The sequence below is a fragment of the Mytilus edulis genome, chromosome 7 (assembly GCF_963676685.1).
Source record: "Mytilus edulis chromosome 7, xbMytEdul2.2, whole genome shotgun sequence".
Classification (NCBI taxonomy): Eukaryota; Metazoa; Mollusca; class Bivalvia; order Mytilida; family Mytilidae; genus Mytilus; species Mytilus edulis.
The window spans coordinates 14,203,196-14,275,284 of record NC_092350.1 but is presented as its reverse complement, the minus strand read 5'-3'; the positions used below and the strand labels follow the sequence as shown (position 1 = coordinate 14,275,284).

The 72,089-nt window shown below is 31.8% G+C and overlaps 2 protein-coding genes across 2 annotated transcripts; one reads left to right on the top strand and one right to left on the bottom strand.

Moving 5' to 3' along the window:
* Nucleotides 1-8,341: 8,341 nt before the first annotated feature.
* Nucleotides 8,342-22,540, top strand: LOC139529992 (pyridoxal phosphate homeostasis protein-like). The gene is made up of 8 exons (XM_071326000.1): nt 8,342-8,532; nt 14,149-14,250; nt 14,726-14,761; nt 15,523-15,598; nt 16,155-16,289; nt 16,848-16,990; nt 19,018-19,116; nt 21,124-22,540. The coding sequence occupies exons 1-8, from the start codon at nt 8,434-8,436 to the stop codon at nt 21,337-21,339; spliced, it is 906 nt and encodes a 301-aa protein (XP_071182101.1). The 5' UTR covers nt 8,342-8,433; the 3' UTR covers nt 21,340-22,540.
* A 4,799-nt stretch (nt 22,541-27,339) lies between these two features.
* Nucleotides 27,340-51,796, bottom strand: LOC139529991 (origin recognition complex subunit 2-like). Its single transcript, XM_071325999.1, has 13 exons — nt 51,653-51,796; nt 46,392-46,511; nt 45,976-46,059; nt 45,426-45,500; nt 41,740-41,826; nt 40,191-40,405; nt 39,200-39,408; nt 38,043-38,175; nt 34,658-34,757; nt 32,721-32,864; nt 29,507-29,740; nt 28,781-28,899; nt 27,340-27,648 (listed from the first exon to the last, which is right to left on the bottom strand). The coding sequence occupies exons 1-13, from the start codon at nt 51,753-51,755 to the stop codon at nt 27,565-27,567; spliced, it is 1,707 nt and encodes a 568-aa protein (XP_071182100.1). The 5' UTR covers nt 51,756-51,796; the 3' UTR covers nt 27,340-27,564.
* Nucleotides 51,797-72,089: the final 20,293 nt, after the last annotated feature.

Below are 72,089 nucleotides of genomic sequence, written 5' to 3'. Positions count from 1 at the left end.
TGATACCAAATGAACGTCCTTCCAGGAATAACAACGAAAAAGCATTCAGAATTCCATCATGCAAAACAACAGTTCGGAAGGAGTCGTTCTATCCTAGAACAATAAGAGAGTGGAACACCTTGCCCAACTGTAAGGTCTCTGCCCCGAGCCCTGAATCTTTTAAGGCTCAGCTCCGTCAGTAAATTAAATTGACATGATTTTATTTGCACCTGTATATAAATTTCACATAGTTTTTGTTTTTGTTAAATTTGAAATTTTATTCATGCGCGCACTTCATAAATAGTATCAACCAGTTGACGGTGGCCGCTTACTGGAAGAAGAAGAAGATGTTTATCCTGTTACTATGGTTGCTATGGTTACAGTAACATGATAGACAATTGTAGACAAAAACGTCGTTGGTGCAAAACGAATGAAATATTTCGTTGTTTGAAATCATCTTAAGGTTATAACGTCCTTGTCTTCCCAATTAAGTATTTGCAGGTGCAATAACAGGATAGACAAAAAGGTAACAGGATAGACTTTTATATAGTTGTTCCAGACCGTATGAGTATTTGGACCGTACGCGTACGGTCTGGACCGTATGCGTACTTTTTCAAAATACGTATACGGTCGGACCGTACGCGTACGGTCTGACTAATATTAAGAAGTTGGTCAAGTTTATTAGATACAAATGTATATAACAGATCAACATAACTTATATCTCAAATTAATATAAAAAGTTCAATAGTAATTGAAATAAAAACTAAATATTTTAACTATTTAAAAAAAAACACGCTTATTTAATCTGTTTATTTCCTGTATTAAGCATGTAAGTAATTCATTAATTGCAGCCCAGTATGCTCATTGAAATTGAAGTTATCGGAAGTAAACATAATGTGGGAGGACAATTGTCATAGAATATTTAGGAACTTTACAAAAAAAATGCATATGCAAAGGAACATGCATGAACCAAACATGTTAATGTAAAAAAAATATGACGTTCCTTGTGGTAGCAAGACTAGTGTCACCTTGGGCCAGAGTAACAAAATAGGATTCAGATATACAATTAAACAAATATTTAATGTCAATTGTTCGCTTATTCACTTCATCCATCTATTTGTAATAATAACAATTTGTATAACTAAAAATAAAGATTTTGATAAATATTTGTTTTTAACCCATATGATCTCAAAATATGTCTGGTCAGCTGGACCGTACGCGTATACTCATACGGTCCGACCGTACGAGTATACGTATACGGTCCGGACCGTACGCGTACGGTCCAAATACTCATATGGTCTGGAACATAGTGATATATCATAAACGTACGTTCCTGTTACCAATGAAATAAAGAGAAAAGTAAACTAACTTATGAGGGATTTATTTGATGTTGGGTTAATTTGAAAGGGTGAAAAAATGCCGAACAATGTAAATTGCTATCTTAGACTTGCATTACTGGTGGTAATTTTTACAGTGTAAATTCACATTGCGATAAGACGTGTCACGGTACTTGTCTATCCCAAATTCATGTATTTGGTTTTGATGTTATATTTGTTATTCTCGTGGGATTTTGTCTGATGCTTGGTCCGTTTCTGTGTGTGTTACATTTTAGTGTTGTGTCGTTGTTCTCTTATATTTAATGCGTTTCCCTCGGTTTTAGTTTGTTACCCCGATTTTGATTTTTGTCCATGGATTTATGAGTTTTGAACAGCGGTATACTACAGTACTGTTGCCTGTATTTACAACCTTTGAAAGCCAAATTTTAGAGTCATCTTTCAGTACAACCTGGAAAATAGGCAAATAACCTGTTATTTTACAGAATGAATATATATAGAAGTTTATTCTCTTGAAAACCATCTAATTGGCTTTGTAAAACAAGCTTAACAATTTATCAAAACCATTTCTTAATAACCCAAAATTTCTTTTGAAAATGGTAACAGGAGAGACAAAATATTGTATCACCGATCAAAAAATGATTCAAGATATTCTTGTATGACATCATTAAGATTGCATCTTTTAATATTTTGTTCTTAAAGTACTGTTTGTTTTGATTTGCTTATGTAGAGGGTTGTTTGAATAAGTAACATTTAATAAATTTTTCAACTTCAAAATTCGACATTTTTTTTTTTAAATGACCCATATATTATATAGATATATTGTTGGTGTTGCAGAAAGATATACTTCTTTCGGTAAATGTTCTAGTGGCTCTTTTGGTGATCACTCTAACAACTGTAAAAACAAGATACATGTACATATTAAACATGTAGGTATTTGTGAGTGTCAAGGATAATTTAATTCTCGTGTGAGTTTCTCCTTGAAGCACTCTGTAATGGTGTTGCAGGATATTGGTTCATGTAATTTTACAGTTTGGCAGAAAAATGAAAATTTGAAACTGTCTTTGCTGCATCGAATGGTATGTGGAATGGCAATTTTGTTGATTGTAATTCTATGGAACATATTTAATCGACTTTTGAGTCTTCTTTTTGTAATGTTGGCCAGTGAAATGTGTTAAGCATGTTTGTTACACTTTCAGTATATTTGGATTTAGTGCATATGTATTTTGCTGCACGTCGTTTGATTTTTTTCTATATACTTAAAATTGAGAATGGAAATGGGGAATGTACCAAAGAGACAACAACCCGACCATAGAAAAAAACAACAGCAGAAGGTCACCAACAGGTCTTCAATGTAGCGAGAAATTCCCGCACCCGGAGGCGCCCTTCAACTGGCCCCTAAACAAATATACTAGTTCAGTGATAATGAACGCCATACTAATATCCAAATTGTACACAAGAAACTAAAATTAAAATAATACAAGACTAACAAAGGCCAGAGGCTCCTGACTTGGGACAGGCGCAAAAATGCGGCGGGGTTAAACATGTTTGTGAGATCTCAACCCTCCCCCTATACATCTAGCCATATATGTTCTCTATTGTGTAAGGGTCCCAGACAGTTCAGCAGTATTCAAGTTTCGGTCTAATAAGGTCTTGGTATGCTCGGTCTTTGATGGTTACTGAGTTTAATTTGAGATTTCTTCTAATGAATGCAAAGGTCTTATTTGCTTTTGATGTCATGTTCTGAATGTGCGTGTTTCATTTTAAATTTGATGATATACTGATGCCTAAATATTTGGTATTTTCAACTGACTCAAGAATGATACCGTGCATATTATAATAAAAATGGATAGGTGTTTCTTTTGTGGTCATTCGAAGTATGTTGCATTTGTCAGGGTTGAACTGCATTAGTCAGTCTTGTTCCCATTTGATTGTCCCTTCTGGGTCCTCTTGGAGTTTAAGGCAATCTGATGTTGATTTAAACTGTCGGTAAATGATGCTATCGTCAGCAAAGAGCCTGATTTTACTATGATGTAAATGGCCAGTATTGGACCTAGTAATATAATGCCCGGATGAACACCTGATGTAACTGGTATGTTGTCAGAGGAATGGTTTTCTAGCATGACTGTTTGTGTACGATTTGAAAGGAAAGATTTTATCCAGTTTGTAGCTTGTTCTCATACACCAAAAAATTTAAGTTTATAATAATAATATAGTATACGGTTGTGTGGAACTTTATCAAAGGCTTTTGCGAAATCCATGATGATTAGATCGGTTTGTATGTTTTTATCGTTATTTGATGACAGCTGGTGAATAATTGAAAGTATCTGGGATTCGCAAGATATATTTTCCGAAAAGCCGTGGTGCAAGTAATAAAGTATGATGTTTGATTCAAGGTGTTTCATGATGTTGCTTACAAGTATGTGCTCTAATAATTTGCAGGAAATACATGATAGTGAAATTGGTCCATAGTTATCAGAATTATGTTTGTCCCCTTTTTCGAAAACAGGTGTAACGTTTGTTTGATTCCAATCATGAGGTACAGTTTTCCTGTTTGTATTGATTTTGTAAAAATTAGAGCGAGTATGTCTGTGCATGTTTTTGGTGTTTTCTTTTAGCACTATTCCAATTATGTTATCTGGTCCTGTTGTCCTTTTATGATTTATATTTTCAATTAATTTGTAGATGCCTTCTCTGTTGATGTCTATGTTGTCCATTATTGGATGTGTTGATAGACCTTTATGTGATTAGTCTCAGATGTAAAAGCCGATTTAAATTCTTCTTTTGGTATATTTGTTTGACTGAATTAAGCCGAATGGTTTAATGAAGAAATTAAAAACTCCATTCAATATAGGAATATGTATCATTCAAAAAAAGATTGGATAAACTTTAAAAAGTGGCGTAATAAAACAACGTCGTTAATATTTAATGCAAAAAAGGAATATTACCAAAACGCCATAACTAGTTCCAAAAATAGTAAAGAACTTTGGAATCATATTAAAGAGTTAAATCCAAAAGAGGATAATATTTTTCCACCTAAAATGCAGTATGAAAATCAAACGGTTTATAACAACCAAGATATTGTAAATACTCTTAATGTTCATTTTTCATCCGTAGCTGAAAAACTTATTGGAAATAATACTTCAGATATGGATTTTTCTATGCTACAAAATTTTACTAGTGAAAAATTAAAGAAAACTGAAAATTTTCATTTAAAACTCATTTCCATTGGAGAGGTGTGTTCTCAACTAAAACATCTTAATATTAATAAATCCGCAGGTTTAGATGGAATAGGTCCCAAATTTTTAAAGTTAAGTGCAGAAATAATATCCCCATCATTAACTTTTTTAATAAACAAAAGTATAACTTCAAATCGTTTTCCGCAAAAATTAAAACTTGCAAGAGTAACTGCTATACATAAAGGAGGACCAAGAGATATTCCCTCAAATTATCGTCCAATTTCTATTTTGAATACCATATCTAAAATTTTCGAAAGACATGTATGTACACAGTTATATGAATTCCTTAACAATAAAAAATTGTTACATATCGCCCAGTCAGGTTTCAGACAAGGTCATTCCTGCCAAACAGCGCTAACTAAACTAATTGACGAATGGTTAAAATATTTAGATAATGGAGAAATAGTTGGTACAGTGTTTTTAGATTTCAGTAAGGCTTTTGACCTTATTAACCATGCCATACTTCTAGAAAAGTTAAAATTTTATCATATCGGAAAACATATAATAGATTGGATAAAATCATATTTGTCTGACAGACAACAAGAAGTCCAATACGCTAACATTAAATCTGATAAATCGTTTGTAAAGTATGGAGTGCCTCAAGGTTCTATTTTAGGTCCGCTGTTATTTTTAATATATATAAATGATTTACCACTTCATGTCAAACAATCCAATATGGATTTATATGCTGATGATTCAACATTGCATTTTCATGATAAAAACATTGAAAAAATAAACAGCATATTGCAAAATGATTTAAATGCTATACAATCTTGGTGTAACAATAACAGTATGAAAATCAATGCACAAAAAACTAAGTGTATGAAATTGGGTTCAAAACAAAAACTTAAACAACTATCAGAATTATGTATTACCGTCAACGAAACATGTATTGAGAATGTCCATTCTTTCAAATTACTTGGAATAGACATTGATGAAAATTTAAGCTGGGAAGATCATGTTGATCGTATATGTAAAATTATCTCATCTAAAGTATCACTTTTATATAAAATTAAAGTATATTTGCCAATACACACAAGGCAACTATTTTATAATGCATATATTCTACCATATATAGACTATTGTAGTTCAGTTTGGGGAAATTTATTACAAAAAGATTCAGATAGAATCATAAAACTTCAAAAAAGAGTAGCAAGAATTATACTGGAATGCGATATTTCTATTCCATCTAATTTCATGTTTTCTTCTTTAAAATGGCTATCTTTTACCAAAAGAATAAAATACCAACAATCAATTCTAATGTATAAAATTGTAAATGGGCTAACACCTGATTACTTAGCAATACTAAATATTGATGATGTGCAACGCCACAACTTACGATCTGTCTCTAATAATGATCTTTTTGTTCCAAGACCAAATACAAATTTTTATAAAAAATCTTTTCATTATTCTGCAACCAAAGTATGGAATAATTTACCACTCGAAATAAAGAAATGTCCTAATGTGGAATTATTCAAGAAACATAGTTATAATCATTTTCTTGAAAATTATATGCAAGTCAACTAATTTGTTTTCCTCTAACAAAACTATATCAAATATTGTCATTTATTACCCTTTGTATATTTCAATGATTGAATTGTGTATATACTAGTAATATATATTGTAAATTAATGTATGAATGTATGAATGTTAACTGTATGCATGTATTTTGTTTGAGGGCCTCAATGAAAATTAGACTATTTCTAATTGAGTTATTACCCTCTTTAAATAAAGAATTTATTATTATTATTATTATTACTCAGATCGACGTTCGGCCTCTAATCGACGTCCGTTTCACAAATCGACGTCCACATCTGACTTCAAATTCTCAAATCGACGTCCAATATTTTGATACGCTAATCGACGTCTAACGTGTTGTCATGTTTTGCCAAAACGACGTCTGATTGATTTTAGTCGTCTTTAATCAAAGCAAAATATCAATAAATATTAATACATCTTTTGTAGGGTTCTTATGACAACTAAATTTTAAAACATTTATGATCATTTATACATACTTTCCATATAGATTTTTTCAACCCGAAATATGTTAAATGCATATTATTAAATGTTTATCTTAATAAAAAGTTAATCCAATCGATCTACATACTAGTTTGTCATTCCTATTCATATTAATCATGAGAAAGCAACCCAGCGACAAACAAAACAACATATATAGGAGCTTTTCAACAAATTTCTAAGTTTAACACCTAGATTTGGCATTATGCTTTAATGCTCACACACATGTTTAACTCCGGCATACTGTCGTTGGTGTATGTCTACCATATTGGTCTTTCGGAATAGTTTTGTTATACATAAGACCGGTATTTTTCTAATTTAAATTGTGTACATTATTCATGTCGCGGCCTTTTATAGCCTTTGCTGTATTGGTTTTTATCATTGTTGAAGGCCAAGCGGTTGCCTATAATTGCTTACATTTACTTTATTTGACTTCTGATTGATAGATTGGAAATCATACCACATCTCCTTAAATTTTTATTTAATCTCTAAAATTTAAAATTGATATCACAACCTGCTTACATACTAAGTCTAGTATGTAATAAATTAAAAAAAAAACATGTTTTTTTTTTAGATAGATCTTATCTGACACATATAATATCTTTAAAGGTCTAAAGGTTTGTGCTGCTATTGGTTTAGATCAATTTGGTTGTCCGTGTCCAAAACGGACGTTGATAAGAGAAGCAAAAAATTGGACGTCGATTAGCATTTATTAGAGAAGTCTAGAAATGGACATCTCTTTCTGTAATTGTGTTTTGATTTTTTTAATTTTTTTAAGGTGTTTACCATCATGTTTTTTTTTTCTTTTTATATAATTTGTTTTTCTTATTAATCAGTTTTTCAAGTTCGAGTTTGAATCTATCCATGGTAGGTGGGTTTTATTACCTATAAGCTTAGTTGGTATATGCTTTTGGGTATTTTCTGTTGTTTTTGTTTTGAAGAAATTCCACAAATTGTCTATCAAGTTCTAATTGGTGTTTTTCCATATGTGTGGATGTTTCTTTCAAATCTTTCCAATTTTTCCCAGTCTGCTTTTTTTTGTAAATGAATACTTTGTGTGGTGACTGTTTGGCTTTCGAGAGGGAAAGGTTGATTTCACAGAAAATTATGTCATGGTCTCCTAGTGGTGGTAATGTTTCTACTCTGTTTACTAGGGATGGATTTGACATGCACAGTAGATCAAGTGTGAGGTCATTTCTTGTTGGTTTGTCAACTAACTGTGTAGTGTGAGAAGTTGTGATCTTGCAATATGTTTAATCGGTGTTGATGAAGAGAAGGATCTGGTTTGCTAGGTATTGCTGATGAATATGGCCAGTCAATATTGTCTAAATTGAAATCGCCACTGAGGACGATATTTGCACTGTCAAATTAACAATATAAAATATTATTATGTTCCTGGTTCAGTGTATGTTTACTTGTTTTTATTAATGTGTATTTTTGATATCCATTGACAAATTAATCATCATAATTATTTCCTTATGTCAAATTGAATCAACTTTCTATTCCCCAAAGCGCTTTTTATTTGTGGTTCCCAAATTGATAAGAAAATTAAGAAAGTAAGAAAATTCAAATTTCTAGTTTTCTAGTCTTGGTGACCTTTACGATTATCAATGAGACTATTTAGAATTAAGTCACATGATCGGTTCATTATCTTTCGCATCTTTGTCGTTTATAATTATTTAATCTTTAAACATAGCCTTGTATGCTGAAAGATACATAAAACCGGTAAAAAAACGAACTCGGTTCTGCAGTACTCATTTTCTATGGACCATTTTCTATGCATTATATAACAAGAGTTACCTCCCGTAGATTTTGTAACTAACTTGAGATTTTTTTTACTACTTTTGATTGTTTTGTAATGGAAAATGATAAATATACGAAGGATGGCATCGACTTCTAGTATACAGACAGCTTTGAAAACAGTAAATGCAAATATCCAGAATCAAATATCAAAGAAAACAGAGGTAAAAAAAACTTTTAAAAAACTGCGTACTTTTTTACAACAAATTCAATGATATGAAGTTTATTTAATAACAAGCAGAATATTGAACTTTATTTTATGGAAATGGTGCATGTTTATAAGGATATCCTGAGTTTCCCCTCATTGTGGACATGCTAATAAGATGCTCCTGGTGACAGTAGAATTGGTCTATATTTATGAACAAAACAACAGGTCTTGAAAGACTCAAGGGTGATAAATGAACGTAAACAGGGTCTCACTAATTAGTGACAACAAGCAAAAAGATGAAAAATTTAGCGAAAAGAAGAGTAGAAACAAGACAACATTTTTTTTTATTAAGATTACTTATTCCAAATAAAAATTAAAAAATATGCTGCGACCGCGTAAACAAGACGTTTCAGCCAGTTTGGCCCGGTAATTCTTTTCACCACCGACACCACCCCACACCGCCAAACACCACCGAACACCCCAAAAATTTAATTGCTGGTCTTTTATCGTTTTTTGACCTAAAGATAGAATTTTAGCAGTCAGGAGACTTCTTGAAATAAGTGATTTTTAAATCACTTAATTGAGTAGCAAATTCAAAGTTTTGACAGAAATTGTGATTTTGTAGTTTTACCAAAATTTTAAACACATAGGTTTAATTTTACTTTTCTGCCATGTCTGCATTGGCTAGAGGTATAGGGGGAGGGTTGAGATCTCACAAACATGTTTAACCCCGCCGCATTTTTGCGTCTGTCCCAAGTCAGGAGCCTCTGGCCTTTGTTAGTCTTGTATTATTTTAACTTTTAGTTTCTTGCGTACAATTTGGAGTTTAGTATGGCGTTCATTATCACTGAACTAGTATACAATGTATATTTGTTTAGGGGCCAGCGGAAGGACACCTCCGGGTGTGGGAATTTCTCGTTGCATTGAAGACCTGTTGGTGACCTTCTGCTGTTGTCTGCTCTATTGTCGGGTTGTTGTCTCTTTGGCACGTTCCCCATTTATATTCTCAATTTTATATTAAATAATATCTTTTCATTAATAAAATTGAAAAAAAAGAACTTTTTGCTTCTTTTATGTAGCAAGGTTTATGCCTTTGATGCTATCATTTATCTGCAAATTCTATTTTAGTTGCAAAATTGCTATAATAATGGCTTTACATAATGAACTGATACTTTCTTAACAGATTTTTCCCAGCAATGGCAGTATTTTTCCTGTAAAGTTCAAGGTTTCATCTTTCAGATTATGTAATAAAATTCTACTGTATGCGATAAAAATTTCAATGTTCGGTGGTGTTGAAATTAGTGGGGGTTACTAAAATAATGATACTTAAAAAAGTTATTTTTGGAAGGAAATTGAGGTACATGTGTATGATACCTAAACAAGTGATTTTATGTCATTATCCTAGATTCAGTACAAGGTCATCACCTGAAATGACCTGGTCATCCTAGACAACACAGATGTTGGTTCTGATAATTTTAGCATCATAATTAGTCCCTGGATCATTAGTATTCTATATTTAAAGCAACAATAAAATTAAATTACTTCTTCTAGTGATTAATTTGTACTACTTAAACAGGTGATTATTAAAGAAAGACAACTCTTACTTCCAACCTTTATTGCAGTTTAGGGAAATAATGTTACTTGAATCAGTGATTTAGAAAATCACTCATTTAAGTAAGTCCCCTGACTGTTTAGTTATTAATTCAACAAGTCATAAGATTATATTGAATATCACGATTATCGACTTTAACATCAAAATGATACTATATAAACATGATAAATCTAAAAATTAATTAAATTAAACGTAATTTAATTTATTTTATCGTTTTATCATGTTTATTGTTTAATACATTTGTATCACTGTTTTTCTTGTTTTTCAAAGTGGTTGGTGTTTTTGGGGTGTTCGGTGGTGTGCAGTGGTGTTCGGTGGTGAAAAAACCCACCCAGTTTGGCCTTGGTTGATTTGGCATTAGTAGTTTCGGCAGTGTACCACTTCTTATAAGTAATAAAAGATGTTCAGTCACTTTTTTTATTTTATATTAAAAAAAATTATTGTACCTGTATATACTTTCCTTTATTTTCCTTTTTTTTTTTTAACCATGATAACTTTGAGAAATGGTAGTATTTGAATAAATATACTAGCCTTTCAAGACTTCATATTTATTTGGAATAGTTGCCACAGTTGAATTCAAATCAATTTGTTATCTAAGTGGCTTATCATCAAATTGTGCAGTAGTAGGGCTATGTCACAGATATTGGAAAAATTTGCATACTACTTCTACACCTTAGACTATTACCATGGATTACTGAAAATCCTAAAAACAATGCATTTATCTCTTTGTTTACTCAAATATCAAATGAATATTACTAATTTGATTATTTAAAAATAGGTAAACATATACATGTATATAGAAAGCTCATCAAACATCGATAATAGGATAAGGTTCTAAAATTTGTCCTCTTTTAAACAAATGTTAAATCATCAAATCTCCAATTTCAAAATTATAGATCTATATATATATATATATATATATATGTAATCATTCTGGTTTTCGAGATGATGCATAAGGCGTGTTCACACCAAACGCCATGTACAGTAAACATGTTTACAATTAGTTTAATGTAATGTACACTGGTTTCACATTAAATTTGTTCACATCTATACACCTTGTTTAATTACCTGTACATAAGATTTGTTCACACTTCTAAACTATATGTCATTTAAATGTTCATTACGTAGAACCGAATGCAAATATTTCGGACATCTTTTCTAGCAGTTAGGGAACGACCATTTGACTTCAAGGGGGTGGAGCAATTCAAAATAAAAATAAAGAAATATTCTGGTCAGACAGATGATTAACACATGATTAAAAAATAATTATTCTGAATCCAGAGTTTCATTAGGTAGTGTTAAATATTGAAAAAAAATTTGATTGCTAGCATCGAAAAAAACTGAATCAAAACGTTCGCATGAAAAAAAATCTGAGTCAGACCCCCCTCCCCCTTTGATGCTAAGTGGTTGCTTCTTTATAAAAAAACGTTTTGATAATTTGCAATAGTTTAAAGATACTAAAGATGTCTTGATAACGCATTAAAAAAACGCAGGGTGCATCAGCGTGCTTACAGACGAAGAAAAAGGATTGAGATGTTAAGGATCACTACATTTCTATCTTTTCTGTTTGTTTCAATGGTATTTTTCTCCAAGGAGTATTTTAGAGGAAGTAATGTTTTTATACGACCGCAAACATTTTTGCGTTCGTATATTGGTTTCACGTCAGCGTCGTCCGAAGACGGATGGTTTCCGGATAATAACTTTAGTATAAGTAAATAGAAATTAACAAAATTTTAACACAATCCTTTGGGATTGATTTTGGGGGTTAACCGTTATGGTCCCTAAGGTTTAGGAATTAGAGGCCCAAAGGGACCCAAAACCAGCATTTATCTTGTGTCAACACAATAAGCTGTGTATAAGTATTTCAATTGTTCTGAAATTGTACCACAATGTTGAATACCATAAGTAGAAGATTGGGATATATTTTAAGGGCTATGGGGCAAACAGTCTAGGAATATTAAAGGGCCAGAAAGGGGCCAAAAACAAGCATTTTTGTAGTTTCAAGACAATAAATTGAAGTTATCTTTCTTTGTCCAGAATGGTTGTTGAATCACATAAACTTTATGAAATCTGCTTTGAAAATTGGAGTTATCTTTCTTTGTCCAGAATAATAGTTGAATCAACTTAAATCAATGCTATATATCATGTATATACAATATACAATGCAATATTCACCTTTACTACCAACTGATGAATTAAAGCAATCTTTACCATTCAGTGATTACAATCACTTTGATTACCATTCTAGGGTTCTGCCCCTTTCCAAGTAAAAAAAATGGAAGAATTTCTTAATTTTTTTCGTTTCTCTCTCTTAACTTAAGTTTGTCTTAACTAAAAATGAAATGTGTATATAATTCTTATTACCTCTAAACTCAGTTTAAGCATGTTAAGTTCAATTTTTGGCAGCTTCACTTTTACAGTTCTTGAGTTATGTCCCTTTATAACGTTATATGCTAGCGGGGGCATCATCTTTGTCCCTTTGGACACATTCCCCATTTATTTTTTTAGAAGTTACTATTAATTGATATTAATTTTAACCATGACTGTATGTCATTTTATATTTTAATATTTTATAATGTATTTAAATGAGTAGTTATTGTTGCAAACTCCATTAGAAATTTGATTTGAGATCATTTTTGGAATAAGGGAAAGGGGAGGTGAAAACAAATTGGAAAAGAGAGGGGGGAGTTAATATGAATAATTTCTGTGTGTGTGTGTGTGAGGGGGGGGGTTACAATTTTTCTCATTTCAGATTTCAGAAAAGAAAATTTCAAATATTTTTTTTGAGGAGATTAATATTCAGCAGCATAGTGTATTGCTCAAAAGCAAATTTTTTTTTAAGTTCATTAGACCACATTCATTCTGTGTCAGAAACCTATGCTGTGTCAACTATTTAATCACAATCCAAATTCAGAGCTGTATCAAGCTTGAATGTTGTGTCCATACTTGCCCCAACTGTTCAAGGTCCAACCTCTGCGGTTGTATAAAGCTGTGCCCTGCGGAGCATCTGGTTGTTATCTACATGTATAAGTATATTTTAATGGATCTGAGATACAAGACAAACAAAACCCTTTACACTTTTTTAGTAATTCATTTATGAGTGAATCGTTTTTTGAGTAAAGACCAGACGCAAATATTTCTCTGTACGTTCAGTCGATTCAGGAAAACCTTTTCAAATGGATTATGTATTCTGCAATGATGATGTTTTAGTCTTGATAAGGGGCTAATAAACATGAATAAAGCTACGTAAAGTGTTTTTATAACAAATAAATATATCAAGTTTAGACAAATATTTCTGCAAATAACTTTATTAATAATGGTTAAAAATAGCAATTTTATTCAAAAAACTTATCTTCTTTATAAAATATACATGGTGAAATTAATATTCTAAATGCCTAGTTTTGTGTACACTTATATAATTAATCTACACAAGGCTTACATTGACTATCGACTGTGTGTAGACAAAAACATGATTTAAACTACATGTAAACATTGAGTTTTATCAATGGGAACGTAATTGTGTTTAGTTTATGTGTGAGTTATACTAACACAACACCGAGTTTACATTTTTAGGTCAATGTGAACACGGCCTTAGTTAAAGACATATATCATGAAACTAATTATGTGTTTTTATGACTTGCAGAAACTTTATACACCATTGTAATCGTCAACTGCTAACTTTTGACATGTTATTTGCCCATAAGATAAGAAGATTGGTAGAACAACCCTTTTATTTTAGAGATACTTGATATATACATATGTAGCTATGATCAAAATTGATAATGATTTACTATTAATGAATTAATTTGAAAATGTATTTGTACATGAATTGAACCAGTTGACATGGTTGATAAGAATTTCGAAAGTATTTTATTATCATGATTATATTTATTATTTTAGCTATCAATATCTCCACATATACATGATACATGTATGTAGCTATTTTTCACCACTGCACTTGTCTATTATTACATTGTCTCATTCATGTTATTTGTTTAACTAGTGAAACTTATTTTTAAGGGTGCTCAAAATGTGAGACTTGTTGCAGTTACAAAAACCAAACCAGTAGAAGACATTATTACAGCATACGAATGTGGTCAGAGACATTTTGGTGAAAATTATGTATGTATAACATTTAAAAAGTATAAGGTCAACTCATGAAGGTCACAAGTTTGAAATATTATATCTTATCTTATCTTATGGTTTCATTTTAAAATATAGTCAAAATTAAACCTTACAAAACCTATTGTCAGTTTCTTACCAAAGTTGATCTTTTTGATAACTACGGTAGGATTAATGCTAAATATTTATTAGGGATTATTGCAAAACTCACCCTGACACATTATTTGCATTAGTAAAAACCTTGCAATTATTTCTGAATTTACAGAATATAAAACTGCCATATAAGGAAATGATACTCACCCTGTCACATTATTTGCGTATTTACTAAGGAAATAGCTTGCAATTATTTCTGAATTTACAGAATATAAAACCGCCATTTAGGCAATGATGTTATTTGTAATCCTAGATTACCATGTTCTTAACTGTATATATGTATATACATTCATGTGAAGTATTTTTTTTTATCTATTTGTAGATCATTGAACTTGAAGAAAAAACAAAACACCCAAGAGTAAGTACTTTTATATTAATTTTCTGTCTGATGTCAGTGATGATTCTATCTGTTTGAGTCTCTATAAGTGGGACTGAAATGAGCCTGATTAAAATAATGGATTCACATTATTGTAAAAATAAGGAGATATGGCCTGATTGCAAATTAGACAACTATCCACTTTGGTTCAATTGATGTTAATATAAGCAATTATTGGCAACCATACAGCCTTCATTAATGAGGGGAAAAAAACACAGTCAGCTAAAGAAGTCATGTACATGATGTAGAAGGTCCTGACATGAAAAATATGAAACATTTCAATAGATAAAACTAGCGGTATCCATTAATACTGATTTATTATCATAAAATTAAGAAATTTTTCCCATACAGCATAAAAATTAATCCTCCTAAAAAACCTAAAACTGACAAAGCCATGGCAAAATAGGAAAATGACAAAAAACAAACCAAACAACAGCATAGAAAACATAAGAGTGAGCAACACAAAACCCACCAATACCAGGGTTGATCTCATGTGTTCATGAAGGGAGAGCAGATCCTGACCCACATGTTGCACACTTCAGGTTACTCATTAAAGTTTAAACCAGGTGATGATAAGTTTAATTCTTTAAGCTTTCAAATTTGACAATATGCCTATTTACATGTATCATATTTGAACCTGACTTGACCTAAAATGTCAGAAATGTTATCAGGTCATAGAACGAAATCCTGACTCGAAATTAAGAAGTTTTTTTACTAATAACAGCACATTTGTTCTTCTTCAGATCCAAGCCATTTGCAGAGAAATTAAATGGCATTTCATTGGGCATGTACAAACCAATAAGGCTAAAAATCTAGCAGGTAAGTTATATTAAGCAATGAAAAATATGGTATATTTATACTGCATGTTAAAGATGTCAGGTTTATTATATGCCCATCTTTAAAGCAGGGAAGTATCATGGTATAATGTTTTGTCTCCTTTCTTTGTCAACAATTTAGACAGTAACATGTGGTGACTCAAAATTTTCATGAAACTTTTGTGAATTGTTGACATGGTTTATATCTCTTGAAATAAGTTCATTAAAACTATCACATATTTTAGATTTTACATTACCAAATTATGGGAAATTATTCACTAAAAATTATTGTTTTTACAGATTTCTGAATATAACATGATAACTCAAAAAAGGCTTAGAAGAACTGTTATGAAGCATGCACATTTGGCTATTGAACTTTATATGTGAAAAATGCTTGAAATATTAGATTTATTGAAGATGATCTTGTTAGCATTACATAAAAAAGTGTTTTATTAAGTTATTGCCCTTGTACCTTGGATAGATAAAATATGTACAATGCATTGGAACTTTTATATCATGTAATTATACAAACTAATATCTTTTCTTTAAATACTTTAAAGCTATTCCAAACCTTTATATGTGTGAAACTGTTCACTCTGAGAAACTAGCAAAGAAGTTAAACAAAGAATTAGAAAAAGCAGGAAAAACAGAAAAGTTAAAAGTACTTGTTCAAGTCAATACGAGTAGAGAAGAAAGTAAGTTTTGTTTCAATAAGGCAACAATATTACCAGGAAATTAGACTGTGCAAGGACTTCAAAGATTTTTGAAAATTATTTCTCAATGTAGTTTTCCAAGTTCATAAAGGTTGGCATGGTTGGGAGCAGCTTTCCAATGGATATTCTATTGTTCCCTTTGATCAGCCAATGATTCAAAAAGATAAACCCATATAGTATTGCCAGATCAGGTATTTGTATTGCTTAAAAAATGTCTTTTTTCATATCAGCTTAGGTATAATCCTGCAACTCTTATTTATTCTATATATTGAATGGAAACATATATTTCTGTCACACTTTATCCAGGAACAACTACACAAAATGACTTTATATTTGATCAGCAGATTTACAGTGATGAATTGCAAAGTATGAGTACATTTCAGATCTGTAGTGTAAGAGACCTGCTTTCTGTTTACAATACTTTGAATTACAGGCATAGGGAGGGATGGGGTATGATAAAAAGGATTACACCTGCAACAACTAGTTTTATTGCAACTACACATTTTATGTTCATACCATTATCTCTTTGCTATTTTTCAGATAAGAATGGTGTATCAACATCAAAGGTTTCTGATCTAGTCAATCTTATCCGTACCAAATGTACTGAGTTAGAGTTCAAAGGATTAATGACCATTGGTTCATTTGACCACAGTTTAGCCGATGGTGTCAACCCAGATTTCGTTGTAAGTTAGTAACTGAACTTTCCTACCTGCAACTATTAAAAAGCGACATATTGGATCGTAAACTTTTTTAAACTCCACATGTTTTAGTATTGTTGGCTCATTGTTCTTAAAACCAGGGATTTAAAATTCTGTAGATCTAATTTAGCATACAACTTTTGCAGCTTAAACCTGTAAAAATATAACTAAAAATAAAAAACACCCATATGTTCTGATTAAATTGTTGATTGCATTCTTTGAAAATAGACAGAACTAGTCAGGAGAACCTGGGACCTATAACCATACAAAATCAAAGCCTTAAAGGCTGTAAAAGCAATTGCTGCCATGTTAATGTTTAGGGGACTTTTATTTTTCATCTACATATATATAAAGAATTAAACTTGACAGGAGTGTTGTCTAGTAAGAAGTAAGAAGGTTTTAACTTCATATTGATCAGAACGTTATTTTTAATATGTTTTATATTTCACAAGGAGACAACACGAATAGGCGGTTCATCACAAACAAACATGACATTAAATCCTCATTATACGAACAAGAACTAACAGCTCTACGTTAATTTGATATCAATTTTCAGGAAACATTGAGAAAAATGATCTTCAATATTTTGAAAGCATGTGAAATAAAATTGCAAACACAGTGGACCGTCGAATGTCAACAAACATAGTAGACTTGTCCACTAAAAAAACCGAGAATAATGGTTTCATCTGACATTTGTCATGCATATCCAGTTTAAATTATGTTATCCAAAAGGACGTACTTTTTTTCAATCTATGAAACTAGAAAATTCCAAATTGTTAATATCTCTTCATCTGGACCAACTTGGCATCCATCACTTTTGGACAGGTCCATTTCATTAGTAAAGTAATTGATAAATCTTACGGAGTTATGACAAAAAGGAAAACTTAATGTTATGTGTTTTTAACAAATGTTTCGTTCAGCTAAATTATTTGCGCAAACCAAGTTTGTCTATTTCTAGATTACAGGTAATCATTTGACACTACGTATAACCTGTGAAGAGATTTTGATTTTACGATAAATTTATGAATGAACGATAATTTTATGAATGAACAAGAGCACCTGACCTCTTAAAGAAACACCAATTAAACATATAAAACCGTATTTAATAGGAGATAATTCATTCAAATTTTCAATACTAAATCAACAACTGAAATTATTCTATATTTTGTTGAAACATCGTACGAACAGCAGAGAACAGAATAAAAATGAACTTTTTTTCACTCTGACTTCTATGTTCTTTGATAGTCAAATGGTTGTCCCCCTAAATACAAAAATACATCTATAAGAGCATATGCTTAAACTTCTTAGATCCACTAACGTTTTTTAAAAGTTTCAAGCTATGTATTGCATTAGAAAACATACATAGGTTTTTAAAAATTACAGACCATGAGCCTGTTTAACAAAAAACTATAGCGGAGTCTCTGATCTGGGTCACAGAGATGGCCATACACGATGGCATAAAAGCAATTGCTTTAAAAATAGACTATGGTAAAACATAGGCAATAATAACTCAATTTAGTAATTACTGTTGTAGAAAAATCCTAAAATCATTTTTTGTAAATCTAATACCTAATTTAATAATAAAAAGGTGTTTGATTTCCCAACTTTAAAAAAATCAGTCTACAGAAGTTGATAGTAAGTGTATTAGAATTACATTGCATATACATGTACTTACCACACTGCAATATTGCTGATATTTACCTTTTGAAGAAAAACAATGGCTTGCAATAACACATATTTAATACCTATTTTCAGTTACGATACAAAAAAAAACCCAGATTTATTAAGATTTGTTATCATGGCTATGATTTAAATTTCAAAATGTAAACTCTAGTTAAATTTAAATAGAATACATACAAATTGATGGTCTTCAGCTATTGTCTGCTCTTTGGTTGGGTTGTAGTCTCTTTGACACATTCCCCATTTCCGTTCTCAATTTTAAAGATGTCTAAAAATCTCAATATATTAAAGTTTACTCGGCGAGCAATAAAAGGAACCACTGTTTATTTCAGAAATTATTAAAATGTAGAGATGACGTATGTAGAAGATGTAACCTGAAGGTAGAAGATATAGAACTTAGTATGGGGATGTCGCATGACTACGAACATGCTGTAAGTATTTATTGGTAGACGATATAGAGCTCAGTATTGGAATGTCACATGACTACAAACATGCTGTAAGTATTTATTGGTAGAGGATATAGAGCTTAGTATTGGGATGTCACATGACTAAGAACATGGCTGTAAGTATTTATTGGTAGAGGATATAGAGCTCAGTATTGGGATGTCACATGACTACGAACATGCCTGTAAGTATTTATTGGTAGAGGATATAGAGCTCAGTATTGGGATGTCACATGATTAAGAAATGCTGTAAGTATTTATTGGTAGAGGATATAGAGCTCAGTATTTGGATGTCACATGATTAAGAAATGCTGTAAGTATTTATTGGTAGAGGATATAGAGCTCAGTATTGGGATGTCACATGATTAAGAAATGCTGTAAGTATTTATTGGTAGAGGATATAGAGCGCAGTATTTGGATGTCACATGACTATGAACATGCTGTAAGTATTTATTGGTAGAGGATATAGAGCTCAGTATTGGGATGTCACATGATTAAGAAATGCTGTAAGTATTTATTGGTAGAGGATATAGAGCTCAGTATTTGGATGTCACATGACTATGAACATGCTGTAAGTATTTATTGGTAGAGGATATAGAGCTCAGTATTGGGATGTCGCACGACTAAGAAATGCTGTAAGTATTTATTGGTAGAGGATATAGAGCGCAGTATTTGGATGTCACATGATTAAGAACATGATGTAAGTATTTATTGGTAGCGGATATAGAGCTCAGTATTGGGATGTCACATGACTACGAACATGCCTGTAAGTATTTATTGGTAGAGGATATAGAGCTCAGTATTGGGATGTCACATGACTACGAACATGCCTGTAAGTATTTATTGGTAGAGGATATAGAGCTCAGTATTGGGATGTCACATGATTAAGAAATGCTGTAAGTATTTATTGGTAGAGGATATAGAGCGCAGTATTTGGATGTCACATGACTATGAACATGCTGTAAGTATTTATTGGTAGAGGATATAGAGCTCAGTATTGGGATGTCACATGATTAAGAAATGCTGTAAGTATTTATTGGTAGAGGATATAGAGCTCAGTATTTGGATGTCACATGACTATGAACATGCTGTAAGTATTTATTGGTAGAGGATATAGAGCTCAGTATTGGGATGTCGCACGACTAAGAAATGCTGTAAGTATTTATTGGTAGAGGATATAGAGCGCAGTATTTGGATGTCACATGATTAAGAACATGATGTAAGTATTTATTGGTAGCGGATATAGAGCTCAGTATTGGGATGTCACATGACTACAAACATGCTGTAAGTATTTTGTGGCAGTAATTTGATGAGTTTAGAGGGTTGGTTAAAAAAGTCGGAAAAGATTTTCATACCTTCTTTTATGATATAAATATAAAGATGTGGTATGATTGCCAATGAGAAAAATATTCACCAAAGTTCAAATGAAATTGAGGAAAGCAATTACAGGCAATAGTGCGGATTTCAACAATGAGAAAAAACATACTGTATAGTCAGCTTTAAAAGGCCCTGACATGAAAAATAGGAAACAATTCAATTGAGAAAACTAAGGATCTAATATATAACACAGTAATTTACCAAAACAATTATGCCAGACATGAATCTGAACCAACAACGACTACTGAACTACAGGTATCCTGACTTAAGACAGGCACTAGTGATGGGGTTAAACATTTTTGAAGGTGGCAACACTCCCAAAACCTTGGACAGTGCTGTAGAGGCACAACATAAGAACATACTAAGATAAATGATAAACAAATATAAGAAACTAAACACACAACAAACACTTAATTACAGGCTCCTGATTTGGGACAGGCACATATAGAATGTGATGGGGTTAAACATTTTTTGAGGTGCCACTTTCTGGAACTTTGGTTTAAAAGTACAACATCAGAACAAACTATCAAAATCAGTTGAAAAGGGCCTAACTCATCAAATCAATGCAAAAATTTACAGTTCTACACAAAACCATCAATATGCTTTTCTTTCCAACAGATTGAGCTTGGCAGTACCAATGTCAGAGTAGGGAGTACAATATTTGGAGCCAGAGATCCTCCTAAACAATCACAGAACCAGGAAGTAATACAAGAAAAAGAGGAAGAAAGCCAACAATTTCAGGAAAACAATGATTCACAACACATTACCAAGGCAACAGATCAAGAGGAGGTTTTAGAGAATGACACAGCAAGACTTAAGGAACTAGCTATCTAAATCAAATCTATTTTACTTGAAATGAAATTATTATAACTTTTTTGAAAGATTGTTTGATACATGTTATGTTAAACTTTAGAACTGTTAGAAATATGCATATTGTTTATTGAGGAAAATCTACTCAAATATTTACCATATGAATAATATCTTAAGAGAAAAATAAGTTATACGCTTCAAGAAAATATAAACTATAAACTATAGAGTAAATTCTGAATACATTGTATGATTTAACCGTTAGGTTTTCAAAATTTAATCATATCTGTATCAATTTTATAATCAGAGTATCTTAGGGCTGGTCTTGAGTGCATTGGGGATGGGAGACACTCACATTTACCAGTTTTAAAATCCAGCAAATATTTTATCAATTTGTCATGCTATACTCAATAAGCCAAGCTATCAAAATTTAGTTTTCTTGGGTTATAAAATGTGACAAAACAAAAGTATTTCATTGATGGTTTTTTATTCAAGGATAAGGACAACCAAAAAGACAACACGGGTTATACATAACAGTAATTATGATTTCTTCATAAGAGAAAAAAAGTATATATAGGGCATATTTTATTTAAATTATATTTTTACTTTACAGAAAGTATTAATTTATTTAATAGATCTAGTCCATGTAGAGTCAATATTAAAAACCAATAGATGTATGAATGAACTCAATAATTGTATATACATGATATAGGTTGTCAATTCTGTCGTACAGTTGTTATTTCTGCCACATGTGCTTAGAGCCAATGAGTGCCATTTAAAACAGCACTACTAGGCAGGAACTGATTTTATAGTGCTATCTAAAAACTTCTTAATAAAAGTTTAATTATTTTGTTCTACCCTGCAAGTTTAAATCTTCTCTAAGTTCATTCTAAGTCTAAGTAGGATCATTATGTTTTCCATATGTTTTCTTGAAGGAATTCTCAACAAGCAGTAGACTTTTAAATACAAGATGAAGTCATCTTATCTGTACTACAAAGAAAAAACTACAGATTTTTTTAAATAAGACATAGTTTTAGCTGGACAACTTGAATTCGGGTATACACATATCCTGAAATATTTCCCAGTCTTCCTAAGAGTACAAAAGTTTACAATTGTTATACATTTGCACTTATATATATTTTTGAATTATAAGTGATCACCTGGAGTTTGTAAAAGCTCAGATGCCTAATATTGCAAATCTATGATTTCTAATACTGTAAAATAAAAACTTTATTGTTACAAGGCATACACATACTGGATTTTTTTTTTAAATATTTACAATTGAAGTGTGGGTTTAATTTGTTAGTGTGTTAATATTTCAAAGTTTGCAGTTGTTTTAACTTTTAATTTTGATTAATTAATATTTTTAATTCTACAATTTAACCTTAGTTTTTGTCATGCCTCAAAGAGCAGCAGGACAAACATAGGGGTTTACTTTTAATAAAATTGATAAATACCTGTACATCTTGTCCTCAATCAAATTTTGCTCGACTCTCGTGTGATAAAACCATGTCAGCCAATTTTTGCCAATAATTTAAGACCTCAGTTTCCATGCTGTTTTCACAAGTCTCTACAGGAAAGTTCAACAGTACTCAAAAAAATTATTTGATGAAAGTAGTATTTAGGCCACACCAAATTAATTAGTAGTTCTTTGGAAAACCCGCACCTAAATTGCCGAAATTAAAATAAAAAAATAAAAATAAATTTCCCGCACCTCACCTGCCAAAACCAAAAAATAAAAATAAAAATAAAATTCCCGCACGTCGAAAATAAATCCGCATTTTCGACGAACTCGATTCCGGTATTGTATGTATGTTCCGTATCTCCCTCCTTTAGTAGGAGCACCACCATGGGTTATGGTGTAAAAAAGGAAGACATTTAACACACTGTATCAATACAGATTTAATGTGAGCATTTGCCTATCCATTCATATTTTACAGAGGATTTATTGAGTTTTAATGTACGTATACTGTTAACATTTATCGGTCTCATCCGAGTGCTCCTAAACAGGAGGGAATTACGAAAGAAGAAGAAGAAGAAGTTTGTCATTTGTCAAGCATATTTTTGATTCTGATCAAAAAAGTTGCAAAGATGGAAAACGTGATTTTTTTTTCTGTGGTGACACATTCAGACAAAAATAACAACAAGGCATACATATTAAAAAATACGGCAACACAAACAAAATGTCGGACATTCAGGGAACTATATCAAGAAGCCATTGAACGATGTAGCGATGCACAAAGTGAGATTATTAATATTAAAACCATACAAATAAGTAAGTCGAGTTGAAATCTTAGTTATAACATAGGCTTATAAATGTAGGTTATGTAGGTATTTCCATGTTGGTATGTAATTTATTTTCTGATATTTAATTGTAAAGTAGCACTAGCTAGAACCCCCAGTTTCCACTGTGCTTGGATTGACTGGTTAGTGATCCATATGCATAAACACAAAACACACACCATGCAGTTATGTTACAAGAAGCTAGCTAGCATACTACAGAGGGTGTCTAAGGACCAGACGGTGCATATACTACAGATGAAAGCAGTGCATATTAAAAGCAGATAGCCATATAAAGTTCATGCTTAAAAAAATATGTTCAAAAGTGTATATTTGTGCAGTGTTAATTATACAAACAACAAAACAAAATGAAAAAGAATGCAGAAAGTTGAAATACATATAAAAAGGGAGATAATTTAATTATATCAAATTATGTCCCCTTTCAATTAAGTGAGTTGAAAATTCAGTTGTTTCTTTTAGGTAAAAGATATAAAAATTGAGAGAAAAAAAATATCGCCTGCTCCATATTTCTTCAAAATTTGAGGCGAAGAATTTAAAAATATAAATTTAAATTTCGCTCGCTCGCCCCATTTTTTTGGGTAAAATCTCAAAGAACTATTAATTAATTTGGTGTGGCCTTATGTATGTCCTTGTGATTTTTGTCACAATTTAATCCTCCAGGATTCAGGTGAATTTTGTTTTTTTGTTAAACTTTTGGACAGATGAACTTCAGTTGGTATTTTGTTACAAATATTTCTAATAACCTTCTTCATAAAAGTTGTATAACAAAAAGACAGCTGATAGTTTTAATGTGAATTTATTAAATAGGAATAACTGTCCAAGTTACATGTTATTTGACCTTAAATCTAGAATTATTAAAAATTAAGAATTTTGAAAACGATTTTGTAAACAGGCTAGACAGTTAATGTCAATTTGAAACTGAGTGATTAATTTATTCTTATGAATATGTTTTCTACATGTTCTTAATATTTAAGATTTACATTAGGATTGTGTTTTTGTATTTTTGTTGAACAATAAATCAATTTTCACAAATATTGTTCAATGTCTAAGCAATGCATAGTTACAAATAAACAGATTATTTGTTGAGTTTTGTTTTATTATTAACTGTATCGATATAATGAGGTATACAGATATGGTTTATATAGAATTTATATTTAAGGTTAATGTTAAAACATTCTTGAAGACCCATTGGTGGTCTTTGGCTGTTTTCTGCTTTTTGGTTGAGTTATTGTCTCTTTGACACATTCCCCATTTTCATTCTCAATTTATTTTACTAGAAATTTTCTATAATCAGTGCTGACTGTCTATTTTAAAGCAGTTATGCCCTTCAGTATTTAAATTATGTTGAAATTTGGATTGTAAGTGCTCTCAAATGCTCAAGTCTTCATTTATCGCATGATTTTAATGAAATTTACATCAAGGTTTAAATTAATTATGTATCAGGCAACTTTGATAATCGGCATTGATCAACTATTTATCCAGTTATGTCTCTTGGAATGTAAATTGTATGGAAAATCTTAAGTGCTCTCAAGCCTCCAATTCTTGTCTGATTTTCATTGAATAGGGGCCTCGGTGGCCGAGTGGTCAAGATAGTTACTACTGTAATCACTAGCCAGTCAACACTGGGATTGTGAGTTTGAACCCCATTCATGCGGGTGCTCTCTTCTCCAATCTTAATTGACTAGGATTGTCAGTTTTCCTATCGAAGGTCAGTGGTTTTCATCAAAAACCAAAAAATCAAATCTTTATTGAATTTAAATTAGAGGTTTGTATCAGCAATTACATTGTTGATACTTTCAGTGCTGGTTAATTATTGTTGTAACAAACTATATCAGGGCTGGTAATCTACACACTCAGAACAATTGGTTCTGCAGTGAAAACTGTGAGAGGATTTACCTTTTGCAGTGGTGACAATTACTCCAATCAAGCTCAACGGGAAAATCCTCTCACGGTTTTCATTGCAGAACCAATTGTTCTGCATGTAGATTACCAGCGGTGTATATATAAATAGGAAAATGTGGTATGAGTAGCAATGAGACAACTCTCCATCCAAGTCACTATGTATAAAAAGTAAACCATTATAGGTCAAAGTACAGCTTTCAATATGGAGGTTTAACAAGCTATAATGGGCCCAAAATGACTAGTTCAAATGATTCAAACAAGAAAACCAACAGTCTAAACCATATAAAAATGAGAAACAAGAAACCCTTATGCACCACACAAACAAATGACCACCTCTTTTCAACAGGCTCCTTATTTAGGACAGGTGCATACAAATTCAGCGGGTTTAACAGGGGTAACTTATGCCTTTCAAAAATAAAGTTTATGCAAATTTGCATTGTAAGCAATATCAGACATACAATTCTTGATTTTTTTAGCTTTGTATGAAAAAAATTATAACAGAAATTAAACAGACTAATTATATATAAATGATCAGCATTGTAAGATTCCACAAAACAGATTTACATCATGATTTTTATTATTCATTTAGACTATATATTGGAGTGTCCTTTGTTAAATATACACATATACAAAGGTGAGCAACACAGGCTCGTTAGAACCTTTTTTTTTAAATGAAATTTCAACTTAGTTTGATGGTAAAGCCTGAAGAAGTTGCATGGTCAGTGCAGATTCTCCCATTTTTACAGGAGTTATGCCCTTTGGAAGGTAGAAAGACCCAAACTGGATCCTGTAGACTCCTTTTATTTTCTTGGATGAAGGAAACCTGTTCATGAATATTTAATTTCATGTTTTTGTCAAAGTCTGCATACAACCCTATGGAAAATTTGTAATATATTGAATGTTTAATTTGGTGGGTAACCTGTACAAACCAAATCCATGAAAAATTGGTATTTAATGAATAATCATAAAACCTCAGTACATGTTTCTGCCAGTGATTGAACTAATAACCTTCCAATCTTGAGGCAAGCTCATGTACACTTCTAAAGAAGTATTCGACCACCTCTGATTTAAAGATAATGTTACTAATTTGTCTAATAATATTTTTCATCTATTTTGGTAGTGTCCATCATGGTGCACTTCAGAAAGCAAAGGATGGTCTGGTCAACCTTCTACAATTACTTGTAAAAATAAGAAAATGCCAATGAGACAACACTACACAAGAGATTGAATGACACAGAAATTAACAACTATAGGTCACTGTACAGCCTTCAATAATGAGCAAAACACATACCACATAGAACATGTTTGTTTATTACAGAAGAATGAATGAACACTTTTTTTTATTGTTTAAACATTTGTCACCTCCCAGTGTCCTCTTCAGGCCTATATGGTACCATGGTGCTATCTGACTTCATAATAGAATAATTATCATGTATTACAATTGTGGTTTGGACAGTCGTTTTTAAGTCAGCTTTCCCCATCTAAAATTGAAATTATATTGAACCAGTTTGTTAACATCTGCATAAGATTTGCTCTTAAATTCAGCCTTAGAGTCTTGGTTTTATTTTCATTCATTAGAGAGTGACGAAAGATACCAAAGGGACAGTCAAACTCAGAAATCTAAAATAATCTGACGACAACGCCATGGCTAAAAATTAAAAAGACAAACAGACAAATAATAGTACACATGACACAGCACAGAATCATAATTCAATGTTGAAATAATATATCATGTTTTTTTCAAAAATACTATGCATCTAAATTTCATCAGCTGATCTGTTAATCTGCATTAGTTTATTTCTAATGTATGGTCATACAGAGAAATTTCTATTTCAATTCAATTTTATTGAAAAGAGTACATATAAATATTTGAACACATCATATGGTGGCATTATACTAGAGCACACAATAAATATTTGAATACATCCTATGGTGGCATAGTCCCAGTCTTTTGTTTCTTCAATCCTTTACTGAACTTTCTTGTTGTTCTTTAAACTCAGATAAATGACCTATAGTCTTAGTCCTGTATTTCTTTATTTTACTACAGTATCAGGAAGTTTCATGTTGTTCTAAAAACTCTGTTAATGTAGCATTGTCTATAGGTATCATTAAATGTTCTATCCCATCATAACTCTGAAAACAAAGAAACAGAAAATTAAGTTCACACATTGTCATCCATGTCATCTTTCATATTTAAATCATATCTACTTGAATAATGCCAATAAAAGAAAACGTGGAGTATATTTGAATGAGACATCAAGTAAATAATTAAAAGATTTAATTAATGAGGGTCAGTGTAAAATTCCTTTTCCTGAATTATGGATTTGTTTGAAAACTAAAATGGTGGGATTGACCAATGACAATGTAAAATTTTGTGAAATTTTATAAGAAATTGTGAAAGCAAGGGACCAGAGATGACCAGAGCTTTTTTTTCGGACTCATTTTCTAAAACCTTCAAAGGAAAACTTGTTCCCCTAAATTGTTACTTTTTTGCTTTTATGTAATGCAATGCATTAGTATTTAACAAAACAGACAAAATATGTTTCATGTTGTATTTTTACAGAGATTTAAACATGAATGTGTCCATAGTAAACAGATGCCACATTCGCACTTTCCTTTTCTATGTTCCGTGGACAGTGAAATTGGCATAAAAACTTTGACATTAAAACTAGAAAGATCATAGGGGACATATGTGCTCAGTTTCAAGTTGATTGGGCTTCAACTTCTTTAAAAACTACCTTGAACAAAAACTTTAACCTGAAGCAGGACAGATGGACAAACAGACCAACAGACCAGAAAACATAATGCCCCTCTACTATCTTATGTGGGGGCATAAGTAACATAGGTGGGGTATACATATTGTAGGTGGGGCATAAAAACAATTATTTAATGAGGGTCAGTGGAAAATTTCCTTTTTTGGTCTCATTTTTTCAGATTTTTTTAAAGGAACGCTTTCCCCTTTATTGTTGCTTTTCTGCTTTTAAGTTACAATGCATTAGTATTTGGCAAACAGGCAAAATTTATTTTTCCTGTTGTTCCTCAAAAATAAACTATTAAATAGTTTTTTAAGTGACCAAACAAAGAAGTTACTTTGTAAGATGGAAAGATAAATTGATTTACAGACATGTGATTTAACCTCTGCAAACTTTGTAGGAAGGTTGTAGAAAATGCACTCGTACATGATGACTTGTTATAAAGAGAAAAATGTTAATGAAAAGTGAATATACTTAATTTGTGTTACATATGTTTGTTTTGAGATAGTTACCTTTTTACTCTTAATTAACTTGTGATCTTTAAATTCAACCAGTTGTGCCCTCAAGGTGAGATCACTGTTGACTAAGAAACCTTCTCTACATCGCTGGTATAAATCTTGTATAGACATACCTACAAAATAATAAAGTAAATCTTTTCTGCAAAATTATTGTATCTTTTATTGCAAATGAAATGAATAGAATAGAATCATTTGCAGTTTACCTGTTGATTTAACATTGTGCCAGTTCTTTTGTCCAGTTGAATATAGACTTGTGTTCTCTGTGGAGTTTATTCACTGGGTCCTTTAATTTCTTCTAAATGAAATTCACTCATTGGTTAATTTACCTTCTGTTAACAAAAGTTTCAAGTACATGACAATGCATGCACCAACTCACAAAACTGCATGTGATGTTGTATTTATTCAATATATATATTTTCAATCTTTTCAATATAAACATAAACTGACATAAAAGGTTGATTTCTGACAGAATATTTAGCATTGTTCCATTAGAATTTTTTTTTTATGTTTGTTTCCTCATTGAATAAGTTGCAAAAGGCCTTAATTTTAAAATTTTCATTTCTAGTTTTATTGTCCAACACTCAAAAAGACAATTTTCAATGAAACGAATTCTAAAAGTTAAGTCAGAAATCTATTTATAACATTTATATGCTTTTTAAAATTCATCAGATATTAGTCATTGTATGATTTGTATATAAACTGATACTAAATCATGTATACCTATGTAAGTACTGTTGTCTTTGTTCTCTAATTGGTGCTTAGTCAGCAGTATAAATATATTCTTTGCATTTGGTGTCAAACTCTTCATGACATGCGTCATAGAGCTGAGGGCTAAGGAACCAGATTGTTGTACCAGTAATGAATTCTCATATGATGTCTCGTCAGTGTAAGGTAGATATGTTGTAACATCAAACCACAACCAATTAAATCTGCTACATTTACTCTGATCCCATACTGAAAAATAAAAGTAAATACCATTTCAACAACAAAAATACTATAAAGCATATTATGATTTTTTTTGTAGACATATTCTCAGGCATCTTTTTATTTCAGATCAACAAAAACCAAAATATTAGTAATTTGAAAAAAAAATACTAAGGTGGCAGGTACCAGTTTTGGTGTACCAGAACATGTGTTTTTTGATGATAAGGATAGGTTCGGACAAGGCTCTAATTCACTGAATAACTTTTCTCTCTTGAATTTTGGCTAAAATTCTTGTCGGCTTTTAGCAGGATTCTGCAGGTGAGGATTAGATTGGTATCAGAGCATCACATTTTTTGCCTTATTTGCAATGCATTTATAAATTTTAAAATCTAAATGCTGGACAGACACCCAAATTTAAAGGTTTTCTATATATTTACATAAGCACCCACACATCTTAGTTCCTTGAAACCATACATTTTATTTGTATATAAGCTTGAATGAATTTTCAAGAAAATAAAATCATAAATCCATGAAATTCTAAAGATTTATTGTAAAATAACTGGTTTCTGCCACCTAAGTGTCTTGTCAGTCATTACTATGGGAGTATTTGATTATCTCCCCTTAATCACTTTTTAACCATGCTAAACCAAGATAATATGTCTTCATGCACAGTATGAAAACAATTTGTAATTTGACAGATATGTGATAAGATGTTTAAACCAAAGAAATAAATAACTTAATTTTGAACAAATCCATGACATATGCATCAATTCTTAACTGACTTGTGGATATAATAGTTTATACAAGTACACACCCGTGATATCGCGGGTCCGTGACTGAATTAAAGTATATAACTATGCCTAAGCCTTATTTTAGTAATTGGTATTGTCATCTGATAAAGTCATGTCGATTATAAGATACACAGTGTTCTCTGCTTTCAAATCTTTCTGTTTGAACTCGTCGACCTGGAACTTATCAATTATTGGAAATATTAATCATTTGGAAAAAATAAGGTCCAGGCTATCCAGGAATGGGGTATTTTTTAATCAACAGCATTGTCCTATATTAGTTATCTTAGAAAGTCTTGCTGATTGCTGAATAAAGCTACAATAGGGAACAATTTGACAATGATTGAATTTAGTAGTGTCAGCCCTTTGATTATGACCCGTGTATATAGCAAAATCCTAAATACACCGTTTGGTGGTGCGCCTGTCAAATGCAAAACGTACAGATAAGGTAATAGCTAACATGTGAATATACTATTGGTATCGGTATCGGATTAGACCCGGGACTTGTTAATTATTGGCAATATTAATTATGTGGAAAACAAAAGGGTCTTGAGTGGTGTAATTTTTAATCTACACCATTGTCCTATATTAGTTATATATAGAGTTGAATTCTTTGATTTGTCTTTTTAACCCGATGACGGCTGACAAATTGGACCTCGTAATTTTAGTATTATAGATGATAGAAAGTACCCTCTGATATAAACCAGGAAGTACAGTAATACTTAGTCATTGATGTAATCAATATAGGTCATTTCTTTGACCCCTGATCTGAGTTACATGTAACTAATAAATAAGAGTAAATATTGATGGATGTAATCAAAAGTAGAACCCCAAGACTTTGCTTAAAGAGTCATTGATATATCAATGGAGACAATTTTATCTGAGTTGAGGAGTACATTACTTACTTAGACAGGTATTGATGTGGTCAATAGAGGCAATAACATGGAACCCTCTGATCTGAGTTGAGGAGTACATTACTTACTTAGAGAGGCATTGATGGGGTCAATAGAAGTAATGACATGGAACCCTCTGATCTGAGTTGAGGAATTCATTACTTACTTAGAGAGGCATTGATGTGTTCAATAGAAGCAATAACATGGAATCCTCTGATCTGAGTTGAGGAGTACATTACTTACTTAGAGAGGCATTGATGTGTTCAATAGAAGCAATACCATGGAACCCTCTGATCTGAGTTGAGGAAAGTACATTACTTACTTAGAGAGGCATTGATGTGGTCAATAGAAGCAGTAATGTGGAACCCTCTGATCTGAGTTGAGGAGAGTACATTACTTACTTAGAGAGGCATTGATGTGGTCAATATAGGCAATAACATGGAACCCTCTGATCTGAGTTGAGAAGTACATTACTTACTTAGAGAGGCATTGATGTGGTCAATAGAGGCAATGACATGGAACCCTCTGATCTGAGTTGAGGAGATTACATTACTTACTTAGAGAGGCATTGATGTGGTCAATAGAAGCAATGACATGGAACCCTCTGATCTAAGTTGAGGAGATTACATTACTTACTCAGAGAGGCATTGATGTGGTCAATAGAGGCAATAACATGGAACCCTCTGATCTGAGTTGAGGAGTACATTACTTACTTAGAGAGGCATTGATGTGGTCAATAGAGGCAATAACATGGAACCCTCTGATCTGAGTTGAGGAGTACATTACTTACTTAGAGAGGCATTGATGTGGTCAATAGAAGCAATAACATGGAACCCTCTGATCTGAGTTGAGGAGTACATTACTAACTTAGAGAGGCATTGATGTGGTCAATAGAGGCAATGACATGGAACCCTCTGATCTGAGTTGAGGAGTACATTACTTACTTAGAGAGGCATTGATGTGGTCAATAGAGGCAATAACATGGAACCCTCTGATCTGAGTTGAGGAGTACATTACTTACTTAGAGAGGCATTGATGTGGTCAATAGAGGCAATGACATGGAACCCTCTGATCTGAGTTGAGGAGTACATTACTTACTTAGAGAGGCATTGATGTGGTCAATAGAGGCAATGACATGGAACCCTCTGATCTGAGTTGAGGAGTACATTACTTACTTAGAGAGGCATTGATGTGTTCAATAGAGGCAATAACATGGAACCCTCTGATCTGAGTTGAGGAGTACATTACTTACTTAGAGAGGCATTGATGTGGTCAATAGAAGCAATGACATGGAACCCTCTGATCTGAGTTGAGGAGTACATTACTTACTTAGAGAGGCATTGATGTGGTCAATAGAAGCAATAACATGGAACCCTCTGATCTGACTTAAGAGACTCAGTATATTCTGTGTCTTCTCCCCTCGTAACATCATACCATCTATATTATTCATTACCAAATAAAAATCTCTGTAATCTGAAGAAAAAACACAAAATATGGTTAAGAGTAGAATCTATTTAACTTTCAATTTTGGTACTTTATTTAATAAACATTTAAATATAATTTAATTTTGGATGTAACACATCTTCTGATTGGCTGAGATAATTTTGTTTATCAGCTCATAGACATCATTGTGTCATGTGACCATGACTTCATCAACCTTTTTTTACAAATCACTTATTGTAAATGGTATTTAGAATTAAACTATAAGGCCAAGATTTTTAATTTGTTGGTTTACGCATCCGCCGACCCGATTTTGACGATTTCCAGAATAAAAATAAAATTGACTTTTCATGATTTATTATTCCCGCCGACCCTAACAAATGCATTATCCCTTAATAATAATTAAAATGTTCTTTTTTTATGAAATGAAATGCATTAATCACTAACAAAATTGATAACACTTTCTGTTGTGAAAAAATAAAACTTCCAGTTTACGTTTCTAAAAATAGACAAATTAATTATAACTGACCTTGAAATGACGTTTGCGCAAATAATTTTGGGGAACGAAACCTGTGTTTAAAACCAATTACACAATAAGTCCGTAGGATGCATCATCTCATAGAAATAGACTTGTCCAAATGTGGACAAGTGGAAGACATCAAGCTAAAGTACTGAATATTAACAAATCATTTTGAATTTTCTTGTTTCAAAGATAATAAAAAAAATATCGTCAATTTGGATGAAAACGGGAATGCATGACAACAGAATAACCCAATTTTCTCGTTTTTCCAGTGAACAAGTCTATTACGTTTTTAACAGGTGTGTTGAAACTTATTTTCGTACGAAATTTTACATTTCTTTTCTTTATCAGTTATTGTGCTTGAAGATCATTAGGAATTCACCAAGTTTTCTGGAATTGATTAAGAGCTACGCGAATCTGTTTTTCTTGTTTGTGAAATGCAGATCTAATTTCGTCTTTGGCCGCACACACCCCCCCTTTTTTTATGAGAAATTATTAGACAATGTCATGCGATGTTTATGACAGCTGAGCAATACTATGTCATATAACTAAAATTTAAGAAATTATGCCAAAATAGCATAACATAAATAGGATATTGTTAGAAAGGTGAAATATATATTTATTTGCATATTTTTCTGTCTTGAAAGATATTTTGTTTCTTTTTTTTACGATTTACTCCTTAAAAATGGTATTTAGAATTAAATTATAAGGAATGACTGTCATGACTGTAATATTTTTCTCTCTATTAGAAATATTATAAACAAGAATGTGTCCCCAGTACAAGGATGCCCTAACTTTTCAGTTCAGTATACCGTGAAAATGGGGGAAAATCTCTAATTTGGCATTAAAATTAGAAAGATCATATCATAGGGAACATGTGTACTAAGTTTCATGTTGATTGGACTTCAACCTATCAGAAACTACCTCAACCAAAAAACTTTAACCTGAAGCGACAGGTACAGACAGACGAATGGACATAGGACGAACGAATGCAGACTAGAAAACATAATGCCCATAAATGGGGCATAAAATGTGGTGCAGTGTTAGATAACCCGCTACACTTGTTATTTAGTGTGCACCATTTTAAATGTTATTTCTTAAATATTACAGTCATTCCTTAAATACCATAACTGTTTTAACCAAAATTGAGAAAGGAAATGGGGAATGTGTCAAAGCGACCATAACCATAGAGCAGACAAACATTTTATAACTGGATTTTTTTTGGATAAAATTATCAAATTTGTTATGTTACAATTTTTCTTTCTAGCGCTCCTTTATAACAATGTCTGTACACTCTGAAACCTACCTTTTGATTCAAATTCTGATTTGATATAATCTACTTGGTCTAACGGTCCTTTAAAACTAACTTCTTTCTCCAATATTTCATCTGTTATTGAATTCAATATCTGTAAAAAATAAATTAAATACAATAACTGAAACATACTAGTTGAATTCGAATGTATTTACTGTATCTGGCAGTATTGCCTATTCTGTTCTAATTTTCATGCATAAACTTGTCAAATAAAGAAATAGACCAAAATAGAGAGACTTTTAAATACTTCATGAAACTATTATCACATTACATTCTTTTGACACTTTTATGGTCAGAATGGTATGATGTCAGAGTTCAAATTTATCAAGATTTCTGGGATCCTTTTGATGTATTGAAAGTTTTCTTTAAAAGTTTAAACCCAATACTCTAAAATACAAACCAACATACTTTGTGTGGAGTAATTTTGCATACATCATATGGACATTCAATTATAGAAGACACATGTTAAAAAAATATTAAACAAGAATGTGTCCATAGTACACGGATGCCCTACTCGCACTATCATTTTCTATGTTCAGTGGACCTTGAAAATTGGGGTCAAAACTTTAATTTGGAATTAAAATTAGAAAAATCATATCGTAGGGAACATGTGTACTAAGTTTCAAGTTGATTTAATTTAACTTCATCAAAAACTACCTTGACCAAAAACTTTAATCTGAACTTCGCACTATCATTTTCTATGTTCAGTGGACCATGAAATTGGGGTCAAAACTACAATTTGGCATTAAAATTAGAAAGATCATATCATGGGGAACATGTGTACTAAGTTTCAAGTTGATTGGACGTAACTTCTTCAAAAACTACCTTGACCAAAAACTTTAACCTGAAGCGAACGGACGCACAGACGGACGGACAGACAGACGAACAAACTGAGGCACAGACCAGAAAACATATCACTATCATCTACTATCATAGGTGGGGCATAAATACCAAAAGAATGCCACACTCACACTCATTTTCAAGGTTCAGTGGACTGAAAATGAGGTAAAAACTCTAATTTCACATAAAAATTCACCCCTCTCGCAATTATATAAATAGATTGTACCTCAGGGATAATTGCCTTCACACATGACAATAGGTACCAGAACGTCAAAGCTGTATAAGAAACTTACTTACAACATGAACAAATAATACATCTTAATCTAAAGGCTATTAAAAAAGGTGTGTGATAACCGAATTACTTGCTGATGATCTCTCCCTTGCCACTATGCTTTAAGTTGTGTTGTTTAAGAAAGGGGAGATAACTTACATGTTTGACTGTAAGGGTAGGAAAATATCCAATGCTTTAAGTTATGTTGCGGAAGGGGAGATAACTTACATGTTTGACTGTAAGGGTAGGAAAATATCCAATGCTTTAAGTTATGTTGCGGAAGGGGAGATTACTTACATGTTTGACTGTAAGGGTAGGAAAATATCCAATGCTTTAAGTTATGTTGCGGAAGGGGAGATAACTTACATGTTTGACTGTAAGGGTAGGAAAATATCCAATGCTTTAAGTTATGTTGCGGAAGGGGAGATAACTTACATGTTTGACTGTAAGGGTAGGGAAATATCCAATGCTTTAAGTTATGTTGCGGAAGGGGAGATAATTTACATGTTTGACTGTAAGGGTAGGAAAATATCCAATGCTTTAAGTTATGTTGCGGAAGGGGAGATAACTTACATGTTTGACTGTAAGGGTAGGGAAATATCCAATGCTTTAAGTTATGTTGCGGAAGGGGAGATAACTTACATGTTTGACTGTAAGGGTAGGAAAATATCCAATGCTTTAAGTTATGTTGCGGAAGGGGAGATAACTTACATGTTTGACTGTAAGGGTAGGAAAATATCCAATGCTTTAAGTTATGTTGCGGAAGGGGAGATAACTTAATGTTTGACTGTAAGGGTAGGAAAATATCCAATGCTTTAAGTTATGTTGCGGAAGGGGAGATAATTTACATGTTTGACTGTAAGGGTAGGGAAATATCCAATGCTTTAAGTTATGTTGCGGAAGGGGAGATAACTTACATGTTTGACTGTAAGGGTAGGAAAATATCCAATGCTTTAAGTTATGTTGCGGAAGGGGAGATAACTTACATGTTTGACTGTAAGGGTAGGGAAATATCCAATGCTTTAAGTTATGTTGCGGAAGGGAAGATAACTTACATGTTTGACTGTAAGAATAGGGAAATATCCAATGCTTTAAGTTATGTTGCGGAAGGGAAGATAACTTACATGTTTGACTGTAAGGGTAGGAAAATATCCAATGCTTTAAGTTATGTTGCGGAAGGGAAGATAACTTACATGTTTGACTGTAAGAATAGGGAAATATCCAATGCTTTAAGTTATGTTGCGGAAGGGGAGATAACTTACATGTTTGACTGTAAGGGTAGGAAAATATCCAATGCTTTAATAAGTTATGGTGTGGTAGTAAGGGGAGATAACTTACATGTTTGACTGTAAGGGTAGGGAAATATCCAATGCTTTAAGTTATGCTGCGGAAGGGAAGATAACTTACATGTTTGACTGTAAGAATAGGGAAATATCCAATGCTTTAAGTTATGTTGCGGAAGGGGAGATAACTTGCATGTTTGACTGTAAGGGTAGGAAAATATCCAATGCTTTAAGTTATGTTGCGGAAGGGGAGATAACTTACATGTTTGACTGTAAGGGTAGGAAAATATCCAATGCTTTAAGTTATGTTGCGGAAGGGGAGATAACTTACATGTTTGACTGTAAGGGTAGGGAAATATCCAATGCTTTAATAAGTTATGTTGCGGAAGGGGAGATAACTTACATGTTTGACTGTAAGGGTAGGAAAATATCCAATGCTTTAAGTTATGTTGCGGAAGGGGAGATAACTTACATGTTTGACTGTAAGGGTAGGAAAATATCCAATGCTTTAAGTTATGTTGCGGAAGGGGAGATAATTTACATGTTTGACTGTAAGGGTAGGGAAATATCCAATGCTTTAAGTTATGTTGCGGAAGGGGAGATAATTTACATGTTTAACTGTCAGGCTTGGGAAATATCCAATGCTTTAATAAGTTATGGTGTGGTAGTAAGGGGAGATAATTTACATGTTTGACTGTCAGTTTAGGGAAATATCCAATGCTTTAAGTTATGTTGCGGAAGGGGAGATAACTTACATGTTTGACTGTCAGTTTAGGGAAATATCCAATGCTTAAATAAGTTAGGGTGTGGTATTAAGGGGAGATAATTTACATGTTTGACTGTAAGGTTAGGGAAATATCCATTGCTTTAATAAGTTATGTTGTGGTAGTAAGGGGAGGTAATGTTTCAATAAGTTATGTTGTGGTAGTAAGGGGAGGTAATGTTTTAATAAGTTATGTTGAGGAAGTAAAGGGAGATAACTTACATGTTTGACTGTTAGGCTAGGGAAATAACCATTCACAACAACATGTGATAATTCTGATAACATGGTCTTCCTGAAATCTTCTAGTAAAGTTCTCTTTGATCCTAAACCATGCAGCAGAATGTTGAAATTATTGCTACAAAATATACAATAAATTCTATATATTAACTTAAGTTTATAATTTCAGTAGAAATGAAATAAATATAGATCTACCCCTGCAACAAGTGTGATACAATATTTATCCACTTAGACAGTTAATTTTCAAATTTTAAATGTGAGGCTCGCTGAGCATTTTAAATAATTAAAATTTAATTGTCGAAAGTGGATAAATATCGTATTGCACGAGTTGGTGGTGGAATCTGTTTCTCTAATGATTTTTTTAACAATATGCAGACATACCTATTGCTTCTTTACGATTGATCTACAAAAATATGTTTTCTTTCCATGTGACGTCATTAGGCTTGGTTGCATTTTTTCATGCCGTCACAATAGGAACTTAAGAGGAAAGCAAGAAAATTTGACATCAAAATCAGATTTTCAACAATGAAGAACTGGGATCAAAAGAACAACATGTTTATTATTTTTTTTATACAATGGGTGCAGAAAGGGATACATTGACAAAGAGTAAGAGAAAAGGCTTTATAGAACCTTCATGTCCAACACAAGATCATGCTTGAAATTTTTATCCACAAACCTCACATCATGAAACTACAATTTCAGTCTATTTAAAGGTACAATGACCTTGACGTTTTATCTATTGACATAAAAGGCATTAGGAACTTTGTTTTTCTTCCAAAGAATATTTTCCAACAATGTCTGATGAAGATTTATAGTCATATGCTATCAATCGAGGAAAAAATTTGTTGACCTTAAACCTATAAAGGGTCAACCTTATCTCATGGGCCATTGAAAGATTGGTAAATATGTTCCTTATAGTTCAAAAGATTATATACATTTTGTGTTTTTTTCCCTTGTGGGCAACTATCTCACATTCCAGAAAAAATTCTTCAAACATTTCCATGGACAAAAGATCAACATGAGTTTTATATAAAATCCTTGTCAATGCTAGGAAATCTGCCAATCCTTAAAATCAAGACATTGCTCCCTGTTGTGGAAAGGTCAATTGTATCTGACTGTCTGTCATTTCAGTAAGAACCTACCACATTTGATACATCCACTGATTAAATAAGCTCCTATGTTCTGTATACATCTGAGTACACTCTTTACTATGACTGGAGGGGATTTTATGCAATAGCTGTGACAGAGTCTCCTGGTCCATTTTACTTGTACCTAATTTGGCCAATGTCCTGTCTGAGGTAGCACAAGGTCCTTCCGAGTGGAGATCAAAATAGTCCTGGACCATTGATGGCTGAAATAATTAAATGAAACAATATTTCTAAATGGATTCATTTTAGTTTCCTTTTTTGCAAATTTTATTACAGTTATAAATGTTTAGCAATAACTGGCAATTTAGGACATGTTTAGCAATAACTGTCAATTTAGGACAATAAATCCAATAAGAAGTGAACTTCCCATTTCTTGATCTAGTTTCTCTCTATCTTCTATGAATTTTTTATCAAAGCACAAAAAACAAAAACAAAAGTTATTTTAGAGCACTATGACTAGAATGACAATTTCAGTTATGCAACTTATTGGTAGGTCTTATCTTGCTTTTTATTTTTGCTGGTATTTTTTTAAGCGAATTTCTCTCTATCTATATTATACACCTATAGGCTATTTATTGCAATCCTGATACTTTCTGATATTACACAATTGTCCATGATGTCACAATCCAGTTGAAGATATCTGAAGCCCTGTTTAAACAGTTTTAGACCTATCTACTATCACAAACACTTCAAACAAAGCAATTTTATGACTTTTGAGTTTTGTTTTAAAGAATTGAATCATGATCAATCAAAATTTCAAAATGTTCACTTTCTTAACTTTTTCCTGCCTCTGTCCATTCCTGAAGATAAATTGTTTAAACAAAAGATACCAGAAGATTTAAAATTTTATTACAATTTGGACATATCAAATAAAAACTGTATTTCCAATAAAAAAGTGATCATTTATTGTTAGAAAAATCAACTCTCATATGATTGGGCTGTTGACATGTCTATATGTTTACAATATCACTTATTTTAAGATTACCACATCAACAGTGTCTTCATGCTGTCTACGATTCCTTTTTATACTTGATGGTGTTTTGCTACCACCAGATGGAGTTTTTGGTGTAGATGGTTTACTGCCACCAGATGGCGTTCTTGAAGTGATAGATTTATTTCTGCCACTAGGTGTAGAATTTTCATCACTGTCCAATTCATCTTCACTATCTCCTGATGAAAAACTTTCTTCAGAATCAGAAACTGTTGAAATTAAGAATATCATAGATCTATATATATCATGTACTGTATTCACTTAAGCTTGTTAAAAGTTTACAATGATCAATTCTAATTATTATTTCATTGATATAGATAGGAAATACATGTAAAATATGAAAGTGTATCATATGGAATAGATATATATCTAGGCAATATTAATGGCTGTCAATAATGTGTTATCTTTTATCCATAGCATTGCTTTAATCTCTAGATATTTTTCCCTATTTGTGTAACATTGACAATTCCATGTAATTCAATACAAATGAGGTTTAACTTTTTATTGATGTTTTATGACTTATGTAGATTGCTGCAATTGATAGATTACAATTATTGTTTTTATTTGGTTTTTTTTTCAAAGGCAGTCATTCAGGAGACAAACAGAATACTAATCTACTCATCCACTGACAAAAGCATAAAAATATTTTTTACCAGAAATTGATTAAAATATAACCTTAAGGATGTTTGCTCCTCCATTTTTTGACTTTTTGCCAGATTTTCGGAATCCTCTGGTTTTATCCATGTATTGTCATTAAAAAATTTTGCCCACTAACCCCTACTTTTCTTTTTATAATTTTATTACATAAAGTTTAAAAAGCCATATTTCAAAATTTTATAAAATTCTTGTTATTTTTTCATAGTGTTAGAAACAAATAAGCTGCCAATGTTAAATATATGGAAAATCTAGAGAGAATAATTTCCCGCCAAATTTTCAATGGCTTATATCTCTAAAACGAGCACACGGACCCTCCATTTTTATCTACTTTTTTAGTTTCATTATTTATATACTATCAATTCATAATAGTCTGTTAAAAAGCTTGTTATTTTTTAACAGAGTAGCGAACATCCTTAATTTGTTTTTTATATATTTGGATAAGTATTTATAAATATATAACATGTATAATTCATTGGTTGTTGTAGGTCACTGTATGTCCTATTAATATTTCCCTTATGTTTAAAGCATAAATAAAGTCATCAGTTCTCTTTTAAATTCTTTTCATCATGTAATGCCTGTGCCTTTTACAGCTTTTCATGAAGTATAAGTGTAACATTATTTTTTTAGGCGATATGGCGACCTTCGTCTACATCACATATGATCATTTGTTGACAGTTGTCTAATGGGCAACATACCCCATCTCCTTATCTTTATATCTTTATTTATCATTAACTCAATGCCAAGCCCTGCAGGTATCAGTATCATTTTTAACAATTTTGGATTAATTCATCTTATCTAAATCAAATAGGTACTATACTATAAACTATGAAACAATGCATGTTTTTAGGTATATCAAGTGATAATTATAATCTTCATAAGTTCATACCTTCTAAATGCCTCTGTCTCAGTCTGTATGGTGTGGTAGCTTCTGGGCGTTTTACTTTACCTTTTCTTTTAACTGGTGTCTTTTTATCTGCCAAATATGGAGAGCTTTACTAGGTATACATGCATGAAATGTGTATCAAGTAATTCAGAAATAGTAGATATAATATCTGGATGTAAATATATGCTGTCCCTTTGTTTTGACTTTTATTGAAATGACCCAGTTTGTATTATCTACTAGATTTCTAACCGAATCTTCTACTGTAATATTCATACTTCTGATACTTGAGATTTGTATCTCTAAAAAGTTACAAGTTCTATCAAATCGTTAAAATAAAACAAACCTTAGTATACCCCATAAACCAAAATCTAAACAACAATGGAGACATTGGTACCTTTATTTTTGTATGTTCATTACACACATGGACATTTAGACAACTACATAATGCATATGTTTTTTTAAATATACCCCTGGTATAACATGTATAAGTATTTAGAAAACAGAAATTTGATGGGCATTGGATATCAAAACTCATCAAACCTTTCAGCAGGTTCACATGTACATGAATGTTGATTTCAAATTTCATGATACAATGAATGATAATTCCCCAAAATCAAAGCGCTGTAAGCGCTGGAGGCAGTTAACCAAAAACCAAGTTCTCAAACATGTAGGGGTAGGCAGAGGATTTAGGGGGGTGCGCCCCCCCCCCCCTTTTGGGAAAAAAAATAGTTGCTTATATAGGCAATCACTGAAGCGTGACTGGATCTGGTCCCCTCTTAGGATGGTCAGTGGGCACCCACTTATGAAAATTTCTTGATCCGCTACTGGGGGTAGGGTGACCCTAGGGACTTCCCCTACATTTCATTTTATTTGTTATATTGTCCCATACATGAATATATATGGTTTAGGGGGGATCTCATTGGTTTCTAAGTTCTCAAACAGGAGGGGTAGGGTGACCCCAGGACTCCCCCTATATTTCATTTAATTAGTTATATTGGCCCATACATGAATATATATTGTTTTGGGGTGGGGATCTCGACCGTTTCCAAGTTCTCAAACAGGAGGGTTGGGGTGACCACAGGGACTTCCCCTATATTTCATTTGATTTGTTATATTGTCCCATACATGAGTATATATGGTTTAGGGGTGAGGATCTTGACCATTTCCAAGTTCTCAAACAGGAGGGTGTACAGTGACCCCAGGGACTCCCCCTATCTTTCATTTGAATTGTTATATTGTCCCGTACATGAATATATATGGTTAAGGGTTTGGGATCTCAACGGGTTTCAAATTCTCAAACAGGAGGGGTGGGGTGACCCAAGGGACTCCCTCTATATTTAATCAGATTTGTTATATTGTCCCAATGGCCATAAATGAATATATATGGTTTAAGGTTGGGGATCTCGACCGTTTTTAAATTCTAAAACAGGAGGGTTGGGGTGACCCCCAGCGACTCTTCCTATATTTCATTTGATTTTTCGTATTGTCACAAACATGAATATATATGGTTAAAGGGTGTGGATCTTGACCGTTTCCAAGTTCTCAAACAGGAGGGTAGGGTAACTCCATGGACTCCCCCTATATTTCATTTTATTTATTATATTGTCCTATACTTGAATATATGCAGGGGCAGATTCAGTCGGGGGGAAGGGGGGGGGGGGGGGGGGGGCGTGCACCCCCCTTAAATTTGCAAAGCATGGGTTGTTCTCAGCTTAAAGAATATTCCGATAATTTTACCTCAATATTTTTTTAGCCTTGCTCTGCTTAGAGAAAATTTAAGTTAGCGGGGCGCCCCTCCTAACCTAAAATCCTGGATCTGCTCCGCATATGGTTTAGGGGTGGGGAGCTCGACCGTTTCCAAGTTATTAAACAGGAGGGGGGAGTGGCCCAAAGGATGCCACCTATATATCATATGATTTACTTACATTCAGGTATATATAATATAGTTGCATTATTTGTGAAAATAAAGAAACTTTCAGCTACTTTAATTGACCCTTCAAAATTGAGATAAAAAAAAAATCTTTCGAAATTGCAGTACTATGTTTACACTTTAAAAGCATCTCACATGCATTATCATCATTTATCACTGATAAAGAAAATTTAGACTGTGACCATGAACATGTATATTGTTAGATATACTGTTCCCAGCTGTCACGTTGTATTGGATTTTTAAATTAAAATTTGTCAAAAGAATTTTGAGTTTCTGCATAAAATATTTTTCTGCTTTTTCTTTCTTTTATATATATCTTTTGGTTTACAATTCTAGTGTTTATATTCATTTACCATGCATAGATGTATTTTTTTTTCACCTGCGTAATTGATCGCCAAACCCGGAATTACCCTTATCCGCTTCCGGGATCGGATCCGATATTGTAAAATTTTGTCTTCACGGCCGCCATTGTTATGTTTTTACACTGTTGTTTTTGTCAATCAGATACGATTTTACTCGAATTTATACAATATTTGTCGGCGATTTTCTGTATAAAGCTAGCGATTGAACAAAACGAACATCGCTGTCATGAATAATAATGATAAAAATAAGTTTTTGCTCGTTTAATTGGAGACTTTGGTGAACATGGTGAAAAGGTTTGCAAAGCTAACTCTTATTTTCTTTCAAGTGGAAGGTGACTACGTCGGGCGTAGCTAGAAACCAACTATCCTAGGCGAAATTCCGCTTGCAAAAGTGGAAGGTCGCGGACCTCGGACCACTGCTAATTTGCACACCTGCCTCCAAATTGAAAAGATACGAAAATTTATTTTTCTAATTTGAAATTGCCGCCAACAGCATGAACATTTGAACTTATTATATAAGACTACTGATGTAGTTGTACTACGTATTGATGACAAACAATATTCCTACGACTTTTGCCATTTGGGAAATCTAAACTACTTGTCTTAAGAGATTTTCGGCGATTAAATATTTCATACAATTGTTCTTTGACATCTTGGCCCAAAGTACAAGTCATAATGAACTACACAAGGGTTCTTAATAAGCACTACTTCCTATGTGTAACTTCAAAACTTTTGGATAAATCGACGATCATTTAAGGTTTTTCTGGTCATATTTTTTGTAATCCAGAATAAAAAGTATTAAAAAAGTGTTCAATTAGTTATATATAACATAATAGCGAGCTAGATAATAACAATGGCAAGTATTTCAGCATTTATTGGGAAGAACACAAATCTAGTGTGCTCGCATAATGCAGCTTAACTGCATAAAAATGTAATGATAATTCCATTGTGATCATTATGTGTTGATAAATATGTATATCAATTCCTTTGTCAATTTTATATAAAATATTCATGAAAATGGATCGCTGTCACATGGTATAGCAATAGCATGATCACATGAACTTTATAAACAAATGTCAGGATGCTATAATTTAAACTTCACAAGAAAACTCTTTTAAAATTTCAGAACAGGCCATTATGCATAATACAAAACGTGTATGATGAGAGATGAATGAGATGAATGGGAAAGCTCTAATTCATGGCTACCAATCAAGAAATATAATGAAGGGACACAGCAGAAACAATTACCCTACCTCCTTGATGAAAGGTATATAATAGATGAGTCCATTCTGCATTTTGTTGTATTCAGTTCTGTTTGGTATATTAAATTGTGCATTTTGTAAGCTAAGTCAATACCACAAATATATTTTTATCTCCCTCATTTAATAATATTTTACCTTTTCCTGGTGTCACATTCTCATTGAGATCTTTGACTTTTTTCAGGATTGACTTTGGTGTTCTGGACTCAGAAGCTTTAGAAAAAAGTTAATCTTCATAAAATTTGTACATAAAACAGAACTTTATGCAATCTTATATATTCATGATATTAGGGTAATAGTTTAAATTAAAATATAGACAGGATATACAAACATTTATTTGATTAAGAAAATTTAAAAATATTGCTTTGAAAGGGAGACTACTCAGGTTATTAAGGGTTTTTTTGGATAGCAAAAAGAGAAATATAGTTCATTTGTATAAGAGTTCTTTCTATTCATCAGGTTCATGCATATGTGTGTATTCCTTTTAAAGTATACTACATTGTAAACTGCACAACTATTTTTTTTTATCATATCTATAGGCATAACTCGAAACAAAGTACATTTTGGTTAGCTACAATGTATTAAACAAATTCTATTATTTTTGCATATTTTAACAATTAAAATTCCACTGACAATGACTGAAGAAGTTTCCACTATGTATAGTATCACTACATGTATTACATATTACCCTTTGCAGCCATCTGTCCTGATTTCTTTGGTGTTCTGAATTGAAATAAATCTGTTCCAACCAATACATTGCCTTCCTCAAGGGCTATAATAAAAAAATCAAAATTAGAATTGTTATAATTTATTTTTAATACATATGAATATATTAGAAGAAAGAAATACACATTGCCTACCAACATGGATCTGTGTTGAAGACCATACTTTGAACTATATAATAATGGTTTACTTTTATAAACTGTGACTTGGATGGAGAGTTGTCTCATTTGCACTCATACCACATCTTCTTATATCTATAGCTGAACTAGACATACATTGTATTGTCCTTGATCTAATCAAGATGTAAACTTACTTTAAATGAAAATACTATGTAGAGAAAGAATGATCACGACGACAGCAAATATTAGATAATTAACTTACTGCTTGGTGCTTTGATTTGTGTTTCATCTTCATCCTCACTGACCTCTGGGGTGTCTTCTCTCAGGTCCTCTTTATAGCTCAATTTGTCTTTACTAGGAGTATTGGATTTACTTTTTTTTCCTATCAAAATAATTGTCATTATTGATAAACACAAGATGTCCAGGTTCCTTGCTGAGATAAATTCTAGTGTGGACTCATCATTTTTTTTAAAATAGGGTAACAGGGACTAAACTTAACTCTTTTTCTCCAGGGGCCAGCTAGGCCCCTAACATATTTTTTTAGGGGCCCAGTTGAAAATTTAGGGGATTAACCAATTTTTATACTAATAAAATAAAACTTAAATGTACTTTTCATGAACTAATAAAGTCTTTCTATGTAGAGTGGGGTGCTCATTTTCGCCATATCTTTCCATGTTTTCTTCAGTTTATGTTCAGGTCTTTATGTTTTTTAAGTATACTGATATTTCTATATGAAGATTACTTCAAATGCAAAATATTCTTAGCTTGAAAACGTGTTTGTTTTGAGAAAAATCATCTGAAAAGTTGGATTAAAGGGTGTTAGAAATTTCCTGATTTTTTGTCAACGGGGGACACATATTCGCCGTTTTTACACATCTATTTAAAACCAAATAACTGCAGCTTTAAACAATATTTATCAAATAAATTTCATTATAGATGAATAGCAGACATTTGAAAGGTGTAAAAAACTGAAATTTAGGACAATCAGTCAAAGAATTACTAAGAAATACTTCTTTGAAATCTTTTTTTTCATTCAGGAAATTGGCTGAAAATCGTAGTCCGTTTTTCGGTCCTTTGCGGTAAGTGTCGAAATTTGGTTTCATTTTCAAAAATAATCATATTTGTTATAAAAATATTATTTATCGGCATATTTCTGCCATTTCAGCCATCCTTTGAAGTTTTTACACCTCAAAATCATTAAACAGCGAAATTGTGTCCATGGCGAATATGAGCGCCCCACTCTACATGATGTAATCCTATATGTAATGTTTGAGTCTGGAAAATATTATGTGTGATAACATTACAATATTTGAATTTTTTAAAATGACCTTACTGGTTTTTGGAAATCCTCCGCTCAATTTTCCTGCTTTAATTAGACAATCGTATTTCCTTTTAGGAACAGTTATTTGTATATATATTTTTGTGGTAACTTTGAAAACTATTGTGGGGGAAAGGATAGAAATGGGATTCCATGCTAAATATTATCAGCCGCCAGCTGGGCAAACAGAATAATAAATATTATTCGCCCAGCAGAAAATCTTGTCGCGTTGGGCGACCGTTAAGTTTAGTCCCTGATGGTAGAGTGCCGACTAAAATGATTAACCTCAGCACATTCTGTATGTGCCTGTCCTAAGTCAGGAGCCTGTAATTCAATGGTCATCATTTTTTGCTGTGTTTAATACATGTTTTTTAGTTCAATGTTTTGTACATAAATAATTAGGCTATTAGGTACGAAATAGTTAATGCAATAGACAATTCTTTTTAGTTCCATGCACAAATGATGCATATCCGTCAAAAACTTTGGTTTTAGTGAATATCATTCATGCATTGAGGGGTATCATCACTTCCATTCCAATGTTGAGTGAGTGGTTAAAAACTACATTGCTATATTGCACAAATTTTTCAGCAAATTAAAATCTCATAATTGACAATCAGCACTGCTGTCATTAGGGAATTGAGATTAAGTACTTAAGGGGGTTCGCGGGTCTAAATCATTTATCATGTTTATATAGGATTTCTCTATATTTTTCTATAAATGAACTTTATCTCATAGTTAATAGAAAAATAAAATAAAAAAGTGGGGTCACCGTTCATTTGCGCTCACAATCTGCCTTCGAAAGAAGCATACATTTTTGTAAAGGTGTTTTTTTTCTGTTGAAGTAATAGGAGAAATAAAGGTAATATCGAAATAAAAAAAGAAATTTATTACAGAAATCGCTCAAATTTTACAATAATTTAGTTAAAGTACAGCTTATATGGAAATTATATTGAAAAAGATAGGTCACCGAAAAGTTGAAAAAGATATTTCAACTTTAAAGCCAAAAAATGGCATTTTTCCACCAAAGGGAGATAATTTGGAACTTTTTCAATGATGTATACATTTTAAAAGTCATCTGGGGCCAACACAAATTGATTGTTTTGAAAGATTTTTGTACCATATGATAAAGTAACAACTACAAAAGGAAATCAATAAAATTTGTAAAGAAAAACAAATGTTTTTTTTCTGAAATTTTTATACCCTCAAGCCTCCTTAAAAAACAAATATTATTTCTAGTTTATCCTTCACAATGACGATCACTTAGACACTTGATGAACGTTAATAGTGCAGGGATATAGGCAATCCCCTCTATCTGATAAATGATGTCAGAAAGGCGTGCATAATTGACGAGTTTTTTCTGGAGACAGACAAACTCGAAAGTGGTCTATTGGTCCATATGGTACAAAATGATTTTGATCATGGGTATGAAATGGTAAAAGTTAAGAACGAAATGTGATTTTAGGTATGAAATGGAAGAGGTACAAAATGCCAAGGTACAAATTGACTTGTTACCAAAGAACTGATCATAATTTTTGTGATGAACATACGATGTATAAATATAGTGGACTTTACCATTTTTGGAGAGAAAAAAAACTTTGAATGTTTTAGAGAAATTACATGCTTTTGACATGTTTGATGATACTTTTGATACCGTTGACAGTTTTGACATTCCCACTCTTTACACAATACTTCCACGCAATCTTATTAAACAGGTTGGGAACAAACCCTCTATATATGGTGTTTATACCTGTATAGACATGATAGAGGGATAATCCTTCTGTAAAGAGATAAAATTATCCTTCTATAAAGGAATATTTTTTTTTAGACTCGATTTAAAGCAAAATAGGCCAAAATAGCATTTTCTACTTATTATGGCAGTAACCTGCAACGTTTGATGCACCAATTGATGAACTTAATTTAATATGCATATGGCCCGTTTACTGCTTTACTGACTGAGTATACAATCTATTGTTTATCATAATTGAAAGCTGTGATGATCAGGTAAATTCCACTCAGTTATGCCTCAATGAACAGAATTTCTATTGTCATGATTGTAGGATTTAACATAAAATTTAAAGGTTGACTGTCCCTTTTGTTGTTGATCAGATGTTCAGATAGGTATACAAAAGATTACAAGTTCTGTCACTTAAGCAGAAAAACTGGGCATGTCAATTTTTAGTAAAGTGCAATAACTGACAAATATATAATGCTATAGATTAATATAGCCATATACATGTAGAATGTACATGTAAATAGAAAATGCCATTTTCCTGTTTTAAATCCTGTCGAAACACAAATATCACTCTACAATTGCTCTACAGAGGGATAATTTTATAAGAATACAAGAAAAGATTCGGATTTTGGAAAAAGGCTGAAACATTTCTTTGGTTTGGCTTTATACATGTACTTGCCAAACAATAATATTCAAGAATGCCATGCAGAATTAATAACAAATGCACCATCTGACGATAAATGCATCAGGTTTCCAGATTACATTTGGGCATCACCACTTGATCCCTGGAAAGAAAACAACAAACAATGCCATTCAATAGGTTTTCCTGAAATTATTTTCCCCGAAAAGTGAGATATTTATTTCCAGAAAAGATGAAAAGTAGAATTTTTTTCACGGAAAAGTATTTATCCCCCAGAATAGTAATGCCAATTCCAGAAATGTAAAACACCGTTTTTATAGAAGGATTATCCATCTATACAGGTATAAACACCATGTTGAAGGTTTGTTCCCACACTGTTAAACAAAAGTTTTTCCATTTATAATTTATTTGTCGTTCAATAAATCTAGTTGCATTTCTATTTGCTGTAACTCATATACAGCCTTTTCTCACAAATGAGTAAGATAAATATGGCCTGTATACAGTATGGGTTTGTCTCATTGTTGAAAGCTGTAAAGTTTATAGTATATAATAGAATATATATTATAATATATAATGTAATATGTAATGCTATAGATTATAATATATATGATGCTATAGATTATAAGTTTATAATATTGATCCAAATTCAGTATATTTAAATATTACCCTGTTTGTAAATACCTGCATATACATTTGTATATGTAAATGTGTTTATTTTTATTTTTGCACAAAATTATTTTTGATTATTGCTAGCTTAAAATTGTTATCTTTAAATAAGTGCCTTTTTTGCGATGCGCCAACATATAGTCATCAATGTGCTAATACACTTTATCGCTATTCCCGGCTGACCCGGCCAATTGAACTTTTGACATCATACAACAATCACTATTCCATTGTGGCATCAGTTAGTTTGTTTTCTGACGTCAAAATTTTACGGGAACCTATGTGATATCCAGTAATGGCGGAGAAATAGCGATTAGGTACATGGATCGTCGTAGGATGTATAGTCATGGTCAGCTGAAATTTGTAGTGGTTATCGGTAAAAATAATCTAATCTATCAATCGCGTTGGCACTCGAGATAGAGTTTTTCGCATTCCATTCATAAATCGTCAAAAGAAAAACCACTACCGACCTACCTTTTAAGTGATTGCACTGTAATAATCCTGACCTTCACATTTTCCAGAATGTTTTCCATTGTAATTCCGCCATCTTCGTTTCTATGAGGATCCTTTGTTTACATGTGACATGCGTTATACTTTGGAGTTTCCTGTAATATTCTTGTCATTGATGTGATAAAGTTTCCAGCGCTTTATGCTTATTTTCTGAACTTGAACTCCACAGAAACACTTCCGGTTAATACAATGGCGGATTCCACCATTCAAAATTGTCTTGGAAAATATGAAAGTCAGGATTATCACAGTTCAATCACTTTAAAGGTAGGTCAGTAGTGGTTTTTATCTTTTGGATTTATGAATGAAATGTGAAAAACTATATCACGAGTAAATGTGGTTGATAGTTAAGATTATTTATACCGATAGCCGCTACAAATTTCAGCTGACGGCGACTATAGATGTAGAGCATGGAGAGGGTTGGCTTGCCTAGGCTATAAATTTGCTTAGATCCACTTTATTCTAACTTTGGTGGATAGTCGTCTAATTGGCTATCATACCATATCTTCTAATCTTAATATAAATATAGTGGACAATTTGTGACAAATAATGAGATCTCCCATAATATCTGAACCCTAATAATTTCTGTGATAGATTGTTTTCATCCCCGCGACTACAATGACAATGTATGTATGGACAGCATGACCCCAAAAAAATCTTCACCTTTTTTGGAAGACTTTTCATGTGCGTCTACTATATGCTGAATAACATCTTCGTCTGCAACAAAACTGACAGATACACATTTTCTTCGTGGACGACTGTTCATTTTTCTTCTTTCCCGCAAAATAGCTCTTCAAAATAAAGTAGCACAAATGGAAAAAGTATAAAAACCTAACAAATGTTCCGGGTTCGTTCTTTAACGTGCCGAAAAAAGATGTAAAGCGTCTAAACATATTAAGTCAATTAAGTGTTTGATAAAAGTTATAACTTTTTATCACGAAATTTGAAGATAATAATCCTAGAAATATTAGTGCATAACTCAATCTGCGATTTTCCTATCCAACCTACTAAAAGAGGGACGAATTGAAAGACACCAGAGGGACAGTCAAACTCATAAATCGAAAATAAACTGACAACACCATGGCTAAAAATGGAAAAAAGGACAAACAGACAAACAATACACATGACACAACATAGAAAACTAAAGAATAAACAACACGAACCCCACCAAAAACTAGGGGTGATCTGCGGCAGGTACTCCGGAAGGGTAAGCAGATCCTGCTCCACATGTGGCAGTCGTCATATTCAACTAAGTCGGACATCACGTGACGTATACTAACCGCCATTTTGTATTATATTGCCAGATATAAAATGCATAGGTGCTTCAATAAAGTTTAATTTTCTCATTAACCTGACCCGTTTTCTAACTTTTGCAAATCAATCCTTGATATTCAAACATATTTCTATCAAACAATGTTGGTCCTAACAGTTTAATTTTTCATTAAATTCTGTCAAATGAGAATCGTAAAAACATTACTTTTTCTCGTTATTTCTCCGTTAAGGGACGACATCAAAAGATCAATGTAAGATAAAAAAAACTTAATTCAAATAGTTTGTGGGGGGGGGGGGGGGGGGGTGAACGGCTGCAAGATTTGGTTATCCGATATTGATTTTTACATATATGAGGGGGGATAGGACCTTTATCGAGACTCCGGGATGGGGTGTTTTTAAGCTTGGGATTTCGGGATTTACTCCTTCGGGATCCGGGAATTCTTTATGTCGAATTTCGGTGTCAAAGTCCCTATCTGTTCAACCAAATTTTGCAATTTTCACAGCTTTCTAAATATTTTACCTTAAGTTTAACTTCATAGAAACTAGGTATATCCTGAATTGTACAGGTGTCACCTTTCTGCATGCCAATTTTCAACATACATTCAAAATCATACAAGAAAGCAGAGAGCTTCCGAAAGGAGGTACCACTAAAAATAACCCCTGGTTTTCTGGAAATCTTAAATTAGTATACTATGGAGCGCATTAATCCTCAATTTTTAATGCAAACTCATAGACAGGTAAATTTTGGCTCAAAATGGTCTTAATATATTTCTCTTTCAACAAAACTTTCATTTCTGCAAATTTGTTCGTTAGTTTAGGTGAACAATGACATCAAATGCACTTTTTTTTGTCCGAGTAGGCCTACTTTCACATACGTTCTAAATTTGAGGGAGTAATTGGTGGTATGACACCTAAAGAGACAAAAAAGTTGATTAGAAATCTTTTATTTTGCTTTATTCTTAATCCTTAGTCAATTTGTAGTTAAAAACAGCCTATCTGAGCATTATGCGACTTATAATAAAAATTTCACAGCTCAATTTAAACTGACTGTAATGTATGACTTTGATAGAAAATACTTGAAAATTTCATTTTGGGCTACAGGAACATAAACTTTCAATATCAAGATCATTGTTTGCTGATTTTTTCTTGTTTGTTCTACTTCTTTAAAGACTTCCAACAATTTTTGCAATGAATTTAGTAAAAAATCCAAGGTATTGAAGTGTCAAGGAATATTGACCCCCCTTTTTTTCATCTGGTGTCAGTAAAGTACTACAAATTGATCAAAAGTGCAGTCATGGTCATTTAACTGTGTTTATTTACATCAGTTAATAAAAATTAAGATATAAAAATTTCATTTGGAATAATAAATGGTGCTTTTGTGAGTTTCTGCAGTGCTTACATTAGGCTATGCTATCTGCCAAGTACATAGTATGACGCAATGCTATAAGGGGTAAAAATCAAATAATTTCATTAAATCTGCATGACAAATTTTTTTTGGGGGTAGTAAACAACTTATGTTTCAATGTCTAACACCACAGAATAACTTTCTGTGCATTTATAACATTATTTAGGACATTTTTTATATAAAAGCCTATTGTCAGGATGGGAAAAGCTAAAAATAGGACAAACTCAAGTTTTAGGCTCTAAATTTGCAATATGTGACATTTTGCCCCCAAAAAGATTGAAATGTGGCTACTATTATCTCAAATGATCAGTTAAGACAAAAAAAAACAATTGTTTTCTGATTTTGATGTTTCACCGCATTTTGCTTAAAGAGACAAAAAAGTTGATTAGAAATCTTTTATTTTGCTTTATTCTTAATCCTTAGTCAATTTGTAGTTAAAAACAGCCTATCTGAGCATTATGCGACTTATAATAAAAATTTCACAGCTCAATTTAAACTGACTGTAATGTATGACTTTGATAGAAAATACTTGAAAATTTCATTTTGGGCTACAGGAACATAAACTTTCAATATCAAGATCATTGTTTGCTGATTTTTTCTTGTTTGTTCTACTTCTTTAAAGACTTCCAACAATTTTTGCAATGAATTTAGTAAAAAATCCAAGGTATTGAAGTGTCAAGGAATATTGACCCCCCTTTTTTTCATCTGGTGTCAGTAAAGTACTACAAATTGATCAAAAGTGCAGTCATGGTCATTTAACTGTGTTTATTTACATCAGTTAATAAAAATTAAGATATAAAAATTTCATTTGGAATAATAAATGGTGCTTTTGTGAGTTTCTGCAGTGCTTACATTAGGCTATGCTATCTGCCAAGTACATAGTATGACGCAATGCTATAAGGGGTAAAAAATCAAATAATTTCATTAAATCTGCATGACAAATTTTTTTTGGGGGTAGTAAACAACTTATGTTTCAATGTCTAACACCACAGAATAACTTTCTGTGCATTTATAACATTATTTAGGACATTTTTTATATAAAAGCCTATTGTCAGGATGGGAAAAGCTAAAAATAGGACAAACTCAAGTTTTAGGCTCTAAATTTGCAATATGTGACATTTTGCCCCCAAAAAGATTGAAATGTGGCTACTATTATCTCAAATGATCAGTTAAGACAAAAAAAAACAATTGTTTTCTGATTTTGATGTTTCACCGCATTTTGCTTAAAGGTGTCATACCACCAATTAAAAGTCCCTATCTGTTCAACCAAATTTTGCAATTTTCACAGCTTTCTAAATATTTTACCTTAAGTTTAACTTCATAGAAACTAGGTATATCCTGAATTGTACAGGTGTCACCTTTCTGCATGCCAATTTTCAACATACATTCAAAATCATACAAGAAAGCAGAGAGCTTCCGAAAGGAGGTACCACTAAAAATAACCCCTGGTTTTCTGGAAATCTTAAATTAGTATACTATGGAGCGCATTAATCCTCAATTTTTAATGCAAACTCATAGACAGGTAAATTTTGGCTCAAAATGGTCTTAATATATTTCTCTTTCAACAAAACTTTCATTTCTGCAAATTTGTTCGTTAGTTTAGGTGAACAATGACATCAAATGCACTTTTTTTTGTCCGAGTAGGCCTACTTTCACATACGTTCTAAATTTGAGGGAGTAATTGGTGGTATGACACCTAAAGAGACAAAAAAGTTGATTAGAAATCTTTTATTTTGCTTTATTCTTAATCCTTAGTCAATTTGTAGTTAAAAACAGCCTATCTGAGCATTATGCGACTTATAATAAAAATTTCACAGCTCAATTTAAACTGACTGTAATGTATGACTTTGATAGAAAATACTTGAAAATTTCATTTTGGGCTACAGGAACATAAACTTTCAATATCAAGATCATTGTTTGCTGATTTTTTCTTGTTTGTTCGACTTCTTTAAAGACTTCCAACAATTTTTGCAATGAATTTAGTAAAAAATCCAAGGTATTGAAGTGTCAAGGAATATTGACCCCCCTTTTTTTCATCTGGTGTCAGTAAAGTACTACAAATTGATCAAAAGTGCAGTCATGGTCATTTAACTGTGTTTATTTACATCAGTTAATAAAAATTAAGATATAAAAATTTCATTTGGAATAATAAATGGTGCTTTTGTGAGTTTCTGCAGTGCTTACATTAGGCTATGCTATCTGCCAAGTACATAGTATGACGCAATGCTATAAGGGGTAAAAATCAAATAATTTCATTAAATCTGCATGACAAATTTTTTTTGGGGGTAGTAAACAACTTATGTTTCAATGTCTAACACCACAGAATAACTTTCTGTGCATTTATAACATTATTTAGGACATTTTTTATATAAAAGCCTATTGTCAGGATGGGAAAAGCTAAAAATAGGACAAACTCAAGTTTTAGGCTCTAAATTTGCAATATGTGACATTTTGCCCCCAAAAAGATTGAAATGTGGCTACTATTATCTCAAATGATCAGTTAAGACAAAAAAAAACAATTGTTTTCTGATTTTGATGTTTCACCGCATTTTGCTTAAAGAGACAAAAAAGTTGATTAGAAATCTTTTATTTTGCTTTATTCTTAATCCTTAGTCAATTTGTAGTTAAAAACAGCCTATCTGAGCATTATGCGACTTATAATAAAAATTTCACAGCTCAATTTAAACTGACTGTAATGTATGACTTTGATAGAAAATACTTGAAAATTTCATTTTGGGCTACAGGAACATAAACTTTCAATATCAAGATCATTGTTTGCTGATTTTTTCTTGTTTGTTCTACTTCTTTAAAGACTTCCAACAATTTTTGCAATGAATTTAGTAAAAAATCCAAGGTATTGAAGTGTCAAGGAATATTGACCCCCCTTTTTTTCATCTGGTGTCAGTAAAGTACTACAAATTGATCAAAAGTGCAGTCATGGTCATTTAACTGTGTTTATTTACATCAGTTAATAAAAATTAAGATATAAAAATTTCATTTGGAATAATAAATGGTGCTTTTGTGAGTTTCTGCAGTGCTTACATTAGGCTATGCTATCTGCCAAGTACATAGTATGACGCAATGCTATAAGGGGTAAAAATCAAATAATTTCATTAAATCTGCATGACAAATTTTTTTTGGGGGTAGTAAACAACTTATGTTTCAATGTCTAACACCACAGAATAACTTTCTGTGCATTTATAACATTATTTAGGACATTTTTTATATAAAAGCCTATTGTCAGGATGGGAAAAGCTAAAAATAGGACAAACTCAAGTTTTAGGCTCTAAATTTGCAATATGTGACATTTTGCCCCCAAAAAGATTGAAATGTGGCTACTATTATCTCAAATGATCAGTTAAGACAAAAAAAAACAATTGTTTTCTGATTTTGATGTTTCACCGCATTTTGCTTAAAGAGACAAAAAAGTTGATTAGAAATCTTTTATTTTGCTTTATTCTTAATCCTTAGTCAATTTGTAGTTAAAAACAGCCTATCTGAGCATTATGCGACTTATAATAAAAATTTCACAGCTCAATTTAAACTGACTGTAATGTATGACTTTGATAGAAAATACTTGAAAATTTCATTTTGGGCTACAGGAACATAAACTTTCAATATCAAGATCATTGTTTGCTGATTTTTTCTTGTTTGTTCTACTTCTTTAAAGACTTCCAACAATTTTTGCAATGAATTTAGTAAAAAATCCAAGGTATTGAAGTGTCAAGGAATATTGACCCCCCTTTTTTTCATCTGGTGTCAGTAAAGTACTACAAATTGATCAAAAGTGCAGTCATGGTCATTTAACTGTGTTTATTTACATCAGTTAATAAAAATTAAGATATAAAAATTTCATTTGGAATAATAAATGGTGCTTTTGTGAGTTTCTGCAGTGCTTACATTAGGCTATGCTATCTGCCAAGTACATAGTATGACGCAATGCTATAAGGGGTAAAAATCAAATAATTTCATTAAATCTGCATGACAAATTTTTTTTGGGGGTAGTAAACAACTTATGTTTCAATGTCTAACACCACAGAATAACTTTCTGTGCATTTATAACATTATTTAGGACATTTTTTATATAAAAGCCTATTGTCAGGATGGGAAAAGCTAAAAATAGGACAAACTCAAGTTTTAGGCTCTAAATTTGCAATATGTGACATTTTGCCCCCAAAAAGATTGAAATGTGGCTACTATTATCTCAAATGATCAGTTAAGACAAAAAAAAACAATTGTTTTCTGATTTTGATGTTTCACCGCATTTTGCTTAAAGAGACAAAAAAGTTGATTAGAAATCTTTTATTTTGCTTTATTCTTAATCCTTAGTCAATTTGTAGTTAAAAACAGCCTATCTGAGCATTATGCGACTTATAATAAAAATTTCACAGCTCAATTTAAACTGACTGTAATGTATGACTTTGATAGAAAATACTTGAAAATTTCATTTTGGGCTACAGGAACATAAACTTTCAATATCAAGATCATTGTTTGCTGATTTTTTCTTGTTTGTTCTACTTCTTTAAAGACTTCCAACAATTTTTGCAATGAATTTAGTAAAAAATCCAAGGTATTGAAGTGTCAAGGAATATTGACCCCCCTTTTTTTCATCTGGTGTCAGTAAAGTACTACAAATTGATCAAAAGTGCAGTCATGGTCATTTAACTGTGTTTATTTACATCAGTTAATAAAAATTAAGATATAAAAATTTCATTTGGAATAATAAATGGTGCTTTTGTGAGTTTCTGCAGTGCTTACATTAGGCTATGCTATCTGCCAAGTACATAGTATGACGCAATGCTATAAGGGGTAAAAATCAAATAATTTCATTAAATCTGCATGACAAATTTTTTTTGGGGGTAGTAAACAACTTATGTTTCAATGTCTAACACCACAGAATAACTTTCTGTGCATTTATAACATTATTTAGGACATTTTTTATATAAAAGCCTATTGTCAGGATGGGAAAAGCTAAAAATAGGACAAACTCAAGTTTTAGGCTCTAAATTTGCAATATGTGACATTTTGCCCCCAAAAAGATTGAAATGTGGCTACTATTATCTCAAATGATCAGTTAAGACAAAAAAAAACAATTGTTTTCTGATTTTGATGTTTCACCGCATTTTGCTTAAAGAGACAAAAAAGTTGATTAGAAATCTTTTATTTTGCTTTATTCTTAATCCTTAGTCAATTTGTAGTTAAAAACAGCCTATCTGAGCATTATGCGACTTATAATAAAAATTTCACAGCTCAATTTAAACTGACTGTAATGTATGACTTTGATAGAAAATACTTGAAAATTTCATTTTGGGCTACAGGAACATAAACTTTCAATATCAAGATCATTGTTTGCTGATTTTTTTCTTGTTTGTTCTACTTCTTTAAAGACTTCCAACAATTTTTGCAATGAATTTAGTAAAAAATCCAAGGTATTGAAGTGTCAAGGAATATTGACCCCCCTTTTTTTCATCTGGTGTCAGTAAAGTACTACAAATTGATCAAAAGTGCAGTCATGGTCATTTAACTGTGTTTATTTACATCAGTTAATAAAAATTAAGATATAAAAATTTCATTTGGAATAATAAATGGTGCTTTTGTGAGTTTCTGCAGTGCTTACATTAGGCTATGCTATCTGCCAAGTACATAGTATGACGCAATGCTATAAGGGGTAAAAATCAAATAATTTCATTAAATCTGCATGACAAATTTTTTTTGGGGGTAGTAAACAACTTATGTTTCAATGTCTAACACCACAGAATAACTTTCTGTGCATTTATAACATTATTTAGGACATTTTTTATATAAAAGCCTATTGTCAGGATGGGAAAAGCTAAAAATAGAACAAACTCAAGTTTTAGGCTCTAAATTTGCAATATGTGACATTTTGCCCCCAAAAAGATTGAAATGTGGCTACTATTATCTCAAATGATCAGTTAAGACAAAAAAAAACAATTGTTTTCTGATTTTGATGTTTCACCGCATTTTGCTTAAAGAGACAAAAAAGTTGATTAGAAATCTTTTATTTTGCTTTATTCTTAATCCTTAGTCAATTTGTAGTTAAAAACAGCCTATCTGAGCATTATGCGACTTATAATAAAAATTTCACAGCTCAATTTAAACTGACTGTAATGTATGACTTTGATAGAAAATACTTGAAAATTTCATTTTGGGCTACAGGAACATAAACTTTCAATATCAAGATCATTGTTTGCTGATTTTTTCTTGTTTGTTCTACTTCTTTAAAGACTTCCAACAATTTTTGCAATGAATTTAGTAAAAAATCCAAGGTATTGAAGTGTCAAGGAATATTGACCCCCCTTTTTTTCATCTGGTGTCAGTAAAGTACTACAAATTGATCAAAAGTGCAGTCATGGTCATTTAACTGTGTTTATTTACATCAGTTAATAAAAATTAAGATATAAAAATTTCATTTGGAATAATAAATGGTGCTTTTGTGAGTTTCTGCAGTGCTTACATTAGGCTATGCTATCTGCCAAGTACATAGTATGACGCAATGCTATAAGGGGTAAAAATCAAATAATTTCATTAAATCTGCATGACAAATTTTTTTTGGGGGTAGTAAACAACTTATGTTTCAATGTCTAACACCACAGAATAACTTTCTGTGCATTTATAACATTATTTAGGACATTTTTTATATAAAAGCCTATTGTCAGGATGGGAAAAGCTAAAAATAGGACAAACTCAAGTTTTAGGCTCTAAATTTGCAATATGTGACATTTTGCCCCCAAAAAGATTGAAATGTGGCTACTATTATCTCAAATGATCAGTTAAGACAAAAAAAAACAATTGTTTTCTGATTTTGATGTTTCACCGCATTTTGCTTAAAGAGACAAAAAAGTTGATTAGAAATCTTTTATTTTGCTTTATTCTTAATCCTTAGTCAATTTGTAGTTAAAAACAGCCTATCTGAGCATTATGCGACTTATAATAAAAATTTCACAGCTCAATTTAAACTGACTGTAATGTATGACTTTGATAGAAAATACTTGAAAATTTCATTTTGGGCTACAGGAACATAAACTTTCAATATCAAGATCATTGTTTGCTGATTTTTTCTTGTTTGTTCTACTTCTTTAAAGACTTCCAACAATTTTTGCAATGAATTTAGTAAAAAATCCAAGGTATTGAAGTGTCAAGGAATATTGACCCCCCTTTTTTTCATCTGGTGTCAGTAAAGTACTACAAATTGATCAAAAGTGCAGTCATGGTCATTTAACTGTGTTTATTTACATCAGTTAATAAAAATTAAGATATAAAAATTTCATTTGGAATAATAAATGGTGCTTTTGTGAGTTTCTGCAGTGCTTACATTAGGCTATGCTATCTGCCAAGTACATAGTATGACGCAATGCTATAAGGGGTAAAAATCAAATAATTTCATTAAATCTGCATGACAAATTTTTTTTGGGGGTAGTAAACAACTTATGTTTCAATGTCTAACACCACAGAATAACTTTCTGTGCATTTATAACATTATTTAGGACATTTTTTATATAAAAGCCTATTGTCAGGATGGGAAAAGCTAAAAATAGGACAAACTCAAGTTTTAGGCTCTAAATTTGCAATATGTGACATTTTGCCCCCAAAAAGATTGAAATGTGGCTACTATTATCTCAAATGATCAGTTAAGACAAAAAAAAACAATTGTTTTCTGATTTTGATGTTTCACCGCATTTTGCTTAAAGGTGTCATACCACCAATTAAAAGTCCCTATCTGTTCAACCAAATTTTGCAATTTTCACAGCTTTCTAAATATTTTACCGTAAGTTTAACTTCATAGAAACTAGGTATATCCTGAATTGTACAGGTGTCACCTTTCTGCATGCCAATTTTCAACATACATTCAAAATCATACAAGAAAGCAGAGAGCTTCCGAAAGGAGGTACCACTAAAAATAACCCCTGGTTTTCTGGAAATCTTAAATTAGTATACTATGGAGCGCATTAATCCTCAATTTTTAATGCAAACTCATAGACAGGTAAATTTTGGCTCAAAATGGTCTTAATATATTTCTCTTTCAACAAAACTTTCATTTCTGCAAATTTGTTCGTTAGTTTAGGTGAACAATGACATCAAATGCACTTTTTTTTGTCCGAGTAGGCCTACTTTCACATACGTTCTAAATTTGAGGGAGTAATTGGTGGTATGACACCTAAAGAGACAAAAAAGTTGATTAGAAATCTTTTATTTTGCTTTATTCTTAATCCTTAGTCAATTTGTAGTTAAAAACAGCCTATCTGAGCATTATGCGACTTATAATAAAAATTTCACAGCTCAATTTAAACTGACTGTAATGTATGACTTTGATAGAAAATACTTGAAAATTTCATTTTGGGCTACAGGAACATAAACTTTCAATATCAAGATCATTGTTTGCTGATTTTTTCTTGTTTGTTCTACTTCTTTAAAGACTTCCAACAATTTTTGCAATGAATTTAGTAAAAAATCCAAGGTATTGAAGTGTCAAGGAATATTGACCCCCCTTTTTTTCATCTGGTGTCAGTAAAGTACTACAAATTGATCAAAAGTGCAGTCATGGTCATTTAACTGTGTTTATTTACATCAGTTAATAAAAATTAAGATATAAAAATTTCATTTGGAATAATAAATGGTGCTTTTGTGAGTTTCTGCAGTGCTTACATTAGGCTATGCTATCTGCCAAGTACATAGTATGACGCAATGCTATAAGGGGTAAAAATCAAATAATTTCATTAAATCTGCATGACAAATTTTTTTTGGGGGTAGTAAACAACTTATGTTTCAATGTCTAACACCACAGAATAACTTTCTGTGCATTTATAACATTATTTAGGACATTTTTTATATAAAAGCCTATTGTCAGGATGGGAAAAGCTAAAAATAGGACAAACTCAAGTTTTAGGCTCTAAATTTGCAATATGTGACATTTTGCCCCCAAAAAGATTGAAATGTGGCTACTATTATCTCAAATGATCAGTTAAGACAAAAAAAAACAATTGTTTTCTGATTTTGATGTTTCACCGCATTTTGCTTAAAGGTGTCATACCACCAATTAAAAGTCCCTATCTGTTCAACCAAATTTTGCAATTTTCACAGCTTTCTAAATATTTTACCTTAAGTTTAACTTCATAGAAACTAGGTATATCCTGAATTGTACAGGTGTCACCTTTCTGCATGCCAATTTTCAACATACATTCAAAATCATACAAGAAAGCAGAGAGCTTCCGAAAGGAGGTACCACTAAAAATAACCCCTGGTTTTCTGGAAATCTTAAATTAGTATACTATGGAGCGCATTAATCCTCAATTTTTAATGCAAACTCATAGACAGGTAAATTTTGGCTCAAAATGGTCTTAATATATTTCTCTTTCAACAAAACTTTCATTTCTGCAAATTTGTTCGTTAGTTTAGGTGAACAATGACATCAAATGCACTTTTTTTTGTCCGAGTAGGCCTACTTTCACATACGTTCTAAATTTGAGGGAGTAATTGGTGGTATGACACCTAAAGAGACAAAAAAGTTGATTAGAAATCTTTTATTTTGCTTTATTCTTAATCCTTAGTCAATTTGTAGTTAAAAACAGCCTATCTGAGCATTATGCGACTTATAATAAAAATTTCACAGCTCAATTTAAACTGACTGTAATGTATGACTTTGATAGAAAATACTTGAAAATTTCATTTTGGGCTACAGGAACATAAACTTTCAATATCAAGATCATTGTTTGCTGATTTTTTCTTGTTTGTTCTACTTCTTTAAAGACTTCCAACAATTTTTGCAATGAATTTAGTAAAAAATCCAAGGTATTGAAGTGTCAAGGAATATTGACCCCCCTTTTTTTCATCTGGTGTCAGTAAAGTACTACAAATTGATCAAAAGTGCAGTCATGGTCATTTAACTGTGTTTATTTACATCAGTTAATAAAAATTAAGATATAAAAATTTCATTTGGAATAATAAATGGTGCTTTTGTGAGTTTCTGCAGTGCTTACATTAGGCTATGCTATCTGCCAAGTACATAGTATGACGCAATGCTATAAGGGGTAAAAATCAAATAATTTCATTAAATCTGCATGACAAATTTTTTTTGGGGGTAGTAAACAACTTATGTTTCAATGTCTAACACCACAGAATAACTTTCTGTGCATTTATAACATTATTTAGGACATTTTTTATATAAAAGCCTATTGTCAGGATGGGAAAAGCTAAAAATAGGACAAACTCAAGTTTTAGGCTCTAAATTTGCAATATGTGACATTTTGCCCCCAAAAAGATTGAAATGTGGCTACTATTATCTCAAATGATCAGTTAAGACAAAAAAAAACAATTGTTTTCTGATTTTGATGTTTCACCGCATTTTGCTTAAAGGTGTCATACCACCAATTAAAAGTCCCTATCTGTTCAACCAAATTTTGCAATTTTCACAGCTTTCTAAATATTTTACCTTAAGTTTAACTTCATAGAAACTAGGTATATCCTGAATTGTACAGGTGTCACCTTTCTGCATGCCAATTTTCAACATACATTCAAAATCATACAAGAAAGCAGAGAGCTTCCGAAAGGAGGTACCACTAAAAATAACCCCTGGTTTTCTGGAAATCTTAAATTAGTATACTATGGAGCGCATTAATCCTCAATTTTTAATGCAAACTCATAGACAGGTAAATTTTGGCTCAAAATGGTCTTAATATATTTCTCTTTCAACAAAACTTTCATTTCTGCAAATTTGTTCGTTAGTTTAGGTGAACAATGACATCAAATGCACTTTTTTTTGTCCGAGTAGGCCTACTTTCACATACGTTCTAAATTTGAGGGAGTAATTGGTGGTATGACACCTAAAGAGACAAAAAAGTTGATTAGAAATCTTTTATTTTGCTTTATTCTTAATCCTTAGTCAATTTGTAGTTAAAAACAGCCTATCTGAGCATTATGCGACTTATAATAAAAATTTCACAGCTCAATTTAAACTGACTGTAATGTATGACTTTGATAGAAAATACTTGAAAATTTCATTTTGGGCTACAGGAACATAAACTTTCAATATCAAGATCATTGTTTGCTGATTTTTTCTTGTTTGTTCTACTTCTTTAAAGACTTCCAACAATTTTTGCAATGAATTTAGTAAAAAATCCAAGGTATTGAAGTGTCAAGGAATATTGACCCCCCTTTTTTTCATCTGGTGTCAGTAAAGTACTACAAATTGATCAAAAGTGCAGTCATGGTCATTTAACTGTGTTTATTTACATCAGTTAATAAAAATTAAGATATAAAAATTTCATTTGGAATAATAAATGGTGCTTTTGTGAGTTTCTGCAGTGCTTACATTAGGCTATGCTATCTGCCAAGTACATAGTATGACGCAATGCTATAAGGGGTAAAAATCAAATAATTTCATTAAATCTGCATGACAAATTTTTTTTGGGGGTAGTAAACAACTTATGTTTCAATGTCTAACACCACAGAATAACTTTCTGTGCATTTATAACATTATTTAGGACATTTTTTATATAAAAGCCTATTGTCAGGATGGGAAAAGCTAAAAATAGGACAAACTCAAGTTTTAGGCTCTAAATTTGCAATATGTGACATTTTGCCCCCAAAAAGATTGAAATGTGGCTACTATTATCTCAAATGATCAGTTAAGACAAAAAAAAACAATTGTTTTCTGATTTTGATGTTTCACCGCATTTTGCTTAAAGAGACAAAAAAGTTGATTAGAAATCTTTTATTTTGCTTTATTCTTAATCCTTAGTCAATTTGTAGTTAAAAACAGCCTATCTGAGCATTATGCGACTTATAATAAAAATTTCACAGCTCAATTTAAACTGACTGTAATGTATGACTTTGATAGAAAATACTTGAAAATTTCATTTTGGGCTACAGGAACATAAACTTTCAATATCAAGATCATTGTTTGCTGATTTTTTCTTGTTTGTTCTACTTCTTTAAAGACTTCCAACAATTTTTGCAATGAATTTAGTAAAAAATCCAAGGTATTGAAGTGTCAAGGAATATTGACCCCCCTTTTTTTCATCTGGTGTCAGTAAAGTACTACAAATTGATCAAAAGTGCAGTCATGGTCATTTAACTGTGTTTATTTACATCAGTTAATAAAAATTAAGATATAAAAATTTCATTTGGAATAATAAATGGTGCTTTTGTGAGTTTCTGCAGTGCTTACATTAGGCTATGCTATCTGCCAAGTACATAGTATGACGCAATGCTATAAGGGGTAAAAATCAAATAATTTCATTAAATCTGCATGACAAATTTTTTTTGGGGGTAGTAAACAACTTATGTTTCAATGTCTAACACCACAGAATAACTTTCTGTGCATTTATAACATTATTTAGGACATTTTTTATATAAAAGCCTATTGTCAGGATGGGAAAAGCTAAAAATAGGACAAACTCAAGTTTTAGGCTCTAAATTTGCAATATGTGACATTTTGCCCCCAAAAAGATTGAAATGTGGCTACTATTATCTCAAATGATCAGTTAAGACAAAAAAAAACAATTGTTTTCTGATTTTGATGTTTCACCGCATTTTGCTTAAAGGTGTCATACCACCAATTAAAAGTCCCTATCTGTTCAACCAAATTTTGCAATTTTCACAGCTTTCTAAATATTTTACCTTAAGTTTAACTTCATAGAAACTAGGTATATCCTGAATTGTACAGGTGTCACCTTTCTGCATGCCAATTTTCAACATACATTCAAAATCATACAAGAAAGCAGAGAGCTTCCGAAAGGAGGTACCACTAAAAATAACCCCTGGTTTTCTGGAAATCTTAAATTAGTATACTATGGAGCGCATTAATCCTCAATTTTTAATGCAAACTCATAGACAGGTAAATTTTGGCTCAAAATGGTCTTAATATATTTCTCTTTCAACAAAACTTTCATTTCTGCAAATTTGTTCGTTAGTTTAGGTGAACAATGACATCAAATGCACTTTTTTTTTGTCCGAGTAGGCCTACTTTCACATACGTTCTAAATTTGAGGGAGTAATTGGTGGTATGACACCTAAAGAGACAAAAAAGTTGATTAGAAATCTTTTATTTTGCTTTATTCTTAATCCTTAGTCAATTTGTAGTTAAAAACAGCCTATCTGAGCATTATGCGACTTATAATAAAAATTTCACAGCTCAATTTAAACTGACTGTAATGTATGACTTTGATAGAAAATACTTGAAAATTTCATTTTGGGCTACAGGAACATAAACTTTCAATATCAAGATCATTGTTTGCTGATTTTTTCTTGTTTGTTCTACTTCTTTAAAGACTTCCAACAATTTTTGCAATGAATTTAGTAAAAAATCCAAGGTATTGAAGTGTCAAGGAATATTGACCCCCCTTTTTTTCATCTGGTGTCAGTAAAGTACTACAAATTGATCAAAAGTGCAGTCATGGTCATTTAACTGTGTTTATTTACATCAGTTAATAAAAATTAAGATATAAAAATTTCATTTGGAATAATAAATGGTGCTTTTGTGAGTTTCTGCAGTGCTTACATTAGGCTATGCTATCTGCCAAGTACATAGTATGACGCAATGCTATAAGGGGTAAAAATCAAATAATTTCATTAAATCTGCATGACAAATTTTTTTTGGGGGTAGTAAACAACTTATGTTTCAATGTCTAACACCACAGAATAACTTTCTGTGCATTTATAACATTATTTAGGACATTTTTTATATAAAAGCCTATTGTCAGGATGGGAAAAGCTAAAAATAGGACAAACTCAAGTTTTAGGCTCTAAATTTGCAATATGTGACATTTTGCCCCCAAAAAGATTGAAATGTGGCTACTATTATCTCAAATGATCAGTTAAGACAAAAAAAAACAATTGTTTTCTGATTTTGATGTTTCACCGCATTTTGCTTAAAGGTGTCATACCACCAATTAAAAGTCCCTATCTGTTCAACCAAATTTTGCAATTTTCACAGCTTTCTAAATATTTTACCTTAAGTTTAACTTCATAGAAACTAGGTATATCCTGAATTGTACAGGTGTCACCTTTCTGCATGCCAATTTTCAACATACATTCAAAATCATACAAGAAAGCAGAGAGCTTCCGAAAGGAGGTACCACTAAAAATAACCCCTGGTTTTCTGGAAATCTTAAATTAGTATACTATGGAGCGCATTAATCCTCAATTTTTAATGCAAACTCATAGACAGGTAAATTTTGGCTCAAAATGGTCTTAATATATTTCTCTTTCAACAAAACTTTCATTTCTGCAAATTTGTTCGTTAGTTTAGGTGAACAATGACATCAAATGCACTTTTTTTTGTCCGAGTAGGCCTACTTTCACATACGTTCTAAATTTGAGGGAGTAATTGGTGGTATGACACCTAAAGAGACAAAAAAGTTGATTAGAAATCTTTTATTTTGCTTTATTCTTAATCCTTAGTCAATTTGTAGTTAAAAACAGCCTATCTGAGCATTATGCGACTTATAATAAAAATTTCACAGCTCAATTTAAACTGACTGTAATGTATGACTTTGATAGAAAATACTTGAAAATTTCATTTTGGGCTACAGGAACATAAACTTTCAATATCAAGATCATTGTTTGCTGATTTTTTCTTGTTTGTTCTACTTCTTTAAAGACTTCCAACAATTTTTGCAATGAATTTAGTAAAAAATCCAAGGTATTGAAGTGTCAAGGAATATTGACCCCCCTTTTTTTCATCTGGTGTCAGTAAAGTACTACAAATTGATCAAAAGTGCAGTCATGGTCATTTAACTGTGTTTATTTACATCAGTTAATAAAAATTAAGATATAAAAATTTCATTTGGAATAATAAATGGTGCTTTTGTGAGTTTCTGCAGTGCTTACATTAGGCTATGCTATCTGCCAAGTACATAGTATGACGCAATGCTATAAGGGGTAAAAATCAAATAATTTCATTAAATCTGCATGACAAATTTTTTTTGGGGGTAGTAAACAACTTATGTTTCAATGTCTAACACCACAGAATAACTTTCTGTGCATTTATAACATTATTTAGGACATTTTTTATATAAAAGCCTATTGTCAGGATGGGAAAAGCTAAAAATAGGACAAACTCAAGTTTTAGGCTCTAAATTTGCAATATGTGACATTTTGCCCCCAAAAAGATTGAAATGTGGCTACTATTATCTCAAATGATCAGTTAAGACAAAAAAAAACAATTGTTTTCTGATTTTGATGTTTCACCGCATTTTGCTTAAAGAGACAAAAAAGTTGATTAGAAATCTTTTATTTTGCTTTATTCTTAATCCTTAGTCAATTTGTAGTTAAAAACAGCCTATCTGAGCATTATGCGACTTATAATAAAAATTTCACAGCTCAATTTAAACTGACTGTAATGTATGACTTTGATAGAAAATACTTGAAAATTTCATTTTGGGCTACAGGAACATAAACTTTCAATATCAAGATCATTGTTTGCTGATTTTTTCTTGTTTGTTCTACTTCTTTAAAGACTTCCAACAATTTTTGCAATGAATTTAGTAAAAAATCCAAGGTATTGAAGTGTCAAGGAATATTGACCCCCCTTTTTTTCATCTGGTGTCAGTAAAGTACTACAAATTGATCAAAAGTGCAGTCATGGTCATTTAACTGTGTTTATTTACATCAGTTAATAAAAATTAAGATATAAAAATTTCATTTGGAATAATAAATGGTGCTTTTGTGAGTTTCTGCAGTGCTTACATTAGGCTATGCTATCTGCCAAGTACATAGTATGACGCAATGCTATAAGGGGTAAAAATCAAATAATTTCATTAAATCTGCATGACAAATTTTTTTTGGGGGTAGTAAACAACTTATGTTTCAATGTCTAACACCACAGAATAACTTTCTGTGCATTTATAACATTATTTAGGACATTTTTTATATAAAAGCCTATTGTCAGGATGGGAAAAGCTAAAAATAGGACAAACTCAAGTTTTAGGCTCTAAATTTGCAATATGTGACATTTTGCCCCCAAAAAGATTGAAATGTGGCTACTATTATCTCAAATGATCAGTTAAGACAAAAAAAAACAATTGTTTTCTGATTTTGATGTTTCACCGCATTTTGCTTAAAGAGACAAAAAAGTTGATTAGAAATCTTTTATTTTGCTTTATTCTTAATCCTTAGTCAATTTGTAGTTAAAAACAGCCTATCTGAGCATTATGCGACTTATAATAAAAATTTCACAGCTCAATTTAAACTGACTGTAATGTATGACTTTGATAGAAAATACTTGAAAATTTCATTTTGGGCTACAGGAACATAAACTTTCAATATCAAGATCATTGTTTGCTGATTTTTTCTTGTTTGTTCTACTTCTTTAAAGACTTCCAACAATTTTTGCAATGAATTTAGTAAAAAATCCAAGGTATTGAAGTGTCAAGGAATATTGACCCCCCTTTTTTTCATCTGGTGTCAGTAAAGTACTACAAATTGATCAAAAGTGCAGTCATGGTCATTTAACTGTGTTTATTTACATCAGTTAATAAAAATTAAGATATAAAAATTTCATTTGGAATAATAAATGGTGCTTTTGTGAGTTTCTGCAGTGCTTACATTAGGCTATGCTATCTGCCAAGTACATAGTATGACGCAATGCTATAAGGGGTAAAAATCAAATAATTTCATTAAATCTGCATGACAAATTTTTTTTGGGGGTAGTAAACAACTTATGTTTCAATGTCTAACACCACAGAATAACTTTCTGTGCATTTATAACATTATTTAGGACATTTTTTATATAAAAGCCTATTGTCAGGATGGGAAAAGCTAAAAATAGGACAAACTCAAGTTTTAGGCTCTAAATTTGCAATATGTGACATTTTGCCCCCAAAAAGATTGAAATGTGGCTACTATTATCTCAAATGATCAGTTAAGACAAAAAAAAACAATTGTTTTCTGATTTTGATGTTTCACCGCATTTTGCTTAAAGGTGTCATACCACCAATTAAAAGTCCCTATCTGTTCAACCAAATTTTGCAATTTTCACAGCTTTCTAAATATTTTACCTTAAGTTTAACTTCATAGAAACTAGGTATATCCTGAATTGTACAGGTGTCACCTTTCTGCATGCCAATTTTCAACATACATTCAAAATCATACAAGAAAGCAGAGAGCTTCCGAAAGGAGGTACCACTAAAAATAACCCCTGGTTTTCTGGAAATCTTAAATTAGTATACTATGGAGCGCATTAATCCTCAATTTTTAATGCAAACTCATAGACAGGTAAATTTTGGCTCAAAATGGTCTTAATATATTTCTCTTTCAACAAAACTTTCATTTCTGCAAATTTGTTCGTTAGTTTAGGTGAACAATGACATCAAATGCACTTTTTTTTGTCCGAGTAGGCCTACTTTCACATACGTTCTAAATTTGAGGGAGTAATTGGTGGTATGACACCTAAAGAGACAAAAAAGTTGATTAGAAATCTTTTATTTTGCTTTATTCTTAATCCTTAGTCAATTTGTAGTTAAAAACAGCCTATCTGAGCATTATGCGACTTATAATAAAAATTTCACAGCTCAATTTAAACTGACTGTAATGTATGACTTTGATAGAAAATACTTGAAAATTTCATTTTGGGCTACAGGAACATAAACTTTCAATATCAAGATCATTGTTTGCTGATTTTTTCTTGTTTGTTCTACTTCTTTAAAGACTTCCAACAATTTTTGCAATGAATTTAGTAAAAAATCCAAGGTATTGAAGTGTCAAGGAATATTGACCCCCCTTTTTTTCATCTGGTGTCAGTAAAGTACTACAAATTGATCAAAAGTGCAGTCATGGTCATTTAACTGTGTTTATTTACATCAGTTAATAAAAATTAAGATATAAAAATTTCATTTGGAATAATAAATGGTGCTTTTGTGAGTTTCTGCAGTGCTTACATTAGGCTATGCTATCTGCCAAGTACATAGTATGACGCAATGCTATAAGGGGTAAAAATCAAATAATTTCATTAAATCTGCATGACAAATTTTTTTTGGGGGTAGTAAACAACTTATGTTTCAATGTCTAACACCACAGAATAACTTTCTGTGCATTTATAACATTATTTAGGACATTTTTTATATAAAAGCCTATTGTCAGGATGGGAAAAGCTAAAAATAGGACAAACTCAAGTTTTAGGCTCTAAATTTGCAATATGTGACATTTTGCCCCCAAAAAGATTGAAATGTGGCTACTATTATCTCAAATGATCAGTTAAGACAAAAAAAAACAATTGTTTTCTGATTTTGATGTTTCACCGCATTTTGCTTAAAGAGACAAAAAAGTTGATTAGAAATCTTTTATTTTGCTTTATTCTTAATCCTTAGTCAATTTGTAGTTAAAAACAGCCTATCTGAGCATTATGCGACTTATAATAAAAATTTCACAGCTCAATTTAAACTGACTGTAATGTATGACTTTGATAGA

What these genes read in the sequence shown, in the direction of transcription:
- LOC139529992 (XM_071326000.1), top strand. Translation starts at nt 8,434, where the DNA reads ATGATAAATATACGAAGGATGGCATCGACTTCTAGTATACAGACAGCT. An exon ending in CAATACGAGTAGAGAAGAAA is followed by an intron (nt 16,290 to 16,847) that starts GTAAGTTTTGTT and finishes GCTATTTTTCAG; the next exon opens with ATAAGAATGGTGTATCAACA. An exon ending in CGCATGACTACGAACATGCT is followed by an intron (nt 19,117 to 21,123) that starts GTAAGTATTTAT and finishes TCTTTCCAACAG; the next exon opens with ATTGAGCTTGGCAGTACCAA.
- LOC139529991 (XM_071325999.1), bottom strand. Translation starts at nt 51,755, where the DNA reads ATGAACAGTCGTCCACGAAGAAAATGTGTATCTGTCAGTTTTGTTGCA. An exon ending in AGGACAGATGGCTGCAAAGG is followed by an intron (nt 45,501 to 45,975) that starts GTAATATGTAAT and finishes TTTTTTCTAAAG; the next exon opens with CTTCTGAGTCCAGAACACCA. An exon ending in GAGACAGAGGCATTTAGAAG is followed by an intron (nt 40,406 to 41,739) that starts GTATGAACTTAT and finishes TAATTTCAACAG; the next exon opens with TTTCTGATTCTGAAGAAAGT.